Source organism: Cyprinodon tularosa, unplaced genomic scaffold, assembly GCF_016077235.1.
Source record: "Cyprinodon tularosa strain WSP-4 unplaced genomic scaffold, ASM1607723v1 ctg537, whole genome shotgun sequence".
In the NCBI taxonomy this organism is placed as follows: Eukaryota; Metazoa; Chordata; class Actinopteri; order Cyprinodontiformes; family Cyprinodontidae; genus Cyprinodon; species Cyprinodon tularosa.
In genome coordinates, this window is record NW_024039271.1 from 405,901 (window position 1) to 475,639 (window position 69,739).

Sequence of the window (69,739 nt, forward strand, 5' to 3'; positions counted from 1 at the left end):
AATAAAAAAAAGGGGGGGGGGCAGAAACTGCTGGACTGTAATTTTGGATTTTTTACTTTGGTGCAATGCTTTGTTAATATTGTCTGATTGTATAGATCTGTGTTCGATCACAGCAAGAGGCGCATCATGTATGTACATATATGTGAATATATATTTTTATATCTATGCTTGTATCTATATATATGTACATATATGCTTTTGTTTTGTTGTATTTCCTTTTTTGGCTCCAATAAAAATATTTGAACTTTGACCTTTAGTTCTTATCTGTGGGATTCCAGTCAGCTGATTGGCTGGGCCATTCTTTCCCTGCAAAGTTCATTTAAGCCATAAGTTAAAAAGCCATTAGTTTGGAGCAGCTTTTGACTGTTAACTGATGTATTATTGGGTTAATTTGTGGTGTTTTATTTGCTTTCTACCAGTTTTTATTGTTTTTAATCTTTATGAATTGTGCTATCCAAATAAACTTGCCTTGCCTTGCCTTGCCTTGCACCTGAACCCACTGGTGCCAAACGCTGACTCTAAACCAGATACCCCACCCTGTTTTTTGTATTTATTATTTGTTTCTTTACCAAAGTTTAATGGCGGTTGGCAAACAATTGAAAAGCGCATTACTGCCACCTGCTGGTACAGATTGTGGAACAAATGACAGAATATTAACCAATAAATGTATCTCTCTTTACTTTATATATATAATATAATAAACCATTATCCTAAATCTTTATCTAATAAAATCAATAATTATTAATATGTTCCAGATGCTCAAGTTCTTCCATCTCCAACCTTCTAATGTTTCGGCTCTTCTCATTCATCCTCATTTTCTCTGCCTTCTGCTCGGCTCGGTCTGAGCAGTTAAAGCTGAAGTCTGTAAGTTTTTAAAAATCCCTTTTTTGTCATATTGTCTAAAACTGTCCCTATGCCCAGCAGCAGTACATGTGATACGTAACCTGTGAAAAAAACTGCTTCAATTGGTCCCGCCTACTGCCTGTATTTCAATCTGGAAAGAATAATTCGGGACGAGTCAAAACAACCAATCACAGCCAGAGGAGCGTCTGATGGAGTGTCAATCACAGCTCACACACGCTGATTCAAAGTCTGCTCTCTTCTCAATGTTACAGACTGCAGCTTTAATGACAGAGATTAGAAATAAAATCAGTTTCTCTGCTGCTGTAGTGAAAGTGCAGAGCTGCACACTTTGAAGCAAAATGCTAGGAAACTGGAGAGAAAATATCGCTCCACAGGCCTGCGAGAGTCCTTCCTAGTCTGAAAAAATAGTTTACTGCTGTATAAGAGGACCCTTTGTAAAGCAAGAGCAGCATACTTCTCCTGATTAATAGAGGAGAATAAGAATAATCCTAGATTTCTTTTTAATCCAGTTGCCAAACTCACCCAGAGCCATAGCTCTGTTGAACCGTCCATTCCACCTGCTCTTAGCAGCAATGATTTTATGGGATTCTTTATAAATAAGATTGATCTTATTAAAAATAAGATCATAAGCACTCCTCTATCCGAGATTGTACCTGAGGTAGTCATGGAATCTGAACCGGGTTTAGACTGCTTTGATCCAGTTGAACTCTCTGAATTAGCAAAATTATTGTCTTCATCTAAGCCTTCAACTTGTATGTTAGATCCAGTTCCAACCAGGTTATTTAAGGAGGTATTCCCTTTGATCTCCTCCTCCATTTTAGATGTGATTAATCTATCTCTGTTACAGGGATATGTACCTAAAGCTTTTAAGGTTGCTGTAATTAAACCTCTGCTTAAGAAACCGTCTCTTGACCCAGATGACTTGGTCAATTATAGACCTATATCCAATCTTCCTTTCTTATCCAAAATTCTTGAGAAAGTAGTTGCCAAACAAGTGTGCGATCACTTCCACCATAATGAACTTTTTGAAGAGTTTCAGTCTGGCTTTAGAGCTCATCATAGCACTGAAACAGCTCTGGTGAAAGTCACTAATGATATTCTCATGGCCTCAGATAATGGACTTGTATCTGTGCTCGTCCTGTTGGATCTTAGTGCTGCATTTGATACAGTTGATCAGAATATTCTTTTAGAAAGACTTGAATATTTTGTTGGAATTAAAGGAACAGCACTAGACTGGTTTAAATCTGACCAAGGCAGGACTATTGTAATTCTTTACTATCAGGAAGTCCACAAACTGTAGTTAAGGGGGGGGGGGGGGTACCGCCCAATCTCAGACACTCTGGGGGAGAAACACAGGTAAGTGACCACGATCATCTGACAGAAGTTTAACTGTGTTGGTCACTTACCTGGTTTAACAGTCCAGACCACGAGTGTCCCCAGTGCTGCAGTCCCAGAGGTGATGCTGGAAGCTGATCCTGGTGAGGGATCCAGATCAGGCAGGAACAGAGACAGGTGGCAGGATCCAGACTTCCAGGCATGCACAGGCTTCCAATGGGGTTCAAAGTCAGACTGGGACCAGAAGCATGACCAGATGGTCACGCACAGGAGCAGACAGGATCAGGTGAAGACAGGCAGGCTCAGTGGAAGAGGGTAGCCGAGACAGGACGTAGGAACCAGAACTTGAAGCAGACTTTAAACTGGTCTCCTCCCAGGAGCCAGGCTTACTGAGATAAAAACTGAACCTCCCCACATAATGAGCCAAAAACCCAGAGAACTCCGCAGGGGAGGAACAGTGGACGATCAGGAGACGAGACAAACACTAAAACCCTCTTTCCACTGGCAGCTAGGATCCAGGACATGAACCAAATAAAACTGGACAGACTAACAAAAAGACAAGCAATGATCTGGCCCTGAATGCTCAGGCTGAACTGAATATAAACCAGAGGAAACAGGTGAGAGGAATAAATTATAATGAGGCAGGGAGGGAAGAGGGCAGGTGAGAGGAACTACTAATTAGGGGAGAACAAACAGGCCAGATCATGACAATATCAGCTGTGCTGCTGCCATCAACACCTTTGTTTCTAGATGTTGGAGCTTGGCCTGTTTTCCAGTGTAGTCCTGTTTCTCTGACTGTGACTAACTGGATGTGCTCTCTTCATCCTCTGACATGGGAGCTGGCTCGGAGCTCGTCTGCCTGGCTGTGTGTTTCCTGGACGGGGCCGCCTGTGGAGCTGGTTGACAGTTGCCTTTTGTATCTATGCTTCTTTTTCTATGTCTGCTTCTGTCTCCTTGAACCCCAGTGGGCCTCAGCAGATGGCCGCTCACACTGAGCCTGGTTCTGCTGGAGGTTTCTTCCTGTTCAAAGGGAGTTTTTCCTCTCCACTGTCGCTACAAGCATGCTTAGTGTGAGGGATTGCTGAAGAGTCAATGAGTCGATGCAATCAGCTGGTTTTCCTTAGATAGAAAACTTTGAATCAATCTGACCGGATGATCTGGTGAACTGGAAAGTGACCTGAGATGACATGATGTGAATTTGGCGCTATAGAAATAAACTGAATAGAATTCAACTGAAATTATCTTCTGTTTCTTCTTTATTCTGATCTCTCTTCTAGTTGTTATAGTTCTAAGCTGTTTCTTTCTCTCCTCCATAGTTAATCAGTGCTGCCCTCTATAGCTGCAGCACCTTTCTTCTCTCCTTCATTCTTAGTTCTTCTCTGCATTTTGAACACCGTTGCTTTCCCTACAAACTGCTGCCAGGTGTGCGTAGCGCTGACACCTAGAGCACCTGAGTGGAGGTGGAATGAAACTCTGCTAGAACTGACTGAAACTATCAGCAGTGACCTGCTGCCATCCTTTCCTCTTCTAGGTTTCTAGAAACTCTGGATCCTGTTAGCAAAGCCTCCAATAATGTTCATCTCTAATTGATCTAAATCCTGCTGAATTGGTTTTCCTGTTATCCCTCCTTTCTCTGTTTTATTCTGTCCAATGACTTTTACCTCACCTCTTTTCCCTCAGTGTTTAACATCCAAAGCTTTGATTTATTTTTTTGCTCCTCATTTTTCCATATTACCAGAAAGTTTCCATCAATCGACTCTTCAGCTGATTCCACTTCCCCAATTCTTATTTATTTCATTGGAAATCAAAACGGGGCTGAAATTACTGTTTATCTTCGTCATTGAATCTAAATATTATTTTTATTTCTTTCTACATCTCTTTCTTCATCTGAACTTTTTTCTAATTCAAGTTTATGTTCTTCATTATCAAACCACCTTTCTCCTCTTTACCTCCACTATCTGTTTCCCAGCCTTCCTCATCTTCCTCATCCTCAGCTACCTGACCTGCCATGTTGTTCCATCCATCAACCCATAAGGCCAAAACCAAAAGCCAACTCCAACCATCTGCAATCTATGGCAGGCCATTTTGACATTTATTAGAGGCGCTGTCCTCTCTACGTATTATTCAATTTCAATTCAGTTTATTTCTATGGCTCCAATTCACATCATGTCATCTCAAGGCACTTTACAGTTCAACCAGATCATCCAGTCAAATTGATTCAAAGTCTTCTATCTAAGGAAAACCAGCTGATTGCATCGACTCATTGACTCTTCAGCAATCCCTCACACTAAGCATGCTTGTAGCGACAGTGGAGAGGAAAAACTCCCTTTGAACAGGAAGAAACCTCCAGCAGAACCAGGCTCAGTGTGAGCGGCCATCTGCTGAGGCCCACTGGGGTTCAAGGAGACAGAAGCAGACATAGAAAAAGAAGCATAGATACAAAAAGCAGCTGTAGCCATTCCATTTGTTGATCTTTAAAATAAGATTTGTCCTGATCCAAACTGCAGTCCGACTACAGTATTCCACCTATCTAAAAAGAAGATTTCAGATATTGTCGTCGTGTCCCGCTTTATCCGGAACCGGGTCGCGGGGGCAGATATCTGAAATGTAAGTCGTACTACTCTAAATGATGTCACTTTTTCCCATTCATGTGTATTGGGCCGGTACTTTCAGATATCTGAAATGTCATTACTCCTATCTAAAATAAACATTCTGGATGTCTAAAAATAATCCATAATCCAGTTGTTACTGCTCATAATTTTTTATTATATAATAATTATTATTTTATTGTGACTAGGTAGAATGCTTTAGTGCTATCTATGATGGAAATGTTAGTCAGCCTTCCTATTTTTTGTTAAAACGGAGCCTCGTTATTCTTTGCGAGTATCTAAAACTGCATTTTAGAAAGGCATTATTAAAACTGATACATCTGTAATTCTAATTTAACTAATCATATATCAATAGTTGATATCTGTAATTATATTTCTACTAGCAGAAATATATTTTTGATGTAAAGAATTTGATTCCTGGATATCTAGAATGTTGTATTCATTTCTGATATCTGAAATAGTAATTTTGACTAGCATACCTCATTACAGAGATTTGAACTTAGAGTTCATCCCCGTCACTATTCATTTTTAGAGAAGAAGAATGTTTATTTTTAGGAATGTGGACGTAAAAGCCCAATTCACAAAAATGGGAAACAGTGACGTCATTTGTAATACTAAGAATACATTTCAGATATCTGGGATGTTTATTCTAGATATGAAGAAATGCAACATCGGGGTCAGATATTCAGTCCTGCTAATAAATGTCAAAACGGCCTGCCATAGCCCTGCGCTCCACGCTCCTGGTTGGAACAGCGGGATGTCGTTTAAAGACCGAAGCTGTACAATCCGAGGTGATTTGAATGTAACATAATTATCCAGGGTATCTGCGCACTAAAAAAAACATAAGAATAAAAACAGGAAATGAGGAACAAGAAGCGCTGTAATCAGGATCAGTCAATAAATCTGCCTCCATCTCTGGGCAGAAACACTAATAAATCTTATTATCTGTCCAAATAATAAGTGAATGTCCAAATTCCGAGGTGTCCCTGAAAGCAGCGCTGTGTTGTCACCGCTGACGTAGCTGCCAGTATCGCGCTTCAAACACGTGTTGAGTCGATCTGAGCGTCGCTGGTTCCGACAGGAGCCTGAACGGAACCAGAACTTCGGTGTTTGGTCCAGCTGAGACCCGGCGGTCCGAGCCTGCTGCTCGGTTCTGTTGGACCGGATCCACCGGTGGGAAGCTTCTGGTGAGCTGAAACCTGAGCGGGCAAACTGGGATCAACTTTAACCTCCGCTCAGACAGGAATATCTTCTTCAGGGGCCTCTGGGGGCCCCGCGGCGCTGCTAGCAATGGCGGGGTTTCAGTGTTATTTTGAAAGCAGCCCATTAGTAGGTGTTTCATCCGCATTAGCTGCACATGTGTCCTCTGTAGCTTTAGCTCTTTAAGCTAACAGTTTCTCTGCTGTGATGTGATGCTAACATTAGCAATAACAGCTAATTAGCTCTTAGCTCAGAGCTAACTGGAGCTGGGGTACCAGTTCTGGCTGACTTCTTCCACACTGTCAGCCTCCATGAGCGGGGTTCCTCATTTTCACTAAAACCAGCGGCTCACCGCCCGCCCGGACGGCGCCCTATCAACAGCCGAGCGCCTCCAGCTTTGTGCCGGGAAAGTTTCCTTCATTAATATTCATGATCTTAGTTTAATTCTGGGAGGTTTTAGCAGCAAACATCTGGATTAATCTCCTCTGAAGTTATTTCCCGCTTTTATTAGTTTAATTTAAATTAATCCAACAGATTAATCGGAAAGATTAAAGCGAAGAAAGCAGATTTTTCTGTCTGGTGAGAAAGATCCAGAGCAGAACCTCCAGTTCGGTCCTCAGGTGAGAGTCCAGGTGAAAATCAGCGTGTCAAAGTCCAGCCAGAATGTTCTGGTCAGATGATGGATTATCCAGGTTCACTGGTCGGGGGGGTGTGAGGAAAAAGGCAGTTATTCTGGACACATAGGTGGGATTAAGCTGGGGTTAGAGGAGCAGAAGCTGCTCTGACTGGTTTTAGTTTCCCTGCCTTTAAAGGAATAGTACACCCAAAACATGATTAGCCTTCATTTTCTACTCCCCCCCCATGCTGAACAACACTCTGGAGTACTTTTTTGATATCTCAAATGCATCTGGAGATCTGGGAGGCTTCTTGCTGTCTGCTGACATTCAAATAATGGAGGTCTATGGCGCCCGAGGCAGAAAGGTCCATAAAAGTCCACAAAAACGTGTCAATATTCCTCCATACTGCTCGTCCAATGTATTCCAAGTGTCCTGAGTGGGTAGCGTCCAGAATTTACTCGAAACGAAGTCATTTAGAATGTTTTTAGAGCATAAACAGTAGTGTATAGGATTTCCTGAAAGCGCGTTCACGAGTCTACGGAATCCGCGGCAGACCAAACCAGATGAAAGTGCGCATTCAGCTCGGCAAAGAACTCATGCTCTTCCTCAACACTGAAGTCCTCAGACATTTTTCTTTCGTTGTTTCTTTCTTTGCACAGGTAAACAGCACATTTCTTCTTCTACGCTTGCATTATCGGCAGAGCAGACGCTGAATGCGCACTTTCATCTGGTTTGGTCTACTGTTTATGCTCTAAAAACATTCTAAATGACTTCGTTTCGAGTAAATTCTGGATGCTACCCACTCAGGACACTTGGAATACATTGGACGAGCAGTATGGAGGAATATTGACACGTTTTTTGTGGACTTTTATGGACCTTTCTGCCTCGGGCGCCATAGACCTCCATTATTTGAATGTCAGCAGACAGCAAGAAGCCTCCCAGATCTCCAGATGCATTTGAGATATCAAAAAAGTACTCCAGAGTGTTGTTCAGCATGGGGGTGAGTAGAAAATGAAGGCTAATCATGTTTTGGGTGTACTATTCCTTTAAGCTGAGCTCAGCTGGAGCTTTGAACCCATTTTAAAGGTTGATGAATTAAAGACAGGCATCATTGCTGAGTCCTGCTTGTCTCGGACCCTCACTGAGCTCCATGGTTGTTCCTCTTAGAGCTGCTCTGTGATTGGCTGAGAGCAGCAGCTCCGCCCACCATCACCATGGCTGCACCGTTTCTCTTCAGCATAATAATCTGGTTATTGCTTCTGTGTCTCCAGGCAGAACCATGATGAAGTACATCCTGGTGACGGGCGGCGTCATCTCCGGCATCGGCAAAGGGATCATCGCCAGCAGCGTGGGAACAATCCTCAAGTCGTGCGGTCTGCGTGTCACGGCCATCAAGATCGACCCGTACATCAACATTGACGCCGGGACCTTTTCTCCGTACGAACACGGTAGGACGAAACCTGCGGCCTGCTCAGATTAGGCCGTGGAGCCGCAGGTTCTGAGCGGTCGTCTTCTAATCTCCAGGTGAGGTGTTTGTGCTGGATGATGGCGGCGAGGTGGACCTGGACTTGGGCAACTATGAGCGCTTCCTGGACATCCGGCTGACCAGAGACAACAACCTGACCACGGGGAAGATCTACCAGTCAGTCATCACCAAGGAGAGGAGAGGAGACTACCTGGGGAAGACGGTTCAGGGTAAGGAACCGGCCAGAACCGAACCGTAGGAGGACCCTGGGATCAGGGTCATTAACGTCTGACTCATTCCTACGGCAAGTCAGAAGGACACGATACAGGGAGTTTTCCTCTTGAACAGCCGTAAAACTAAGAATCAGGGAGATGAGTCTATAGGAAGCGGTTCTGGTTCTGTACCGGGACCCTGGGGCAGCTGACCCGGTTAGTTCTCTTCTTCTTGCATATAGAGCATCATCTAATAGACGGGAAGGCCACGAATGAGAAAACATTAAAGACCTTCAGATCATAGAGATCAGTCGTTTCTGACCCGTAATCAGACCTGGATCCACATCTGCTAGAACTGATGGACCTTCAACTAAACTCCCACAATGCTTTGCTGCATCATATGCTCAGCCGCGCTCTGCAGCTGGATTATAGCCTGTTAAAACCAATAAAGGGATCATGTAAACAACACAATATTCAGTTCTTTTCACTTTTGATCTATAGCTCCAATTCACATCATCTCACTTTATAGATCCAGACCAACCAGATCATCCAGTCAGATTGATTCAAAGTTTTCTATCTAAGGAAAACCAGCTGATTGCATCGACTCATTGACTCTTCAGCAATCCCTCACACTAAGCATGCTTGTAGCGACAGAGGAGAGGAAAAACAGGAACAGACCAGATGAAGCTACTATGAGAAAAAGCAGAGAGAGCAGAACGTTAGAGATTGAACTAACAGATTCTGCAGAGTGGGAGAATAGAGATAGAATGAAGCAGAATGATGAAAAAGGGGTCCCTATGTCCTCCAGGAGTCTAAGCCTATAGCAGCAGAACTATAGAGATAGATCAGGATAACCTGAGCCACTCTAACTAGAAGCTTTATCAAAAAGGAAAGTTTTAAGCCTAGCCTTAAAAGTAGACAGGGTGTCTGCCTCACGGACTAAAACTGGTAGTTGGTTCCACAGGAGAGGAGCCTGAGAACTAAAAGATCTGCCTCCCATTCTACTTTTAGAAATTCTAGGAACCACTAGTAAACCTGCAGATTGAGAGCGAAGTGCTCTGTTAGGAACATAAGGAACAATCAGATCTCTGATATAAGATGGAGCTTGGCCATTTAAGGCTTTATATGTGAGAAGGAGGATTTTAAATTCTATTCTGGATTTAACAGGAAGCCAATGAAGAGAAGCCAGGATAGGCGAGATATGATCTCTCTTTTTCATTTTCATCAGAACTCTGGCTGCAGCATTTTGGATCAGCTGAAGGCTTTTAACTACAGTTTGTGGACTTCCTGATAGTAAAGAATTACAATAGTCCAGCCTTGATCAGATTTAAACCAGTCTAGTGCTGTTCCTTTAATTCCAACAAAATATTCAAGTCTTTCTAAAAGAATATTATGGTCAACTGTATCAAATGCAGCACTAAGATCCAACAGGACGAGCACAGATACAAGTCCATTATCTGAGGCCATGAGAATATCATTAGTGACTTTCACCAGAGCTGTTTCAGTGCTATGATGAGCTCTAAAGCCAGACTGAAACTCTTCAAAAAGTTCATTATGGTGGAAGTGATCGCAAACTTGTTTGGCAACTACTTTCTCAAGAATTTTGGATAAGAAAGGAAGATTGGATATAGGTCTATAATTAACCAAGTCATCTGGGTCAAGAGACGGTTTCTTACGCAGAGGTTTAATAGCTCTGCATTTAACCAAGGAGCTAGCTTTCTATTTTTAACGGTTTTCATTTTCAAAGGAGCTGCATTGTCTAAGGCAGCATGCAGAGAACTAGCAACTCCATCAACATTCAGTATAACTTGAATCAAATCAAACTGTCCACTTAGGGACCAACACTGATTGATGATCAGTTCCACCTGCTGCTGATGGAAACCAGTGGAAATGATTGGTGTTCTGCAGGTGGTCTCAGTCCCTCTGCTCTGGCTGATGTTTTGGTGGTTCTTTCACACTCCTGGTAGCATAAGGCAGACTCTACGACCCAGAGAAGTAGCTCCGGTAGTGCAGCTCATCAAGCACGGCTTATCAATGCCAGCTGTGGCCAGATGGTCTGCTGTATCTGTCAGTGTAGAGTCCAGAAGCTGGAGGCACTACCAGGAGGCAGGAGGAGGGCACCAACCCTGAAGCAGGACCGCTACCTCTGCCTTCATTAAGGAGGAACAGGAGGAGCACTGCCAGAACCCTGCAGAATGGCCTCCAGCAGGCCACTAATGTGCATGTTTCTGCAGACGGTTAGAAGCTGCCTCCATGAGGATGGTATGAGGGCCTGACAGCCGGAGCAGGTCAGCAGTTCCTGCAGGATGAAGGCATTAAAGCTACAGACTGCCCCCCTTAGTGTTCCCTTTATTCTTTGCAGCAGTTTGTAGCGCCTGGTTGTAGTCGGCCCATCATGGATGCAGACGGTGTTTTGTCAGTACCAGGCCCGGTCTGGCTGGTGGCGCCACTGACCCGCTCTGCTCCTCCTATGTTGTAGTGGTTCCTCACATCACTGACGCCATCCAGGAGTGGGTGGTGAACCAGGCCAAGGTTCCAGTGGATGGAGATGAGACCGAGCCCCAAGTCTGCGTCATCGAGGTAGGTTCTGGTTCTGGTAGCTGCAGCTCTGACCCAGGATTGTTCCGGGTCCAGGTTCTGCCGGGTTCCTGACTGCATGTGTGTCTGCAGCTGGGAGGAACCGTGGGAGACATAGAGAGCATGCCCTTCGTGGAGGCCTTCAGGCAGTTCCAGTTCAAAGTGAAGAGGGAGAACTTCTGTAACATCCACGTCAGTTTAATACCGCAGGTGAGATGGAACCGCCCAGCTGGTTCTACCGGTTCTACCGGGTTCCAGTCCTCCTGTTGCTCATGCTGCTCTCTCCCTGTCTGTGCTCAGCCCAGCGCCACCGGCGAGCAGAAGACCAAGCCGACCCAGAACAGCGTCAGAGAGCTGAGGGGCCTGGGCCTGTCCCCGGACCTGGTGAGTCCGCCTGCTGGAAGGTTCTGACACGGGTTCTGACCCAGGTTCTGACCTGGGTTCTAATCCTGGTTCTGACCCGGGTTCTGATCCGGGTTCTTAACCCAGGTTCTTAACCCAGGTTCTGACCCGGGTTCTGATCCGGGTTCTGACCCGGGTGCTCCTGTCTGTGATGAATCCAGTAAACATGTTTAGAAAGATCCTGAGAGCCGCTTTGAAACCCGTTCCTCCCTCAGAATGATGATGGAGGCGCTGGATCCTCTAGAGCTCCAATCATCCAGTCAGTTCTCTGTTAGGAACATTCTACTTTTAGAAGTTCTAGGAACCAGTAGTGAACCTGCAGACTGTTAGGAACATTCTACTTTTAGAAGTTCTAGGAACCAGTAGTGAACCTGCAGACTGTTAGGAACATTCTACTTTTAGAAGTTCTAGGAACCAGTAGTGAACCTGCAGACTGTTGGGAACATACTACTTTTAGAAGTTCTAGGAACCAGTAGTGAACCTGCAGACTGTTGGGAACATTCTACTTTTAGAAGTTCTAGGAACCAGTAGTGAACCTGCAGACTGTTGGGAACATACTACTTTTAGAAGTTCTAGGAACCAGTAGTGAACCTGCAGACTGTTGGGAACATACTACTTTTAGAAGTTCTAGGAACCAGTAGTGAACCTGCAGACTGTTGGGAACATTCTACTTTTAGAAGTTCTAGGAACCAGTAGTGAACCTGCAGACTGTTGGGAACATTCTACTTTTAGAAGTTCTAGGAACCAGTAGTGAACCTGCAGACTGTTGGGAACATTCTACTTTTAGAAGTTCTAGGAACCAGTAGTGAACCTGCAGACTGTTGGGAACATTCTACTTTTAGAAGTTCTAGGAACCAGTAGTGAACCTGCAGACTGTTGGGAACATTCTACTTTTAGAAGTTCTAGGAACCAGTAGTGAACCTGCAGACTGTTGGGAACATTCTACTTTTAGAAGTTCTAGGAACCAGTAGTGAACCTGCAGACTGTTGGGAACATTCTACAGGTGCTGGTCATAAAATTAGAATATCATGAAAAAGTAGATTGATTTCAGTAATTCCATTTAAAAAGTGAAACTTGTATATTATATTCATACATTACATACAAACTCATATATTTCAGATGTTTATTTTGTTTAATTTTGATGATTACAAATGACAACAAATGAAAATCTCAAATTCATCATATCAGAAAATTAGAATATTACTGAAGACCAATAAAAACAAAGGATTTATAGAAATGTTGGCCAACTGAAAAGTATGAACATGAAAAGTATGAGCATGTACAGCACTCAGTATTTAGTTGGGCCTCCTTTGGCCTGTATTACTGCAGCAATGCGGCGTGGCATGGAGTCGATCAGTCTGTGGCACTGCTCAGGTGTTATGATAGCCCAGGTTGCTCTAATAGTGGCTTTTAGCTCTTCTGAATTGTTGGGTCTGGTGTATTGCATCTTCTTCTTCACAATACCCCATAGATTTTCTATGGGGTTAAGGTCAGGAGAGTTTGCTGGCCAATTAAGAACAGGGATACCATGGTCCTTCAACCAGGTACTGGTAGCTTTGGCACTGTGTGCAGGTGCCAAGTCCTGTTGGAAAATGAAATCTGCATCTCCAAAAAGTTGGTCAGCTGCAGGAAGCATGAAGTGCTCTAAAACTTCCTGGTATGTGGCTGCGTTGACCCTGGACCTCAGAAAACACAATGGACCAACACCAGCAGATGACATGGCACCCCAAACCATCACTGACTGTGGAAACTTTACACTGGACTTCAAGCAACGTGGATGAAGTGCCTCTCTTCTTTTCCTCCAGACTCTGGGACCTTGATTTCCAAAGGAAATGCAAAATTTACTTTCATCAGAGAACATGACTTTGGACCACTCACCAGCAGTCCAGTCCTGTTTCTCTTTAGCACAGGCAAGACGCTTCTGACGCTGTCTGTGGTTCAAGAGTGGCTTGACACAAGGAATGCGACAGCAGAAACCCATGTCTTTCATACGTCTGTGTGTGGTGGTTCTTGAAGCACTCACTCCAGCTGCAGTCCACTCTTTGTGAATCTCCCCCACATTTTTGAAGGGGTTTTGTTTCACAATCCTCTCCAGGGTGCGGTTATCTCTCTTGCTTGTACACTTTTTTCGACCACATCTTTTCCTTCCCTTCGCCTCTCTATTAATGTGCTTGGACACTGAGCTCTGTGAACAGCCAGCCTCTTTAGCGATGACCTTTTGTGTCTTGCCCTCCTTGTGCAAGGTGTCGATGGTCGTCTTTTGGACAACTGTCAAGTCAGCAGTCTTCCCCATGATTGTGTAGCCTATAGAACTAGACTGAAAGACCATTTAAAGGCTTTTGCAGGTGGTTTGAGTTAATTAGCTGATTAGAGTGTGGCACCAGGGGCCATCAATTTTGAACCTTTTCACAATATTCTAATTTTCTGATATGATGAATTTGAGATTTTCATTTGTTGTCATTTGTAATCATCAAAATTAAACAAAATAAACATCTGAAATATATGAGTTTGTATGTAATGTATGAATATAATATACAAGTTTCACTTTTTAAATGGAATTACTGAAATCAATCTACTTTTTCATGATATTCTAATTTTATGACCAGCACCTGTACTTTTAGAGGTTCTAGGAACCACTAGTGAACCTGCAGACTGTTAGGAACATTCTACTTTTAGAGGTTCTAGGAACCACTAGTGAACCTGCAGACTGTTAGGAACATTCTACTTTTAGAGGTTCTAGGAACCACTAGTGAACCTGCAGACTGTTAGGAACATCAGGAACAATCAGATGATATCAGATCTTTAAATGTCAGCATCACCCCTGGACAGAATAGTTCTTATTTTTGCAAACACGGAGCTGCAGCGCTGAAAAAGTTTAGACCTGATCTGGTTCCTGATGAACTCAGTGGAACCGTCTAGAAGTGAAGCCGTGGTTCGGACCTTCAGCTGCTGGTCGGATCCAGAAGGCCTCATCCTCCTCTTCCGTCTCCTCCTGCAGATCATGTGCCGTTGCTCCACCGCTCTGGAGAATTCAGTGAAGGAGAAGATCTCCATGTTCTGCCATGTAGAACCTGAGCAGGTGGGTCCATGTTCCTGGAACCAGCAGGTGTCAAAGCTGTGTGATTCTGAAGCGGCGCCGTGTGTCTGCAGGTCATCTGCGTCCACGACGTGTCGTCCATCTACAGAGTGCCGCTGCTGCTGGAGGAGCAGGGCGTGGTGGGCTACCTGAGCAGCAGGCTCAACATGCCCATCCAGACCAAGCCTAGAACCATGCTGGCCAAGTGGAAGGAGATGTCCGACAGGTGGGATCCGGTAGCTGGGAACGGGCCGCCATGTCTGGGCGGCGCCGCTCCAATGTTCTGATGTGGTTGCAGGTCGGACCGGCTGCTGGAGCAGTGCTCCATCGCTCTGGTGGGGAAGTACACCAAGTTCTCCGACTCGTACGCCTCGGTCATCAAGGCGCTGGAGCACTCGGCTCTGGCCATCAGCCACAGACTGGAGGTCAAGGTGGGTCAGGAACCGCCCGGGGGGGGGGCTGCCGTCCCGTTCTCCTTTGGACCGGTTCTAACAGCAGTTGGACCGGGCTGAGGACAGAACAGGGCCATCACTGACCCCGGGTTCTGCTTCTCTAGTTCTAGCTTACCGGTCTGTTTGGAGTTAGCAGGTTCCACCGGGCCGGGGGGTCCTGTTCCCGCTGGGGGGGCAGAACCCGGCGGTCCGATGGCGTACGCTGAGCTGACAGCGGTGGGTGTGAACGCACTCCATAACCAGCTCTCCTCCTTGCAGTACATCGACTCGGCGTACCTGGAGCCCGGTACCATGCAGGACGAGCCGGTGAAGTACCATGAGGCCTGGCAGAAGCTGTGCAGCGCCGAGTGAGTTCTGCTTCCTCACCTTCACCACACGGGTCAGAACTCTACTGGTCTCACGGGTCAGAACTTTACTCTGTGGTCCTTCTGGGTTCAGTGGCATCCTGGTTCCTGGAGGCTTCGGCGTTCGGGGAACCGAGGGGAAGATCCACGCCATCAGCTGGGCCAGGAAGCAGAGGAAACCCTTCCTAGGTAAGCGGGGCCATCGGGTCGGGTCGGGTCGGGCAGAACCGCCGTCTGACTGCTGATGTTCTGTGCAGGCGTCTGTCTGGGGATGCAGCTGGCCGTCTGTGAGTACGCCAGGAACGTTCTGGGCTGGTCAGGTAGGTTCTGTTCTGGAGATCCGGTCCGCTTTTGGGGAAACCCACCAGAACTTAACCCAAAAGAACTTTCTGTCTGACTTTAGATGCCAACTCCACCGAGTTTGACCCGGAATCCAAGCATCCTGTGGTGGGTTCTGCTCACATCCATCACGGCTCTGTTCGCCCCGCTGGACCGGGCCTAACTGTCGGTTCTGATCCCCCAGGTGATCGACATGCCGGAACACAACCCGGGCCAGATGGGCGGAACCATGAGGCTGGGGAAGAGGCGGACCATCTTCACAACCGGCAACAGTGTTCTGAGTAAGCCCCGCCCCTTCCTGTTGGACCGCCCCCCGGCCCGGTTCTGCTGACATCTGCTCTGTCTTCCAGGGAAACTCTATGGAGATGCAGAATACGTGGAGGAGCGGCACCGGCACCGCTTCGAGGTAAGCTGCCCCTCCCCCACCTGCTGCTGGCTGAAAGGAGGAACCAGACGGGCCGGGCTGCAGCAGAAACCACAGAAAGGTTCTGCTCAGTGACGGGTTCTAAGCCTGGTTTAACACACCTCAACCAAATGGGTCGGTCCTGAATTCTGCACGACCACGGGCCCGTTTGGTTCTGCCATGATGAGGATGATGATGAGGGGGGCTGCTGCTCATGGTTCTGGTTCTGCCTCTCATGGTTCTGGTTCTGCCTCTCATGGTTCTGCCTCTCAGGTCAACCCGGAGCTAAAGCGTCACTTCGAGGATCAGGGCTTCCGCTTCGTGGGTCAGGATGTGGAAGGAGAGCGAATGGAGATCATCGAGCTGGAAGGTGAGGAGCCGCCATGACGCCTGGGCCGAGCGGGTCGGCGGCGGGTTCTGACCTGTGATTCTTTCAGATCACCCGTATTTCGTGGGGGTGCAGTACCACCCAGAGTTCACGTCCCGCCCCATCAAGCCGTCGCCGCCGTACCTGGGCCTGCTGCTGGCGGCTGCAGGGAAGTTGCAGAGCTACCTCCAGAAAGGCTGCCGCCTGTCTCCACGGTAACCAGCCCGCCCAGCTCTTCTTCTCTGCTCCTAGAGCCCAGTGTGACGTTGGCTGTCCTCCACAGAGACATGTACAGCGACCGGAGCAGCAGCAGCAGCCCCGACTCAGAGATCGCCGAGCTGAGGTTCCCTCCGGTTACAGATTCTGCATGAAGACCCGGTTCGGCCCGCTGCAGCTTTTATGAACGTTTGAGTGATGCTTTGTCAATAAATGGTTGATAGGATGAATCGGATCAGAACCGTCTTTGGGTCACAGTTAAGGGTCCCCAGAAGAGGGAACGCGATTAAACACATGCATGAGCCCATTTCTCCTCCTCTGAATGCCCTAAAGTAGTTTTCCACAATGGCGGTCAAACAGGAACCACGCATGGCGTGGAGCGGATGATTGACCACAGGCTCCCTGCAATTTGACCTTTGCGACAGACGACCTGGTTGGAGCATCAGGCTTTAGCCCTCTGCCCCAACCGCCAGAATGATCGTCTCCTAACCCAGGACAGATAACAGGCTTCCTGCAGCATAAGTTCAATTCAACACTAAGACTTTTTAATGCCACTTGAAATAAAAATTTAGGACCAAATTCAAAAGAAAAACCTGCTTGCATCAACGTAACCCAAAGGTTTATTTTAACAAACCAGTGCACTGTTTCACATTTAGAAAAGCTTCCCATACAGGAAGAAAGCTAAATACATATTTGAACAATTTAACTGAATTCACAAACTTTAGCAGGGAACAAAACTAATCAGTTTTAAAGCCCCAACATAACCAGTGCTAAGTCTTTTAGCAACTATTTTTCTTTGTTTGATTTGGTGATAAGTGGAGGAACTAAACTGAGAAATACCGGCTGTTTCTCAGTAACTCCATTTTGAAGCTTCGCATGTGTGACTCCACTGCCTTCATTCCCATCGTTCTGAGCTTGAATGACTTTCATAAATCCACTGAGCCTCATGGATGTTCCCTGGTTTTAGCCATGGAGGAAACTCTTGGCTGGAGAAAATGTTAAATTTACACTTGCTCACATTTTCCAAAGTTAATGGTGCATCTCCCAAATGTCCCGGCCGCAACAACGCTTTATTGGTTCCGCTATCGGGATGGAACCAATAATGGCGAGCCGTAAAGTCAATTTTAATGTTTAGATAAAAACTCGTAATAATCCCATTTGTGATGTTTAAAAAATTAAGACCTACAACATTGATTTAAGACATTTTAATACCAATTAAGGCCTTAGTTTATTTTAAAGCATTCGATAGAGCAGCTGAGGGCAGCAGTGGATCTACAGGACCATCTGGGTCATTCATGCTCTGATCCTCAGAACACCTGAAGCTCGGCTCATTAAAGGTTCTGACCATTGTCCTCTAGATGGCGCCCCCCCCCACCAAATAAATACACATCTTATTTCAGTTCAACTTTATTTAGTTTCATTTCCAATATTTTCCAAACTTTGGAGAAAAGAAGCCGAGGTCCAGAACAGGGAGCGGCCATTAGCACGGCTCCATGGAGGACCTCCTTCAGGTTCTCCTCTGGAGGGAGGAGTCAGCAGCGCGGCTCCATGGAGGACCTCCTCCTTCAGCACCTAGAAACAAAGAGCTGCCGTGAATGTGGACCAGAAGAGTCGTGGAACATCTAAAGTCTGATCTCAGCCCCATATCCGCAGGCTTCATCCAGCAGTCTGCCTTTCCTAGAGGTCATCATGGATCAGAACCTGATGGTCTGTGGAGCGTACCTTCACACGCCTCCTGGAGACGCTCCTCCACTCATCTGGAGCTCAGAGGCACCAGCCTGCAGGAGGAAAGGAGGAGGTGAGGTGCTGGACAGCAGGGAGAGAAGGGGAGGTGTTGGACGGCAGAGAGAGGAGAAGGGGAGGTGTTGGACGGCAGAGAGAGGAGAAGGGGAGGTGTTGGACGGCAGAGAGAGGAGAAGGGGAGGTGTTGGACAGCAGAGAGAGGAGAAGGGGAGGTGTTGGACAGCAGAGAGAGGAGAAGGGGAGGTGTTGGACAGCAGAGAGAGGAGAAGGGGAGGTGTTGGACGGCAGAGAGAGGAGAAGGGGAGGTGTTGGACGGCAGAGAGAGGAGAAGGGGAGGTGTTGGACAGCAGAGAGAGGAGAAGGGGAGGTGTTGGACAGCAGAGAGAGGAGAAGGGGAGGTGTTGGACAGCAGAGAGAGGAGAAGGGGAGGTGTTGGACAGCAGAGAGAGGAGAAGGGGAGGTGTTGGACGGCAGAGTGGCTGCAGGAGGCAGAGGAGCCTCCCAGTCAAAGGCCGCCCTCTGATCTGGCATGAACTTGGAGGAGCAGGAGCTATGGAGGAGCTCCCCTCCTTAGGATGACATGCTGAGCAAAGCAGGGTTCTGAGGAACAAACCTGGATCTGCAGCCTCCTTCAGCCGCTCCGGTTCCGGTTCCACCACCTGAAACACAAACACCTGGTCACCAATCAGGAACCAGAACCTTCACCTCAGTGGAGAAGAACCGGGCTCAGAGAAAAGAACTCAGTCAGAACCAATGATCAGTGAGGGCAAGTTTATCATCACAGCCTGGATAGTTGGATCAGAACCAGCGGCCTGGAAGCTCACCTCAGGCTGGGGTCCGACCTGCGGTCCTCCTTCTCCTCCGGACCGGACCAGGCGGCCCTCCTCCTCCTGCAGCGTCACCTGTAGACAAACAGCGTGAGAACCAATAGAAGCGGCCCCAGGGCGGAGAGGAGCCAGGTGTCCTTTCCCTAAATGTTGCTGAACAGCCACTGGTCCGCTGAGCAGCGACCGTCGGTGAAAGGCTTCATCTGGGCTTCCGTTTGACCGGCGGCTGCTACAGGAGAGCAGGACCGGCTTCGATTGGAGCCTGGAGGAGGAGGACCTGCTCCTTAACTCACCTGCAGCACGTGGACCCGACCAGGAGGAGCCAAGATGGCTGCTGCCTCCAGAACCAGCCAGAACCGGACCGTTCAGCAGTCATCCAGAACCGCTGCGCCAACTGGATCATCCGGTCTAAGCTGGACCGGGATTATGGTCCGGACCAGGACTCCTTTTCCTCTGGACCTGAGGGGAACACATGAAGACCCGGCACGTGGGTTAGCCTGTTAGCATACACAGCTAAGCTAACCAACTAGCTCCAAGAGCGGCTTTAACCCTCCACCGGCTCCTCCGTGTTTAACATCAGGGCTACCATCCATCAACCTGCGCTCTACTGCTGCATAAATCAGCCTGAATGGACCAGAGCCTCTGGATTAACTGAACCAGAACCAGAACCCACCGTGGATCAGCAGGAGCCGCCATGTTGTCCTCAGATTCTCTTCGGGAAAGGACCGAAGAAGGCTGAGCTGCTGCTTTTATACAGGCTCTGACTCACAGTCAGTAATCCGATTGGTCCACAAAGGTCACATGATCATCAGGGTGCATTATGGGAGCAGTGCATGTTTTAACGTAGCTGAAATGAGGTCACAGACTGCATCACACTGATAAACCAGACTAGTGACGCTTAATAATAATAATAAAGCCAATAAATAATGTAAACATAAATCCTAACATGGGAATTTAGGGTAAAATGTGAATGAGGATGTTTGTGGACTAGGAGTTTAAATCATAGTTTATTTACTGTTTCTGCTGCACTTTTTGTTTTAAAAATAAGAGTCAGTTTGAAATGAACTTTAATTCAGATAAGATGAGTGATAACTGAGAGGAAAAGGATGAAACAAGGAGAAGCTCTATGGGCCCCATGCAGCTCTATGAGCTCCACGCAGCTCTATGGGCTCCACGCAGCTCTATGGGCTCCATGCAGCTCTATGGGCTCCACGCAGCTCTATGGGCTCCATGCAGCTCTATGAGCTCCACGCAGCTCTATGGGCTCCACGCAGCTCTATGGGCTCCACGCAGCTCTATGAGCTCCACGCAGCTCTATGAGCTCCACGCAGCTCTATGAGCTCCACGCAGCTCTATGGGCTCCACGCAGCTCTATGGGCTCCACGCAGCTCTATGGGCTCCATGCAGCTCTATGGGCTCCATGCAGCTCTATGAGCTCCACGCAGCTCTATGGGCTCCATGCAGCTCTATGGGCTCCATGCAGCTCTATGAGCTCCACGCAGCTCTATGGGCTCCATGCAGCTCTATGGGCTCCATGCAGCTCTATGAGCTCCACGCAGCTCTATGGGCTCCACGCAGCTCTATGGGCTCCACGCAGCTCTATGGGCTCCACGCAGCTCTATGGGCTCCACGCAGCTCTATGGGCTCCATGCAGCTCTATGGGCTCCACGCAGCTCTATGAGCTCCACGCAGCTCTATGGGCTCCACGCAGCTCTATGGGCTCCACGCAGCTCTATGGGCTCCACGCAGCTCTATGGGCTCCACGCAGCTCTATGGGCTCCACGCAGCTCTATGAGCTCCATGCAGCTCTATGGGCTCCACGCAGCTCTATGGCCTCCACGCAGCTCTATGGGCTCCATGCAGCTCTATGGGCTCCACGCAGCTCTATGAGCTCCACGCAGCTCTATGGGCTCCATGCAGCTCTATGAGCTCCACGCAGCTCTATGGGCTCCACGCAGCTCTATGGGCTCCACGCAGCTCTATGGGCTCCACGCAGCTCTATGGGCTCCACGCAGCTCTATGGGCTCCACGCAGCTCTATGGGCTCCACGCAGCTCTATGGGCTCCACGCAGCTCTATGGGCTCCACGCAGCTCTATGGGCTCCACGCAGCTCTATGGGCTCCACGCAGCTCTATGGGCTCCACGCAGCTCTATGGGCTCCACGCAGCTCTATGGGCTCCACGCAGCTCTATGGGCTCCACGCAGCTCTATGGGCTCCACGCAGCTCTATGGGCTCCACGCAGCTCTATGGGCTCCACGCAGCTCTATGGGCTCCATGCAGCTCTATGAGCTCCACGCAGCTCTATGGGCTCCACGCAGCTCTATGGGCTCCATGCAGCTCTATGGGCTCCATGCAGCTCTATGAGCTCCACGCAGCTCTATGAGCTCCACGCAGCTCTATGGGCTCCATGCAGCTCTATGGGCTCCACGCAGCTCTATGGGCTCCACGCAGCTCTATGGGCTCCACGCAGCTCTATGGGCTCCACGAAGCTCTATGGGCTCCACGCAGCTCTATGGGCTCCATGCAGCTCTATGGGCTCCACGCAGCTCTATGGGCTCCACGCAGCTCTATGGGCTCCACGCAGCTCTATGGGCTCCATGCAGCTCTATGGGCTCCATGCAGCTCTATGAGCTCCACGCAGCTCTATGGGCTCCACGCAGCTCTATGGGCCTCCATGCAGCTCTATGGGCTCCATGCAGCTCTATGAGCTCCACGCAGCTCTATGGGCTCCACGCAGCTCTATGGGCTCCACGCAGCTCTATGGGCTCCATGCAGCTCTATGGGCCCCATGCAGCTCTATGGGCTCCACGCAGCTCTATGGGCTCCACGCAGCTCTATGGGCTCCACGCAGCTCTATGGGCTCCACGCAGCTCTATGGGCTCCATGCAGCTCTATGAGCTCCATGCAGCTCTATGAGCTCCACGCAGCTCTATGGGCTCCATGCAGCTCTATGGGCTCCATGCAGCTCTATGAGCTCCACGCAGCTCTATGGGCTCCACGCAGCTCTATGGGCTCCACGCAGCTCTATGGGCTCCATGCAGCTCTATGGGCTCCACGCAGCTCTATGAGCTCCACGCAGCTCTATGGGCTCCACGCAGCTCTATGGGCTCCATGCAGCTCTATGGGCTCCACGCAGCTCTATGGGCTCCACGCAGCTCTATGGGCTCCATGCAGCTCTATGGGCTCCATGCAGCTCTATGGGCTCCATGCAGCTCTATGGGCTCCACGCAGCTCTATGGGCTCCATGCAGCTCTATGGGCTCCATGCAGCTCTATGGGCTCCACGCAGCTCTATGGGGCTCCACGCAGCTCTATGGGCTCCACGCAGCTCTATGGGCTCCACGCAGCTCTATGGGCTCCACGCAGCTCTATGGGCTCCACGCAGCTCTATGGGCTCCATGCAGCTCTATGAGCTCCACGCAGCTCTATGGGCTCCACGCAGCTCTATGGGCTCCACGCAGCTCTATGGGCTCCACGCAGCTCTATGGGCCCCATGCAGCTCTATGGGCTCCACGCAGCTCTATGGGCTCCACGCAGCTCTATGGGCTCCACGCAGCTCTATGGGCTCCACGCAGCTCTATGGGCTCCACGCAGCTCTATGGGCTCCATGCAGCTCTATGGGCTCCATGCAGCTCTATGAGCTCCACGCAGCTCTATGGGCTCCATGCAGCTCTATGGGCTCCATGCAGCTCTATGAGCTCCACGCAGCTCTATGGGCTCCACGCAGCTCTATGGGCTCCACGCAGCTCTATGGGCTCCACGCAGCTCTATGGGCTCCACGCAGCTCTATGGGCTCCACGCAGCTCTATGGGCTCCATGCAGCTCTATGGGCTCCACGCAGCTCTATGGGCTCCACGCAGCTCTATGGGCTCCACGCAGCTCTATGGGCTCCACGCAGCTCTATGGGCCCCATGCAGCTCTATGGGCTCCATGCAGCTCTATGAGCTCCACGCAGCTCTATGGGCTCCACGCAGCTCTATGGGCTCCACGCAGCTCTATGGGCTCCACGCAGCTCTATGGGCCCCATGCAGCTCTATGGGCTCCACGCAGCTCTATGGGCTCCACGCAGCTCTATGGGCTCCACGCAGCTCTATGGGCTCCACGCAGCTCTATGAGCTCCACGCAGCTCTATGAGCTCCACGCAGCTCTATGGGCTCCATGCAGCTCTATGAGCTCCACGCAGCTCTATGAGCTCCACGCAGCTCTATGAGCTCCACGCAGCTCTATGAGCTCACGCAGCTCTATGGGCTCCATGCAGCTCTATGGCTCCATGCAGCTCTATGGGCTCCATGCAGCTCTATGGGCCTCCACGCAGCTCTATGGGCTCCACGCAGCTCTATGCGCTCCACGCAGCTCTATGAGCTCCACGCAGCTCTATGGGCTCCATGCAGCTCTATGAGCTCCACGCAGCTCTATGAGCTCCACGCAGCTCTATGAGCTCCACGCAGCTCTATGAGCTCCACGCAGCTCTATGAGCTCCACGCAGCTCTATGGGCTCCATGCAGCTCTATGGGCTCCATGCAGCTCTATGGGCTCCATGCAGCTCTATGGGCTCCATGCAGCTCTATGGGCTCCATGCAGCTCATAGGGGGGGATCCTAAAGACTTCTCTGACTCTGCTGTGGCATCAGCCATCTTCTATGGAGCAGCGGCTCATCTGTAGCTGAGAGGAAGCGGCTGGATCAGCTGATCTGGAAGGCCAGCTGTTATTGGATGCCCTCTGGACTCAGAGCAGGAGGTGGGAAACAGACGGATTCCCCCCCCCCCCCCCCCCCCCCCCCCCCTGCTGGTTCAGCTGGTGCTGAACTGCAGAGCTCCTTCAGTGACCGACTGCTGCCCCCTAAATGCACCAGGGAGCGTTATCACAGATCCTTCCTCCCAGCAGCTGGAAGACTCTAGAACCACCACTGTTCCCAGTAACCTCAACCAGTTCTTCCATTCATGCAGCAGTTTCTACCTCAGTCAGTTAAATAACCTGCTGCTGTCATTCTGCACGTCTCTGATGTTGCTGCTATTTATATTACTGTAAAAATGTCCATAGCTGGTTGTTGGTTATTTATTCTCCAGCTTTATATTGTTACAGCATTTTATTGTTTATATTTTAACTCTTTACTTTTCTATTCTAGAGAGGAGGTGGAGCAGCTGGTGGACTGGTGCAGACCCCCCCATCCTCCCCACCTTCTCCAGAAGCACCATAGAGAGCGTTCTGAGCAGCTGTCTCACTGTGTGGTGTGGAGGCTGCAGCGCCTCAGACTGGAAGAAGGTGAGAACAGCAGAGAGGATCATGGGGGCTCCTCTTCCCTCCATTAAAGACATTTCATCCCAGCGCTGCGTGTCCCGTGACATCATCAATGACCCCTCACCCCCCCCACCATGGACTGTTCTCCCTGCTGCCCTCTGGGAAGAGGCTTCCCAGCATTCAATGCAGGACCAGCAGGTTCTGCAGCAGCTTCTTCCCCACCGCCATCACACTGATGAATTTTGGGTTATTTTATTTATAAAAAATATATTTATATTACTATTTTTTGTATACAATTAATGTTTTTCAAGGCTGCACTTTGAAAAATGAAATTGTCTAGAGCTGTTTTAAATGAAATTTATTTTTGTTTACATTCATGTTTAAAAAAGTCTGTTTGGAGGCGGACTAAAAAATCTGTTAAAACTATTTTTCCAACTCATAAAGTAAATAAAGACAAGATGCTCTCTAGGTTCTGGAATATTTCCCTCCCAGTCAGTGATGACTTGGTCCTGGTTCTGGTCCTGGTTCTGGTCCTGGTTCTAGTTCTGGTCCTGGTTCTTTTTCTGGTTCTGTTTCTGGTCCTGGTTGTGGTCCTGGTTCTGGTCCTGGTTCTGGTCCTGGTCCTGGTTCTGGTCCTGGTTCTAGTTCTGGTCCTGGTTCTTTTTCTGGTTCTGTTTCTGGTCCTGGTTGTGGTCCTGGTTCTGGTTGTGGTCCTGGTCCTGGTCTTGGTCCTGGTTCTGCTCCTGGTTCTGCTCCTGGTCCTGGTTCTTTTTCTGGTTCTGGTTCTAATCCTGGTCCTGGTTCTGGTTCTAGAACAGTTTCTGGTGGAATTATCTTGTTGTGAATGATGCCTCCCCCTCCCCCTCCTGCCGTCTCCATGGTAACAGCAGCAGGGTGGTTTATGGGCTGGAGGCTGCAGCGCAGTGGAGCAAAGGTAAATCAGTCACATGACCGAACAGCCTCCTCCTCCTCCTCCTCAGCAGAGCTTCGCTTTGTTTGCATCATCCTCCTCCTCTTCATCCTCCTCCTCCTCCTCTGCCTCCGTCCCAGTCATGCCATGGATACTCTGTGGCAGTACCAGTTCCGCATCATCCTGCTGGGGGACTCCACTGTGGGAAAGTCGTCGCTGCTGAAGCGTTTCACGGACGGGATTTACAGCGACGTGGCGGATCCCACCGTGGGCGTGGATTTCTATGCCCGCTCGCTGGACATCGAGTCCGGAGTGAAAATCAAGCTGCAGCTGTGGGACACGGCCGGACAGGAGCGGTTCAGGTAAGGGGGGGGGTTACATAAAGACCATCCTGGGTAGAGATCAGGAACCGAACCGAGCTGATGCTGATTGGGCCGATGGCTGAATCCCAGCATCCTGGAGCCACGGTCTCCAGGGCAACGCCATCACCCCCCTCCTCACGGGATGCATATGGGGGTTAGTGGGGGCTACTGGGTGTTAGTGGGTGTTAGTGGGTGTTAATCGGGGTTAGTGGGGGCTAGTAAGGGTTATTGGGTGTTAGTGTGGGTAAGTGGGTGTCAGTGGGGGCTAGTAAGGGTTAGTGGGGGCTAGTGGGTGTTAGTTGGGGTTAGTGGGCGCTAGTGGGGGCTAGTGGGTGTTAGTGGGGGCTAGTGGGTGTTAGTGGGGGCTAGTGGGTGTTAGTGGGGGTTAGTGGGCGCTAGTGGGGGCTAGTGGGTGTTAGTGGGGACTAGTGGGTGTTAGTGGGGGTGTACTGCTGTGTGCGTGCAATAGTGTGTGTGTGTCGCCCTGTTGCTGCTTCCTTTAGTTTGGGACATAAAAGCCTGTCAGTGTTTTATAGATCAGAGCATCTTAGATCAGCTTTTCTTTGAAGATCATCTTCAGAGGGATTCTCCTTCCAGGCCTGTTCCTCAGAGAGATGCTTTTCCTAAAACCTTTCATCAGAAATGAGAGATTAAATGTGTTTTTCATGCAAAAATAAAGGGCAAAGCTAAAGGGATAAGGTATTCCTGTCTGACGGGGTATGCCGGTCTGACGGGTATGCCAGTCTGACGGGTATGCCAGTCTGACGGGGTATGCCGGTCTGACGGGTATGCCGGTCTGACGGGGTATGCCGGTCTGACGGGTCTGCCTGTCTGACGGGGTATTCCTGTCTGACGGGTATGCCTGTCTGACGGGGTATTCCTGTCTGACGGGTATGCCAGTCTGACGGGTATGCCAGTCTGACGGGTATGCCAGTCTGACGGGGTATGCCGGTCTGACGGGTATGCCGGTCTGACGGGGTATGCCGGTCTGACGGGTCTGCCTGTCTGACGGGGTATTCCTGTCTGACGGGGTATGCCGGTCTGACGGGTATGCCGGTCTGACGGGTATGGCGGTCTGACGGGTCTGCTTGTCTGACGGGTCTGCTTGTCTGACGGGGTATTCCTGTCTGACGGGTATGCCGGTCTGACGGGTATGCCGGTCTGACGGGTATGGCGGTCTGACGGGTATTCCTGTCTGACGGGTATGCCGGTCTGACGGGTATGGCGGTCTGACGGGTCTGCTTGTCTGACGGGTCTGCTTGTCTGACGGGGTATTCCTGTCTGACGGGTATGCCGGTCTGACGGGTATGCCGGTCTGACGGGTCTGCTTGTCTGACGGGTCTGCTTGTCTGACGGGTATGCCGGTCTGACGGGTATGGCGGTCTGACGGGTATGGCGGTCTGACGGGTCTGCCTGTCTGACTGGGTATGGTGGTCTGACGGGTATGGTGGTCTGACGGGTATGCCGGTCTGACGGGTATGCCTGTCTGACGGGTATGCCGGTCTGACGGGTATGCCGGTCTGACGGGTATGGCGGTCTGACGGGTCTGCCTGTCTGACTGGGTATGGTGGTCTGACGGGTATGGCGGTCTGACGGGTATGCCAGTCTGACGGGTATGGTGGTCTGATGGCTCTGCCGGCTGGCTGCTCATCTCTGTGTCCACGCAGGAAGGTTGGCGACATTGGCCTGATCCAGAGAGTGAGACGGATGGAGAGATTCTATCAGCGAATGTTTATGGTCCGTCTTCCATGCATACAGTCTGGTTCTTATTATCCATCTATAGGAGGAATCTTATGATGGTTTAGCCTCATCGAGTTTGAATTAATGTTCCAGTGTCTGATCTACTGAAGGTGGTGAGAGAGGAAATACTTGTAAAAATTTGGTGCGTCTAGTCCACCATATTGTTCGGGTTTCTGAAGAGTTTAATTCTGGATTGTTTGTCTTTCCAATATAACTTTCTTCAGCAGTTCAGAGAGGAGAACCAGTCGGGAGGAGGAGTAACAGGAGGGAAACAGGTCATTTACCTGCGGGAGGTTGTTCCATCTGTCTGTTCTTTCATCATGGAGGAATGAGTTTAAGTGCATTGACTGAGTTCCAAGATGTTTAATTACCTGACTGGTAAAGATTCCCAGTTCCAGCATCCTAGTTTGTTTAGACCGGTTTACAGAATAACCCGAGATACTGACTGGAGAGGCGTAGGATTAGGAATCTACAGTATAATGTCATCAGCATAGAGTCCTATTTAATGGTATTGGAGACAGAGAAAGAGGACGGCTTCTGTTTAATTGAATTGATTGGATATTTTTCAGATTGGGGTGCTCTATATGATTTAGACCAGTTTGTTTTAGGGAGGAGAAGAGATATGGCTGGTTCACCTCCTCAAAGGCATCAAATCTTTATTTATTTTTGGGTCTCTAATATCAACAACTGGTTCACTGTTATCTTGCAAGTGGATAAATTTGATTATCCCCATTTCCTGAAGGGTTTCTCCCTTTAATAAAGCAGGTCTGAATGTATGAGTGAAGGGATGATAAGGTCTAGTTGTATTGCCAGAAGTCGCCCATGAGCAGAAAAACACCCCCACAGCATGATGCTGCCACCCCCATGCTTCACTGTAGGGCTGCTGTTCTTAGGATGGCACTCATCACTCATCTTCCTCCAAACACGGTTAGTGGAATTCTGACCACAAAGTTCCATTTTGTTCTCATCTGATCACATGACTTTCTCCCATGACTCCAGTGGATCAAAGGTTAGTCACTGGCAAACTGAAAATGGGCCTCGACATGCGCTGCTTTAAGCAGGGAGCCTTCAGAAGCAGTGCGCATGCGCCAAAAGCAGGAAGCTGCAGTTACACCGCTTCAGTTTTCTTTTGAACTTCCTTACTTTTACCCAGATGCACCACAGAGCGCCACCGGAAACCCTTCCTGCCTGTGGTCATCAACCTCTACCACGCCTCCCTCGAGTCATTTATATGCAGGGGTTGACGTTAAGGATTTTTCTCAATGAAACATGTTTGTTTTTTAAATGTTTTCTGTAATTCAGTATTTTTTAAGTTTCCAGGTTCCTGGTGTGTATCTGCATGCGTCAGATAATGAACTCAAGCCTACATTACCGTGTTGACATGCTTTTCAATCCTTCCTGCTCATTCTTTTCAAACTAAACTTTGCTTTAAACTGTTGTGTGCTTGGAAAGATATTAATTGTAATGTTAAAAATCTAAAAAAAACTTACAGGTTAAAAACTTCAGATAAATCACAAGACAGAAGTCAATGTCACAAATGAATAACTCTTATTTTAGAGTCACGTTATGTTTATACAAGATAATACTATTAATATAATGTGACTTTTCTAGAGAATCATTATTCACTAGGGATGGAACGGTTTATGAAAACCGTCCGAACCGTTCGGTTCTACTGTCTCGGTTCGGTTCGCGTGTGTTTCGTTCAGTTTATGCGCTGCTCCTTTTTCTCATAGGCAAAGCGTTTACACTCCAGGGCAGAAGGTGGCGGTACTGCGACCAAAGCCAACCACCAGTAGTAAACAAGAAGAAGAAGAAGCGAAGCAGCGTAGCCGGGTGTAGCAGAAAACAATCAGTAGTTGTGGAGAATTGTGTGGGTATAGCGAGTGGGAAAGAACAGGAGATGGAAGACGCGCCAGCAGCACTTTATAGATCTGCTGTATGGGACCACTTTGCATTTAGAGTGACCTACGATGACGGCGGGAAGAAAGCTGGGGATAAAAGTGCAACAGTGTGCAAGCATTGTGCAACACGTTTTGTTTATGCTAACCATGGATTCTGTGAACTTTCCTATTATATTAGTTATTTTATTCAGGGTTTCCACAGTCTGACATCATGTAGGGCTGCAACAATGAATCGCTAAAATCGATAAAAATCGACTTTTAAAAGCGTTGGCAACGAATTTCATCATCGATTAGTTGTGTCGCGCGATTAATGCGTCATCCGCGGCCGCCGTCATTGCCGTGGGGCGCCTCCCCCATCCCAACCCCGTTCTCCCACAGGAGTCCCTCTCAGCGCTGCAGTCAGAGCCGCAGGATGTTTACCCTCAGCGTCCAGACTGCAAATGAAACGCGCATGCGCCGGGATTGACGGCGCAAATTGATCACAATAATTAAAATAGCCTGCGCTTTGTAAAGCGAATAAAGTAATAACATGCAATTTTTGTCAAAACAAATGAACATGGCACGGAAGCACCATGTTTGTTTGGTTTTAAAGTGGGGAAACGTAACGTTAGTTTCTCAGGTAGCTCATCTGATGCTTTCCTTACCGTGTTAGTAGGTTACAGACAGTGATAAGGTTGGCTTCTTATTTTACTTTTAATTTCATTTGAATTAGCTTAAGCAGCGTTTATATTTTCTTTATAAATAAATTAATTTGCAAATTATGAGGGCAAGGCTTTTAAAGTTTAAATCTTCTGGCAAAGATAAAGTAAAGAAGATCCTGCAATTTATGGAAGTAAAGCAGAATAAAATCCAGCAAGATCAGTAATATGTCAATTAATTATCTGCCACATTCCCATGTAAATATCTGTCTTTGGAGGATGTGTTTTTTAGCACCCCTAGTTCTCTCATTTTTATTCCAAATACAATTTATAATTTGAATCACAGGGCTATTTTTATCTCTATGGTTCAGTATTTTCTCAAGTAGCAACTTTAACTGCTATACTTTCCTGTCTTAAAAGGCAGAACTCTTCTAGTCTAAAAAAACTCATTTGTTGAAATGGGGGGGCCTATTGTTTGAACCCCTTAGGGGCTTTAAAAAAAAAAAAAGTCTTTTTTTGTGCTTTATGAAACAAAGTACCCTATATTTTGTGGATGTACAGCTACATTTCTCATGTAAGTTTGCGTAGTTTTAACACAAACATTTATTTTTCATATTGCACCAGTACAGTTAATGAGCAACCTGTACTTGTGTGCTTGTTTGTTCTGTCTAAAATGTTTATTTTGGAATAAAGAGGTTAATCGATTCATCGATTAATCGAAAAAATAATCGGCCGATTCATCGATTTTTAAAATAATCGTTAGTTGCAGCCCTAGACTCAGGATTAGTTTTCCCTGACAGAATAAATGCAGCAACAACAGAATAATAATAACATAACAGGTCACCAATCTAACATGTTTAGCTCTATAACATTTAAATGCACCTCTCCAATGTCTAAGAGAAAGAAATGTAATGAACATTTCTAAATGTATGACCGACATCACTGTACAGAAGGCTGCCATATGATCGGCATATTTACACTGAGCGCATGGCGTACAGTTATGCTAATTTTCCTAATCCCTGACAATCATTTTTAATCTAGGGTTATCTGGGTGGAGGGTGAAATGGGTGGAGGGTGTGTTACTCTACTTACATTTTTTTGCCTTGTTGTTGTTTTTTAGCCTGCTAAGTCAAAAAAATGTGTCTGAAATGTGTCTGATTTCAAATCATTCGGCTTTTCCAAATCACGCGAGAATGTGTACAAAACAACAACAATATACAGATAGTTATATCTGTATATATGTGTATCTATCTGTATATAAATGTTTGTATATCTGGAGCGTGTAAAAACAGTTATTTCCCTGTGAGGTTATTAAAGTATGTCTGATTGTGGTTCGGTGCCATGCATGATTTCAAACCATGACATCTTAGCACAGCCATAACTTTCTAAAGGACTGGTGTGGACTGTCCCTTTACCAGTAATCTCCGCTTTTTTTCCCTTTCTGCTCGTTTATTTTAGCCAAAGGTAACGGATGTAGGGTGCAGATATCCGTGTTCAGAGCGTTTTGTTCAACCTAGTTAGAGACATCAAGAAGTAATTATTGCACTGTTTTTCCCAGTTTTAAGTCCGTCCGCGGATCTGCTTTTTTCGTCTGTCTGGCTGCGCATGCGCACTGATCTGTTTTTTTCGAGGAAAAACGTCAAAAACGTACGAAATACTGTGCATAACTTTTCGTACGATTTCATACGAACCGATAATGGGAATATGTTGAGAGTGCAGAGGGTCCAGGATGCTGAGGATTCAGTGCGCCGAGGTTCCAGTGCGCTGAGGGTCCAGGGTGCAAAGGGTTCAGGGCGCAAAGGGTCCAGGGCATCAACCGTCCACGGCCCTGAGCGCGCACAGCGCAGAGGGTCCAGGTTGCTGAGTATTCAGTGCGCCCAGGTTCCAGGGCGCTGAGGGTCCAGGGCGCAAAGGGTTCAGGGCGCAAAGGGTCCAGGGCATCAACTGTCCACGGCCCTGAGCGCGCACAGCGCAGAGGGTCCAGGTTGCTGAGTATTCAGTGCGCCCAGGTTCCAGGGCGCAAAGGGTTCAGGGCGCAAAGGGTCCAGGGCGCAAAGGGTTCAGGGCGCAAAGGGTCCAGGGCGCAAAGGGTCCAGGGCATCAACTGTCCACGGCCCAGAGCGCAGAGGGTCCAGGGCATCAACCGTCCACGGCCCTGAGCGCGCACAGCGCAGAGGGTCCAGGTTGCTGAGGGTTCAGTGCGCCGAGGTTCCAGTATGAGAGGGTCCAGGGCGCAAAGGGTCCAGTGTGCAAAGGGTCCAGGGCACCAACCGTCCAGTGTGCTGAGGGTCCAGGGCCCTGAGCGTCCCAGCTGGATGTCATTTCTCTGGCTGAATATACCATCAGGTTTATTCGGTGGAGGGTTTGGTTTCTATTGGTGTTCAGGTGAATTTAATTAGTTTGGAAATTGGTGTTTGGTTCGTCACCGATTCTGTTCAAAACTTTTATGGACAGAATTTCTAGGTGCAGCCAAGGTGTTGAAAGGATCCATTTTGGTGGCCTTAAGATGACGTCTCTGTTATTGGCAGATGATGTGGTTCTGTTGGCTTCATCAGGGCGTGATCTACAGCTCTCACCAGAGCGGTTCGCAGCCGAGAGTGAGGCAGCTGGGATGAGGATCAGTGCCTCCAAATCTGAGACCATGGTCTTGAGCTGGAAAAGGGTAGAGGGCCTTCTCCGGGTTGGGGAGGATGTGCTGCCCCTAGTGGAGGAGTTTAGGTATCCTGGGGTCTTGTTCACGAATGAGGGGAAAATGTAGCGTCTGCTGTGAAGCGTGCGCTGTACCGGTCTGTTGTGTGTAGCACTTCCTTACCGAAAGCAAAGCTAACCATTTACTGGGTTCTAGAGGAGTAGCATAAATGAAAGGAAATCAGTTGGCAGATTTATTACAGTTTAACAATGCCACCATGCAACAGTTGACATCATAAGAGAGCTCTGTGAAAATAAAATACAATCCAGAAATCGTGGTAGTTTGTATTCTTCTGTTCAGTCTCTATGTGTATTGTATGGTACCAGAGAAGATCTGGGTTCAGAATAAAGTGAGCTGGTTGTTCCTTGTCTGAGGTTCAGCAGTGATGTTGAGCTCCATGGATCCTTTCCAGAGCAGCTGGCCGCTCTGCTATGGGATGCCTCAGAAGTCCTCACTGGGTCTGTCACAAGCCTTAAACCTGAAAATGGTTACATGGAACTGCAGGGGCCTACAACGTCTAAAGAAGGTCAGACAAGTCATTAATAAACTAGATTTGAATTCCTAAATAGTATTTCTACAGGAGACGCATCTTATGGGAGAAGATGAGAGGAGGGTCAGGAGGAGGTGGCGAGGCAATGATTACACTTCAACTTTTTGTTTCTCGATCAAGAGTGGTTATGACTCTTATCCATGAATCCGTCCCATTTTTAGTAAACAATGTAATTAAGGATGGGAGGGGTAGATATTTGGTTCAGGGTTCTTTACTATCTGAAAAAATGAACCTAGTTAATGTCTATGGTCCGAACACAGATGATTCTGGGTTCTTTCAAAAACCTGTTTCTCTTAATTTAATCATTTAAGGGCAGTTTGTGATAACCTGACAACAGCCAGATGCATGTCTCGCTCCGCCTAGCTCCACTCACATACATCTGGGAACCCGCCATAGGAATTGCCTTTACTGAAGGCTGGGCCTTATCAAAACTCCTTGCATATCATTGGATAAGCCACTTGTCTGTCATCTTTATTGACGTGCTATTTCAACCACTCACACCGAAGCTAACCCGTGACGCTGTGAGAGGAGGAGCCATTTGGTAGATCAAGCTCTTGCCAAATCCGGTCGGGAGAAGGGCGAAAACATCGTTTCCACCAACAAAAGCCTTCAAAGCCGTTCTCTGATGTTCTTTTAATGAAACAATATCAGATAGATTGGACAGAAGAAATAGCAGCATCAATGCTAACGCTTGCTTCCTCAATGCGAGCCGCCATTGTTGTTGGAATCTCACGGTCGCTTCTCCACTCCAGGACACACCCACCCTGCGTCCTGATTGGACAGACCATAAATTCGGTTGGGGAAATCACTTTCAATGAGCGGGTTCCCAGATGTATGTGAGTGGAGCTGGGCGGAGCGTGACATGCATCTGGCTGTTGTCAGGTTAGGTTTGTGATGGCAGGGGATTTTAATTGTACTCTTATTCCAGAAATAGATAGATCCACAGGGTTAGATGTTACACATAACACCTGTAGAACAACTACACAGATGTTTATGGAAACTCTGAGACTGGTAGACATCTTTAGGGAACTTCAGCAACAAACCAGAGCCTGGTCATGCTATTCAGCAACATTGCAGACCTTCTCGCGAATAGATTATTTTTTAGTTTCAACAGAGATGATACCTAAAATTAAAAACTGTGCGTCTGGGAAAATAGAGATTTCAGACCACGCTTCATGCTCTCTAAGCTACTGTGATAAGAACCTTACAAGAGATCCCACTAGATGGCGCTTTCAGCATCAATGGTTGCAGGATGAGGATTTTGTATAGGAACACAAATTGATGAGTTCTTTCAATTAAACACAAATCAAACAACAGCATGCATCAGATGGGAGGCCTTTAAAGCGTTTATTAGAGGCCATATTATTAGCTTTACAGGCAATAAGTCCAATAAAGCTAAGACTAAAAGGCAGCACCTAGAAAATAAAATAAAAAACATGCAGGAGAGGGTTTTTCAAACAAACGATACCGAGTTGAAAAAAACAGCTGTTGATCCTCCGAGCAGAATAAGACCAAATGTCCAGCCTCTCAGCTGCATCCAGCCTCTCAGCTACATCCAGCCTCTCAGCTGCATCCAGCCTCTCAGCTGCATCCAGTCTCTCAGCTGCATCCAGTCTCTCAGCTGCATCCAGTCTCTCAGCTGCATCCAGTCTCTCAGCTGCATCCAGTCTCTCAGCTGCATCCAGCCTCTCAGCTACATCCAGCCTCTCAGCTGCATCCAGTCTCTCAGCTGCATCCAGCCTCTCAGCTGCATCCAGTCTCTCAGCTGCATCCAGCCTCTCAGCTGCATCCAGTCTCTCAGCTGCATCCAGCCTCTCAGCTGCATCCAGCTGCATCCAGCCTCTCAGCTGCATCCAGTCTCTCAGCTGCATCCAGTCTCTCAGCTGCATCCAGCCTCTCAGCTGCATCCAGCCTCTCAGCTGCATCCAGTCTCTCAGCTGCATCCAGTCTCTCAGCTGCATCCAGCTGCATCCAGTCTCTCAGCTGCATCCAGTCTCTCAGCTGCATCCAGCCTCTCAGCTGCATCCAGCTGCATCCAGTCTCTCAGCTGCATCCAGTCTCTCAGCTGCATCCAGCTGCATCCAGCCTCTCAGCTGCATCCAGCCTCTCAGCTGCATCCAGCCTCTCAGCTGCATCCAGCCTCTCAGCTGCATCCAGTCTCTCAGCTGCATCCAGTCTCTCAGCTGCATCCAGCCTCTCAGCTGCATCCAGTCTCTCAGCTGCATCCAGTCTCTCAGCTGCATCCAGTCTCTCAGCTGCATCCAGCCTCTCAGCTGCATCCAGTCTCTCAGCTGCATCCAGTCTCTCAGCTGCATCCAGCCTCTCAGCTGCATCCAGCCTCTCAGCTGCATCCAGCCTCTCAGCTGCATCCAGTCTCTCAGCTGCATCCAGTCTCTCAGCTGCATCCAGCCTCTCAGCTGCATCCAGTCTCTCAGCTGCATCCAGCCTCTCAGCTGCATCCAGCCTCTCAGCTGCATCCAGCCTCTCAGCTGCATCCAGCCTCTCAGCTGCATCCAGCCTCTCAGCTGCATCCAGTCTCTCAGCTGCATCCAGTCTCTCAGCTGCATCCAGTCTCTCAGCTGCATCCAGCCTCTCAGCTGCATCCAGCCTCTCAGCTGCATCCAGCCTCTCAGCTGCATCCAGCCTCTCAGCTGCATCCAGCTGCATCCAGCCTCTCAGCTGCATCCAGCCTCTCAGCTGCATCCAGTCTCTCAGCTGCATCCAGCCTCTCAGCTGCATCCAGCCTCTCAGCTGCATCCAGCCTCTCAGCTGCATCCAGCCTCTCAGCTGCATCCAGCCTCTCAGCTGCATCCAGTCTCTCAGCTGCATCCAGCCTCTCAGCTGCATCCAGTCTCTCAGCTGCATCCAGTCTCTCAGCTGCATCCAGCCTCTCAGCTGCATCCAGCCTCTCAGCTGCATCCAGCCTCTCAGCTGCATCCAGCTGCATCCAGCCTCTCAGCTGCATCCAGTCTCTCAGCTGCATCCAGTCTCTCAGCTGCATCCAGCCTCTCAGCTGCATCCAGCCTCTCAGCTGCATCCAGTCTCTCAGCTGCATCCAGCCTCTCAGCTGCATCCAGCCTCTCAGCTGCATCCAGCCTCTCAGCTGCATCCAGCCTCTCAGCTGCATCCAGTCTCTCAGCTGCATCCAGCCTCTCAGCTGCATCCAGTCTCTCAGCTGCATCCAGCCTCTCAGCTGCATCCAGTCTCTCAGCTGCATCCAGCCTCTCAGCTGCATCCAGTCTCTCAGCTGCATCCAGTCTCTCAGCTGCATCCAGCCTCTCAGCTGCATCCAGTCTCTCAGCTGCATCCAGCCTCTCAGCTGCATCCAGCCTCTCAGCTGCATCCAGTCTCTCAGCTGCATCCAGCCTCTCAGCTGCATCCAGTCTCTCAGCTGCATCCAGTCTCTCAGCTGCATCCAGCCTCTCAGCTGCATCCAGCCTCTCAGCTGCATCCAGTCTCTCAGCTGCATCCAGTCTCTCAGCTGCATCCAGCTGCATCCAGTCTCTCAGCTGCATCCAGCCTCTCAGCTGCATCCAGCCTCTCAGCTGCATCCAGCCTCTCAGCTGCATCCAGTCTCTCAGCTGCATCCAGCCTCTCAGCTGCATCCAGCCTCTCAGCTGCATCCAGCCTCTCAGCTGCATCCAGCCTCTCAGCTGCATCCAGCCTCTCAGCTGCATCCAGCCTCTCAGCTGCATCCAGCTGCATCCAGTCTCTCAGCTGCATCCAGTCTCTCAGCTGCATCCAGCCTCTCAGCTGCATCCAGCCTCTCAGCTGCATCCAGCCTCTCAGCTGCATCCAGCCTCTCAGCTGCATCCAGCCTCTCAGCTGCATCCAGTCTCTCAGCTGCATCCAGCCTCTCAGCTGCATCCAGCCTCTCAGCTGCATCCAGCCTCTCAGCTGCATCCAGTCTCTCAGCTGCATCCAGCTGCATCCAGTCTCTCAGCTGCATCCAGCCTCTCAGCTGCATCCAGCCTCTCAGCTGCATCCAGTCTCTCAGCTGCATCCAGTCTCTCAGCTGCATCCAGCCTCTCAGCTGCATCCAGCCTCTCAGCTGCATCCAGCTGCATCCAGCCTCTCAGCTGCATCCAGCTGCATCCAGTCTCTCAGCTGCATCCAGTCTCTCAGCTGCATCCAGCTGCATCCAGTCTCTCAGCTGCATCCAGCTGCATCCAGTCTCTCAGCTGCATCCAGTCTCTCAGCTGCATCCAGCTGCATCCAGTCTCTCAGCTGCATCCAGCCTCTCAGCTGCATCCAGCCTCTCAGCTGCATCCAGTCTCTCAGCTGCATCCAGTCTCTCAGCTGCATCCAGCCTCTCAGCTGCATCCAGCCTCTCAGCTGCATCCAGCCTCTCAGCTGCATCCAGTCTCTCAGCTGCATCCAGCCTCTCAGCTGCATCCAGTCTCTCAGCTGCATCCAGCCTCTCAGCTGCATCCAGTCTCTCAGCTGCATCCAGCCTCTCAGCTGCATCCAGCCTCTCAGCTGCATCCAGCCTCTCAGCTGCATCCAGCCTCTCAGCTGCATCCAGCCTCTCAGCTGCATCCAGTCTCTCAGCTGCATCCAGTCTCTCAGCTGCATCCAGTCTCTCAGCTGCATCCAGCCTCTCAGCTGCATCCAGTCTCTCAGCTGCATCCAGTCTCTCAGCTGCATCCAGTCTCTCAGCTGCATCCAGTCTCTCAGCTGCATCCAGCCTCTCAGCTGCATCCAGTCTCTCAGCTGCATCCAGCCTCTCAGCTGCATCCAGTCTCTCAGCTGCATCCAGCCTCTCAGCTGCATCCAGCCTCTCAGCTGCATCCAGTCTCTCAGCTGCATCCAGCCTCTCAGCTGCATCCAGCCTCTCAGCTGCATCCAGTCTCTCAGCTGCATCCAGTCTCTCAGCTGCATCCAGCCTCTCAGCTGCATCCAGCCTCTCAGCTGCATCCAGCCTCTCAGCTGCATCCAGTCTCTCAGCTGCATCCAGTCTCTCAGCTGCATCCAGTCTCTCAGCTGCATCCAGCCTCTCAGCTGCATCCAGCCTCTCAGCTGCATCCAGTCTCTCAGCTGCATCCAGCCTCTCAGCTGCATCCAGCCTCTCAGCTGCATCCAGCCTCTCAGCTGCATCCAGCTGCATCCAGCCTCTCAGCTGCATCCAGCCTCTCAGCTGCATCCAGCCTCTCAGCTGCATCCAGCTGCATCCAGTCTCTCAGCTGCATCCAGTCTCTCAGCTGCATCCAGCCTCTCAGCTGCATCCAGCCTCTCAGCTGCATCCAGTCTCTCAGCTGCATCCAGCCTCTCAGCTGCATCCAGCCTCTCAGCTGCATCCAGCCTCTCAGCTGCATCCAGCTGCATCCAGTCTCTCAGCTGCATCCAGTCTCTCAGCTGCATCCAGCTGCATCCAGTCTCTCAGCTGCATCCAGCTGCATCCAGTCTCTCAGCTGCATCCAGTCTCTCAGCTGCATCCAGCTGCATCCAGTCTCTCAGCTGCATCCAGCCTCTCAGCTGCATCCAGCCTCTCAGCTGCATCCAGCCTCTCAGCTGCATCCAGTCTCTCAGCTGCATCCAGTCTCTCAGCTGCATCCAGTCTCTCAGCTGCATCCAGCCTCTCAGCTGCATCCAGCCTCTCAGCTGCATCCAGCCTCTCAGCTGCATCCAGTCTCTCAGCTGCATCCAGCCTCTCAGCTGCATCCAGTCTCTCAGCTGCATCCAGCCTCTCAGCTGCATCCAGCCTCTCAGCTGCATCCAGTCTCTCAGCTGCATCCAGTCTCTCAGCTGCATCCAGCCTCTCAGCTGCATCCAGCCTCTCAGCTGCATCCAGCCTCTCAGCTGCATCCAGTCTCTCAGCTGCATCCAGTCTCTCAGCTGCATCCAGCCTCTCAGCTGCATCCAGCCTCTCAGCTGCATCCAGCCTCTCAGCTGCATCCAGCCTCTCAGCTGCATCCAGCTGCATCCAGCCTCTCAGCTGCATCCAGCCTCTCAGCTGCATCCAGCCTCTCAGCTGCATCCAGCCTCTCAGCTGCATCCAGCCTCTCAGCTGCATCCAGCCTCTCAGCTGCATCCAGCCTCTCAGCTGCATCCAGTCTCTCAGCTGCATCCAGCCTCTCAGCTGCATCCAGCCTCTCAGCTGCATCCAGTCTCTCAGCTGCATCCAGCCTCTCAGCTGCATCCAGTCTCTCAGCTGCATCCAGTCTCTCAGCTGCATCCAGCCTCTCAGCTGCATCCAGCCTCTCAGCTGCATCCAGTCTCTCAGCTGCATCCAGCCTCTCAGCTGCATCCAGCCTCTCAGCTGCATCCAGCTGCATCCAGTCTCTCAGCTGCATCCAGTCTCTCAGCTGCATCCAGTCTCTCAGCTGCATCCAGCCTCTCAGCTGCATCCAGCCTCTCAGCTGCATCCAGTCTCTCAGCTGCATCCAGCCTCTCAGCTGCATCCAGTCTCTCAGCTGCATCCAGCCTCTCAGCTGCATCCAGTCTCTCAGCTGCATCCAGTCTCTCAGCTGCATCCAGCCTCTCAGCTGCATCCAGTCTCTCAGCTGCATCCAGCCTCTCAGCTGCATCCAGCCTCTCAGCTGCATCCAGCCTCTCAGCTGCATCCAGCCTCTCAGCTGCATCCAGTCTCTCAGCTGCATCCAGCCTCTCAGCTGCATCCAGCCTCTCAGCTGCATCCAGCCTCTCAGCTGCATCCAGCCTCTCAGCTGCATCCAGCCTCTCAGCTGCATCCAGTCTCTCAGCTGCATCCAGCCTCTCAGCTGCATCCAGCCTCTCAGCTGCATCCAGCCTCTCAGCTGCATCCAGTCTCTCAGCTGCATCCAGCTGCATCCAGTCTCTCAGCTGCATCCAGCCTCTCAGCTGCATCCAGTCTCTCAGCTGCATCCAGTCTCTCAGCTGCATCCAGCCTCTCAGCTGCATCCAGCCTCTCAGCTGCATCCAGCTGCATCCAGCCTCTCAGCTGCATCCAGCCTCTCAGCTGCATCCAGCCTCTCAGCTGCATCCAGCCTCTCAGCTGCATCCAGTCTCTCAGCTGCATCCAGCTGCATCCAGTCTCTCAGCTGCATCCAGTCTCTCAGCTGCATCCAGTCTCTCAGCTGCATCCAGCCTCTCAGCTGCATCCAGCCTCTCAGCTGCATCCAGCTGCATCCAGTCTCTCAGCTGCATCCAGCCTCTCAGCTGCATCCAGTCTCTCAGCTGCATCCAGCCTCTCAGCTGCATCCAGCCTCTCAGCTGCATCCAGCCTCTCAGCTGCATCCAGCCTCTCAGCTGCATCCAGCTGCATCCAGCCTCTCAGCTGCATCCAGTCTCTCAGCTGCATCCAGCCTCTCAGCTGCATCCAGTCTCTCAGCTGCATCCAGCTGCATCCAGTCTCTCAGCTGCATCCAGCCTCTCAGCTGCATCCAGTCTCTCAGCTGCATCCAGTCTCTCAGCTGCATCCAGCCTCTCAGCTGCATCCAGCCTCTCAGCTGCATCCAGCTGCATCCAGCCTCTCAGCTGCATCCAGCCTCTCAGCTGCATCCAGCCTCTCAGCTGCATCCAGCCTCTCAGCTGCATCCAGTCTCTCAGCTGCATCCAGCTGCATCCAGCCTCTCAGCTGCATCCAGTCTCTCAGCTGCATCCAGCTGCATCCAGTCTCTCAGCTGCATCCAGTCTCTCAGCTGCATCCAGCTGCATCCAGTCTCTCAGCTGCATCCAGCCTCTCAGCTGCATCCAGTCTCTCAGCTGCATCCAGCCTCTCAGCTGCATCCAGTCTCTCAGCTGCATCCAGCCTCTCAGCTGCATCCAGCCTCTCAGCTGCATCCAGCCTCTCAGCTGCATCCAGCCTCTCAGCTGCATCCAGTCTCTCAGCTGCATCCAGCCTCTCAGCTGCATCCAGTCTCTCAGCTGCATCCAGTCTCTCAGCTGCATCCAGCCTCTCAGCTGCATCCAGTCTCTCAGCTGCATCCAGCCTCTCAGCTGCATCCAGTCTCTCAGCTGCATCCAGCCTCTCAGCTGCATCCAGCCTCTCAGCTGCATCCAGCCTCTCAGCTGCATCCAGTCTCTCAGCTGCATCCAGTCTCTCAGCTGCATCCAGCCTCTCAGCTGCATCCAGTCTCTCAGCTGCATCCAGCCTCTCAGCTGCATCCAGCCTCTCAGCTGCATCCAGCCTCTCAGCTGCATCCAGTCTCTCAGCTGCATCCAGCCTCTCAGCTGCATCCAGCCTCTCAGCTGCATCCAGTCTCTCAGCTGCATCCAGCCTCTCAGCTGCATCCAGCCTCTCAGCTGCATCCAGCCTCTCAGCTGCATCCAGTCTCTCAGCTGCATCCAGCCTCTCAGCTGCATCCAGCCTCTCAGCTGCATCCAGTCTCTCAGCTGCATCCAGCCTCTCAGCTGCATCCAGTCTCTCAGCTGCATCCAGCCTCTCAGCTGCATCCAGCCTCTCAGCTGCATCCAGCCTCTCAGCTGCATCCAGCCTCTCAGCTGCATCCAGCCTCTCAGCTGCATCCAGCCTCTCAGCTGCATCCAGTCTCTCAGCTGCATCCAGCCTCTCAGCTGCATCCAGCCTCTCAGCTGCATCCAGTCTCTCAGCTGCATCCAGCCTCTCAGCTGCATCCAGCCTCTCAGCTGCATCCAGCCTCTCAGCTGCATCCAGTCTCTCAGCTGCATCCAGCCTCTCAGCTGCATCCAGCCTCTCAGCTGCATCCAGTCTCTCAGCTGCATCCAGCCTCTCAGCTGCATCCAGTCTCTCAGCTGCATCCAGCCTCTCAGCTGCATCCAGCCTCTCAGCTGCATCCAGTCTCTCAGCTGCATCCAGTCTCTCAGCTGCATCCAGTCTCTCAGCTGCATCCAGTCTCTCAGCTGCATCCAGTCTCTCAGCTGCATCCAGCCTCTCAGCTGCATCCAGCCTCTCAGCTGCATCCAGTCTCTCAGCTGCATCCAGCCTCTCAGCTGCATCCAGTCTCTCAGCTGCATCCAGTCTCTCAGCTGCATCCAGCCTCTCAGCTGCATCCAGCCTCTCAGCTGCATCCAGTCTCTCAGCTGCATCCAGCCTCTCAGCTGCATCCAGCTGCATCCAGTCTCTCAGCTGCATCCAGTCTCTCAGCTGCATCCAGCTGCATCCAGTCTCTCAGCTGCATCCAGCTGCATCCAGTCTCTCAGCTGCATCCAGTCTCTCAGCTGCATCCAGCTGCATCCAGTCTCTCAGCTGCATCCAGTCTCTCAGCTGCATCCAGTCTCTCAGCTGCATCCAGCCTCTCAGCTGCATCCAGCCTCTCAGCTGCATCCAGTCTCTCAGCTGCATCCAGCCTCTCAGCTGCATCCAGCCTCTCAGCTGCATCCAGTCTCTCAGCTGCATCCAGCCTCTCAGCTGCATCCAGTCTCTCAGCTGCATCCAGTCTCTCAGCTGCATCCAGCCTCTCAGCTGCATCCAGTCTCTCAGCTGCATCCAGCCTCTCAGCTGCATCCAGTCTCTCAGCTGCATCCAGTCTCTCAGCTGCATCCAGCCTCTTAAGACTGAAACATCATTTTTATGAACAGGAGGAAAAGGCTGGAAAACTTCTAGCTTGGCAAATTAAACAGCTTGAAAAAACAACGTTGATCACATCAGTTGAAACAAAGGATGAAACTCTAATAGATCCAACAGATATTATATAAGATTACTATCAGAAATTATACGACTCTAAAGGAAAAGTTAGACCAAGAGGAATTATATACATTTCTGGATTCAACACATGTCAATGCAGAGGAGTGTAGAGTAGACGTAAATATAGAAATAAATAAAGAGGAATTAGCACAGGACATCAAAGGAATGAAATGTGGTGAGCAACCAGGACCTGATGGTATCCCCATCGACTTTTATAAACAGTTTAAGGACAAATTGCCCCCCCCCCCCTTTTAGACATGTAGATGGAGTCATTAAAAAGTGGCAAATTGCCTTCCTCTTTAAATCAGCCTCTGATTATTCAGCTGCTAAAACCGGGTACGCCTCCTAATAAATGTGAAAACCTGAGACCCATCAGTCTACTAAACTCAGATCTCAGATTCATCTGTAAACTATTGGCATTACGACTGCAAAGCTTCTTACCAGATATTATACATAAATATCACAATGGGTTAGTAGTTGGGAGGCAGAAATTATTTGGTCCAAAAGAACGCTAATGGACGCAGAGAAGGCTTATAGTAGGATCGAATGGACCTACCTTTTTATTGGAGAGGTTCAACTGTGGCAGCAGCTTTATTAAATGGGTAAAAATATTATACAATAATCCAACTGCAGAAATAGTATCAAGCTAAATATTTTCCAGGGTGATCCGCATCAGGAAGGGTTGTGGACAGCGATGTCCTCTCTCTACCTTACTGTTCACATTAGCAGTGGAGCCTCTGGCATCAGCTGTTGGGGGGGCCCACAGAGCACAACATTCTCCCTTCGCTGATCATATTTTATTTCTAACAGATCTGAAAAACTGGCGGTGATGGAAATGATTCAGGAATTTAGGAGAGTCTCAGGTTACAAAGTAAATAACACAAGATCTTCTATTCTGGTATTAAATCAAGATGAAAAGATTAATCCCATCAGTGAGATTCAGCAATTTAAAGTAGTGGAATACTTTGTGTATTTGGGTGTTCAGATTTTCCCAGAACTACAGCAGGTGGTCAAAGCCAATTAAAACTGGACATGTCTACCTATATGTATGCTGGGAAGACTAAATGTCCTGGAGATGAATATACTTCCAAACCTATTATACCTCTTTCTAAGCATTCCCCCCCCACCCCTCCTGAATTATTCAATTGGCTGAAATAAAACATCTTAGGTTTTGAGTGGAATAACAGAAGGTCTAGGCTCCGCCTCTCATTGCTTTATTTACCATTTGATAGAGGGGGGGTTAAAGTGCCCCAACTTTAAAATTTACTATTGGGCCTCAATTTATTGTACCTGAGTCAATGAGTCGATGCAATCAGCTGGTTTTCCTTAGATAGAAAACTTTGAATCAATCTGACTGGATGATCTGGTTGATCTGGATCTATAAAGTGACCTGAGATGACATGATGTGAATTGGAGCTATAGAAATAAACTGAATAGAATTTAATTAAGGACTATCATGATCTATTTTGCGGATAAAGATAATCCTCACTGGGTTGAAATGGAGTACCACAATAAGTTTAGCTTTTCCATTGTTTATAAACTCTGACACATCAAAGAAGCTACAGAAACGCACCAACAATCCCATTCTGAAAAACACGATCAAAATTTGGCAGGATGTTAGAAAATACCTTAAGGAGACAAACAAAATATCCCAATTTATCCCAAAATGGGATAATCTGGTAGAGCAGATGGAACCTTTAGGCTATGGGCACTATGAGCTTTAAAAAGTATCGATGACCTTTACCCATTAAATTCTGATATATTTCTGTCATTTCGAGAACTATAAACCAAAGTCAAGTTGGATAAAAAGCATTATTTTAAATTTCTTCAGATAAGAAGCTTTATTAAAGCAAATCAACAATCTTAACAAGCCCCCTCTTACCTTACTTGAAAAGTTAATGAGTCAGAATAAATCAAGGAGGAGCATCATCTCAGACTTTTACAATCTGCTGATCTCTAACTCACTAGAAAATTCAATAATCCTCCTTCTCACATATAAAGCCTTAAATGGCCAAGCTCCATCTGATATCAGAGATCTGATTGTTCCTTATGTTCCTAACAGAGCACTTCGCTCTCAATCTGCAGGTTTACTAGTGGTTCCTAGAATTTCTAAAAGTAGAATGGGAGGCAGATCTTTTAGTTCTCAGGCTCCTCTCCTTTGGAACCAACTACCAGTTTTAGTCCGTGAGGCAGACACCCTGTCTACTTTTAAGGCTAGGCTTAAAACTTTCCTTTTTGATAAAGCTTCTAGTTAGAGTGGCTCAGGTTATCCTGATCTATCTCTATAGTTCTGCTGCTATAGGCTTAGACTGCTGGAGGACATAGGGACCCCTTTTTCACCATTCTGCTTCATTCTATCTCTATTCTCCCACTCTGCAGAATCTGTTAGTTCAATCTCTAACGTTCTGCTCTCTCTGCTTTTTCTCATAGTAGCTTCATCTGGTCTGTTCCTGTTTGGCTGTGACTCCATCCTGGAGAGAAATATCAGCTGTGCTGCTGCCATCAACACCTTTGTTTCTAGATGTTGGAGCTTGGCCTGTTTTCCAGTATAGTCCTGTTTCTCTGACTGTGACTAACTGGATGTGCTCTCTTCATCCTCTGACATGGGAGCTGGCTCGGAGCTCGTCTGCCTGGCTGTGTGTTTCCTGGACGGGGCCGCCTGTGGAGCTGGTTGACAGTTGCCTTTTGTATCTATGCTTCTTTTTCTATGTCTGCTTCTGTCTCCTTGAACCCCAGTGGGCCTCAGCAGATGGCCGCTCACACTGAGCCTGGTTCTGCTGGAGGTTTCTTCCTGTTCAAAGGGAGTTTTTCCTCTCCACTGTCGCTACAAGCATGCTTAGTGTGAGGGATTGCTGAAGAGTCAATGAGTCGATGCAATCAACTGGTTTTCCTTAGATAGAAAACTTTGAATCAATCTGACTGGATGATCTGGTGAACTGGAAAGTGACCTGAGATGACATGTGTTGTGAATTTGGCGCTATATAAATAAATTGAATTGAATTGATAATAAGCTTATAAACTGGAACCTATCAGCAAACATCAGTGAACAGGATTGGGAAAAAGTTTGCATTAAAGTTCACACAATGTCCATAAACAGCCGTCTTAGAATTCTACAATTTAAATGGCTAATACATATCTATGTTACACCTGTGTATTTAAAATAAATACAACAATAACATCCCGGATATTTGTGTAAAATGTAATTCTAAAGGATGCAATGCAATGCTTTAGCTTGGAAGAATATCAGGAGATCTAGCGCCACTCAGTGGTTAAAACAGATTACGTCTAATTTACAGCTAGAAAGAAGAACATATATTAGGAAATCCATATGGTAGCTTTTCCAGAGGATTTGGGGGCCTTTATTTATTTTATTAAGGACTTAAACTTGACTAAAGGCCTGTTTGAGTTATGATTTATTGGAACCTGTGGTGTGCCATGAGGTATAGATATGTAATGTGTAATTTGCTTGCATATCCCCCTTTTTTGAGAATCTGTGTGTTTTTCTCCCCTTTATTTCATGTTTTTCTTTTTCTTTCTCTCTGAGTTGAGTAAAATAATTACTGTCATAACTACAAAGAGAACTTGTTCAGATAATTACATGTTTGTATTTTCAAAATGAAAAATCTCAATAAAAAATATATTGGTAAAAATAAAAATAAAAATATACAATTGCAGATTCCCTTTTACAGTGATTCTATAACAATTTATCAATTAACAACACAAACATAAGAGACTACATTATTTTTAATCTAGTTCAGCACTCTGTATGGTTTTAGTCTAACATATAATGGTACTCGCTTTTGTTTGAATTTGTAGATTTAGTATTTTGCTAGCTTAACCACATTCATTAACTCACCAGAGTTTCAAGGACAACAGGTGCATTCCACTGGATTGGGTTTGAGGGAAACAATTCTAAAGTTCTGAAAAAGGCAAAATGAACTTAAAACTCATAAAAAGTAGTTTTTTTTAATCACTTTTCTCAGCTCAGTCGATACCTGTCTTACATCTCTGGTCATCCATTTGCATGTCAGCTTAGACGCACATTATGTGAGCATATGATGCATTCAGGGGAACTGGGAAAAGGGTGGTACGTTCAAGGGGAATTCCGAAAAAACTTTCAAAACATTAGTAACCATTTATTTATATGGGTTACATGTGGTTCAGAGAGAGCTGAGCCAAAAAGCAAAGCTCTCGATTTACCGGTTGATCTACGTTCCTACCCTCATCTATGGTCATGAGCTTTGGGTCATGACCGAAAGAACGAGAACCCGGTTACAAGCGGCTGAAATGAGTTTCCTCCGTAGTGTGGCTGGGCTCTCCCTTAGAGGTAGGGGGAGGAGCTCAGTCATCTGAGGAGGACTCAGAGTAGAGCCGCTGCTCCTCCACATCGAGAGGAGCCAGTTGAGGTGGCTCGGGCATCTGGTTAGGATGCCTCCTGGACGCCTCCCTGGTGAGGTGTTCCAGTTACGTCCCACCAGCAGGGAGACCCAGGACACCCTGGATGGACTATGTTTCTCGGCTGGCCTGGGAGCGCCTTGGGATTTCCCCGGAGGAGCTGGCCCAAGTGGCTGGAGAGAGGGACGTCTGGGTGTAAATCAGTATGAACCAGTTTAAACCAATGTGAACCAATGTCAATGAGTGTGAACCAACGTGAACCAGTGTGAACCAATGTGAAACAGTGTGAACCAATATGAAACAGTTTAAACCAATGTGAACCAATGTGAACCAATATGCTGATGAAGGTTCTCAGTCATCCAGGTCATAGTCATTCCGTAAAAATTCAAAAAATATCCACTGGACTTGGTTTTCAAGATTTGAAGACGTTTCTCCACCTCTCCAGGAAGCTTTCTCAATTCAAATGTCTGGATCCGCAGTGAGTTTGAGTCTTATATAGACAACGCCTTGTATCGCTTGGAAACATGCAATGGTAACCGATGAATGGGTCGTTAGTTCCATTGTTAGCCTGTAATACCTGAACCTGTAATGTGCCTGTAATGTGAACCAATGTTAACCAGTGTGAACCAATGTGAACAAGTGTGAACCAGAGATGGGCAATGTGGAGTCAACAAGTGATCTCCATGTCATGTATTTAATCTACCCAGTCAATTAACCAGGTGAGTCCAATCTGCACAGGTTAATTCACGGTGAAGATTGGACTCACCTGCTTCAGTGGCTGGGTAGAACAAATACATGACATGGAGATGACTTGCTGACTCCACATTTCCCATCTCTAGTGTGAACCAATGTGAACCAGGGTGAACCAGTGTGAACCAATGTGAACCAGTGTGAACCAACGTGAACCAGTGTGAACCAATGTGAACAAGTGTTTACCAATGTGAACCAGTGTGAACCAATGTGAACAAGTGTTTACCAATGTGAACCAGTGTGAACCAATGTGAACGAGTGTGAACCAACGTGAACCAGTTTGAACCAATGTGAACCAGTGTGAACCAGTGTGAACTAGTTTCAACCAATTTGAACCAACGTGAACCAGTGTGAACCAATGTGAACCGATGTGAACCAGTGTGAATGAGTGTGAACCAGTGGGAACCAATGTAAAACAATGTGAACCAGTGTGAACAGATGTAAACCAGTGTGAATGTGAAAAGTGCTCAGTAGGAAAGTGCAGAGGTGGAAACTGTGTTCAGAAATCTTTAAGGGTCTGGGAGATGTGACAGAAAGAGTATTTAGCTGAAATGGAGAGAGCCTGAGCACCAGCACTGCACCAGCAGTATGCCTTACCCAGCTGCACCAAACAGGGCGTTGCTGTGGGGGGAGGGGAGCCCCTTACTCTTGCAAATATTGTCTTGTTTTGGCTTTTTAACAGCGCCTCAATCTGATTTTCTTTTATTACCCTTTTTTCTTCTCCTGATTATCAAAGCCTGTTTTTTATTTGTTGATTAATCAGTCGGTTTGTCTCTCCTTCAGGTCCATCACCACATCTTACTACCGTAACTCTGTTGGGGGACTGCTAGTCTTTGACCTCACTAACCGCAAGACCTTTGACCACGTCAAAGAATGGCATAAGGAGGTGAGTGAGCACATCCTGCCTCACCACATGGTCTATATCCTCATCGGCCACAAGAGCGACCTCCAGAAGGACCGCAAGGTGAGCCGGGATGAGGCGGAGCAGCTGGCTGCTGAGCTGGGGATCCGCTACATCGAGACGTCGGCTAAATGCAACAGCAACGTGGACCGCGCCTTTGAGCTGCTGACCAGAGATATCTACGAGCTCATGAAGATGGGCGAGATTGTTACCCGGGATGGTTGGGATGGTGTGAAAAGTGGCCTCACTGCTAAGGTCCTCTACCCTGGTGATGAAGAAGAGGAACTCACCACTGCTTCGGCTGAGAAGGGCTGCCATTGCTAACTCTATAAACTCTCCCTACTGAGGGACCCCCCCCCCACCATGTCACAGCTGTCCGTGATAACCTGCACCCTGTGGTCGCTCTTCTTTTCCTCCTTTGCAGATTGTGCACTTGTCAGTCTCATTGCAGGTGGGATCTAATAATCCATGCAGTGAAGCAGCTAAACCCAAGGTTAAACAAACAGAAACCACTCCTTTGCTCTCTCACTGCAGAAGCAAATGAACATTTGCCATCTGGTGATGATGAAATACCCCCACTGCAACATGGTCCATTCCCTCCTATTGGTGTTAGCACTGATGCCAGACCGCTTCAGAACTTTAACTGGTTTATAAATACTGTCAGAAACAGAGAATATCTGTAGTTAAGATGTTTAGATAGAGACCATTGTTCCAACGATTAGTGGTTCCAGTTCAGTTACCTGTAAATAACATTAGTTACAAAATGTGCACTAAAGGTGTTGATGTCTCCACTATAATTATTTGACAAGGTGAAAAGAAAAAAACTTGATTCCAATCTGCAGCTTTTTGTTGCTTCCTCAACCATTTGTTGATTTAATGGATGTTTGTAAAACTGTCACACAAACACCTTAGATATTTAAACCACTGCTATACTTTGAAAGATGCTTTTAATAAGCTGGACGGTTGACTGAGGAACTTTGGTCCGTTATTGTTGTCCTGACTCACTGTATTTAAGGCTCTGATGTACCGTGGCAAAAACTGTTTAGTGACATCATGCAATATGTTGGTTTAATGACATCATGTTTGCAATCATCTTCATTTCATAGAAATGCAGCAGCCTGAAATCTGATCTCACAGCAAACCAAACCGTTACCGATTCCTCTACAAAGCTAGCATCACAGTCTGTAAAACGCTAAATAGATGAGCTAATTAGTATAATGTTAAATGCTAAAACACCTGTTCACCATCAGGCCGGAAAAGAACCTAGTTTTATTTGCTGTGACCACAGAATAACTGAAAATAGATGGCTAATAAACAACCGGCATTCAGTGAGATCCTGATGGCCGGAACGTTTAGTTCACTTAATCCACCAGTTTAATTAGTTTAGCTATTAGCTGATTCATTACAGCTTTCAATGGGTTTTTATACAAGTATGAAGCATACGCAGCATTGCAGAGATCAAGAGTGATGAGTTTAATGGTTGTGTTTTTGGACTGTGGGAAAGAACCAGGGTACCAGGAGAGAACAAGGGTATATGGAGAGAACAATGTTACCAGGAGAGAACAAGGGTACCAGGAGAGAACAATGGTACCAGGAGGGAACCAGGGTACCAGGAGAGAACAATTGTACCAGGAGAGAACCAGGGTACCAGGAGAGAACAAGGGTACCAGGAAAGAACCAGGGTACCAGGAGAGAACAAGGGTACCAGGAGAGAACAAGGGTACCAGTAGAGAACAAGGGTACCAGGAGGGAACCAGGGTACCAGGAGAGAACAATGGTACCAGGAGAGAACCAGGGTACCAGGAGAGAACAAGGGTACCAGGAGAGAACAAGGGTACCAGGAGGGAACCAGGGTACCAGGAGAGAACAATGGTACCAGGAGAGAACCAGGGTACCAGGAGAGAACAAGGGTACCAGGAGGGAACCAGGGTACCAGGAGAGAACAAGGGTACCAGGAGAGAACCAGGGTACCAGGAGGGAACCAGTGTACCAGGAGAGAACAAGGGTACCAGGAGAGAACAAGGGTACCAGTAGAGAACCAGGGTACCAGGAGAGAACAAGGGTACCAGGAGAGAACCAGGGTACCAGGAGAGAACCAGGGTACCAGGAGAGAACCAGGGTACCAGGAGAGAACAAGGGTACCAGGAGAGAACCAGGGTACCAGGAGAGAACCAGGGTACCAGGAGAGAACCAGGGTACCAGGAGAGAACAAGGGTACCAGGAGAGAACCGGGGTACCAGGAGAGAAATGTTGGGTGGGTGTCTTTTCAGCGGGAGCCTCGATTCTGGACTGAATAAATGAACATTTCTACTGAAAAGTGCAACTATCAGAATAACATCCTGCTGAAAAATTAGAAAATCACATCATAACTGCAATGGAGCCTCTCTCCACGCAGGAACGATGATGATAAGTGTGACTAAAAAAAAAGTTTCAGGGAAGATGGAACTACTTTAACTGGAGAAATGCATTTCTTTTAGCATAAGTTTACTGTCCTCTAATATGCTGGATTAAACAATAAAATGTACTTTGCCATTCATCTGTCTTCCTCTCCTACTCAGTTTTTACCAGCATCTCATCACTCATCACCAACCCCACATTCATCCAGGTTATAGAGATTAATACAGATTAATGCAGGATTATGAACCTGCATTATGTCTGCAATAAAGAGTTGCACAGATTATTAGATTAATTCATCCCACGACTGAACTACAGGGGAAGCTTTTATTCTTTGCTCTCACGGTCAGATTTACTTTAACTTACATTTTTAATCATGTGAAGTATTTAATATGTCTTCAGTGCAGGGAAAGTCTTTATTTTAGCGGTGCTCTGCTTTGAAATGAAAGAAATGTATCTGACTAAGTTCCAGTCTTTTCCACCCATCTGTCTCCAACGTTTTAGTCAAAGATGGCCGACTTGTTTAGTTGGAAAAATAAAGATGATTTAAACATTCTTTTTGAAAGAGTGCTTTGTTGTTCTTGTTTCTTATCAAATGCTTCTGTTACCAAAGAAATTAAAACAAAGATTAGGATTGAAATGTTTGCAATGTTTTCAGTTCCCACTGCCACTACCAGCTGATTGATCCCGGGTTTAAACAGGTTTTAATTTAAAGTGCTGTGATTTTATGTTCTATTCTATTCCCAGCCAGCTGGGAATTTATATTTCTGATACTTTAAAGGAATAGTACACTCAAAACATGATTAGCCTTCATTTTCTACTCACCCCCATGCTGAACAAAACTCTGGAGTACTTCTTTGATATCTCAAATGCATCTGGAGATCTGGGAGGCTTCTTGCTGTCTGCTGACATTCAAATAATGGAGGTCTATGGCGCCCGAGGCAGAAAGGTCCACAAAAGTCCACAAAAACGTGTCAATATTCCTCCATACTGCTCGTCCAATGTAATCCAAGTGTCCTGAGTGGGTAGCGTCCATAATTTACTCGAAACGAAGTCATTTAGAACGTTTTAGAGCCTAAACAGTAGTGTATAGGATTTCCTAATAGCGCCCCCATGCGCGCTCACGATTCTACGGAAGCCGGCAGACCAAACCAGCGCATTCAGCTGCTCTTCCTCAACACTGAAGTCTTCAGACATTTTTTTTTCGTTGTTTCTTTGTTTGCACAGGTAAACAGCACATTTCTTCTTCTACGCTTGCATTATCGGCACAGCAGACGCTGAATGCGCACTTTCTTCCGGTTTGGTCTGCCGGCTTCCGTAGAATCGTGAGCGCGCATGGGGGCGCTATTAGGAAATCCTATACACTACTGTTTAGGCTCTAAAACGTTCTAAATGACTTCGTTTCGAGTAAATTCTGGATGCTACCCACTCAGGACACTTGGATTACATTGGACGAGCAGTATGGAGGAATATTGACACGTTTTTGTGGACTTTTGTGGACCTTTCTGTCTCGGGCGCCATAGACCTCCATTATTTGAATGTCAGCAGACAGCAAGAAGCCTCCCAGATCTCCAGATGCATTTGAGATATCAAAAAAGTACTCCAGAGTGTTGTTCAGCATGGGGGTGAGTAGAAAATGAAGGCTAATCATGTTTTGGGTGTACTATTCCTTTAAGTTGTTTATTGCCCTCCCCGGTAGGGGGGGGGTGGAATATCTTATGTAATCAGATATTATTTCAGCTGTTATATAGTGTTAATGACACACAGTCCTACTAACTGTGTGTTAGAACAATAAATGAAAGAGTGATTCGAGCACTAATCATGGTCACTGCATTATGTATTGCAAAGAAAACTATCCTCATGAATTGGAAAAGTAAGGATAAACTCAGCATCAATCAGTACAGAGATCTGTTGTTGGATCATTTTAATCCTGAGACAGCATCTGCATCCCCATCAGACCGATCTCTCTGGGCTCCTTTGATCGGCTCCATCACTTAGTGTAGTGGGAGGCTGTGGGGCGCGTCCTGCGGGGTGCGGGGGCTGGTTCGGGGGTCCTTTGGTCCTTGGGGGCTCAGAGGGCGCTCGGTGTGGGGTGCCTGGCGGGTCTGAAACTCCCATCAGGGCGAGGCTTGGGACGCCTCTGGGCATCCTACAGCGGCCTCTTGCGGTGCCCCCGGGGATTGCTTGTGGAGGACGTGAGCTACTGGCCTGGTAGCTGGGCTGGGTGGGTCTGGGGTCCCTGGGGCAGGTTGCCCTCGGGCAGGTGCCCCGTTGGGGGTTCGGGTTCTGTGGGAAGTGCTGGCCGACCAGAGTTGTCTTCTCTCCCTTTTTTTTTGGATGGACAGGATGGGTGGGGGGGCATTGTCGGCCCTGTGGCCGGCTGACTTGTGGGCCCTGCTGCTGGTCCCTGGCTAAGGTGGTACGATTGATGGTGCTCTCGGGGAACGGGGGTGCCTATTGGAGTCAGTGGGGGAGCTGGCTCCCTGGCAGTGCAGTAAGCACCCCAGTCCTTTGCTCCCCATCCCCGAAATCCTCCCTCTGCCTGCTCCATCACACTGCCACACATGTAGGTTCTTGGGGAGGGGGTCGTTACTGGAGGGTCCCACATTCGGATGACGTCCCCCACCCCAATTTTATTTTGCATTTTAGACACTTCCATCTAAAACATTTTCACAACACACATCTATGTTGGGCATTTTCTGGGGGGTGGGGGTCAAAGGGCACCGGGTGGGGGGCTTACTTCATGGGCCTCACCACGGTCGGCTCCCCCATCCCCTCTCGCATTTAGACATTGAGGGTTCTGGGTTGTCAATGGGGGGGTGTGCTGGCACCGCCTGTCTTCCAGAAGGGGGGTAAAATGTGCCGGACACCCCCTTTTGGTACTCCCACTTTTAATTACATCTGAGAGAAACACCACATTGGAGCAGGCGCAGGGAGGATTGGGCTCTTCTCACACCCCTGTTCCCCGGCTGCCGCCCAGAGTCTGGGGCCTGGAGGAAGAGCGAGCCGCCTGGTCCGTGGTCTTGGCGTGGGGCAGCTGTGGGGTCTGGTAGGCCTGCTGGTGGCGGGTCTGTCACCTCTGCTCTCCCCAAAGAAGGTTGGAGGGAGAGGCGTGTAGTGGCTGGGTGAATTAGTTGGGATGGGGGGGCTCTGGTTGGGTGGCCTGCGCGGGTCATGTGGGCGCCGGTCCCGGGGGAGCTTTTGCTGGGGGTGGACTGGTCCGGGTGCGGGATGGGGGGCCAGCCTTGAAGCAGGAACGAGATGGGTTGGTGTGGTGGTGTCCCCGCTCCCCTCTCCCCCAATCCAGATTTTAGGTTCACTTATTGGGTCATCCGATAATCCCGGTACCGACCACCGGTGCCGCCGGGTCTTTGGTCCTGGAATTATTGGATGTGAGTGTTGTTTGTGAATTTGAGTCCCACTCACACCACACAGAGTCTGTGTGTGTGAGTGGGGCACTAGGGTAGGAAGGCGTGATTGCGACTGTGAAGTTTTTTTTTTTCTCTTCCAGGTTGGGGTCTGAACTGCCCCCTCTCCCAAGCACATCTCAAGCTCCAAGTGCGGAGCCCATTCCCCCAGTCCTGCTCTCCCTCCTCTGCCTGGTGCACTGGTGGAGCTCGAGATTCTATCCTGGCTTCTCTTCATTGGCTTCCTGTTAAATCCAGAATAGAATTTAAAATCCTCCTTCTCACATATAAAGCCTTAAATGGCCAAGCTCCATCTGATATCAGAGATCTGATTGTTCCTTATGTTCCTAACAGAGCACTTCGCTCTCAATCTGCAGGTTTACTAGTGGTTCCTAGAATTTCTAAAAGTAGAATGGGAGGCAGATCTTTTAGTTCTCAGGCTCCTCTCCTGTGGAACCAACTACCAGTTTTAGTCCGTGAGGCAGACACCCTGTCTACTTTTAAGGCTAGGCTTAAAACTTTCCTTTTTGATAAAGCTTCTAGTTGAGGAAATATTTACGTCATATTTAAACAGAAAAAAAACAATAAGAGAGAAATATTCAAAGATCTATGAACCTTTTCATTTAGCTGCTTCCATTCAGGAACATTTACATCGGATGCAGCTACTACTTCAGAGTATCGACTGCTGTGAATACACACCAGCTTAGCCTTATGAAGGCAACCAGGGTACGATAGCAACAGCTAAAAACCCTGTAAAGAGAGAGTTGTAAACATGTTGACATCAAATATAATTTTGTAGGATCTACTGTGAAGGGTGGAAAGATGTGTCTAAGCTATTGTCCAACAGAACAGCTGGTAGCAGACATATTGACCGGGTAACAACATGTGGGTTAGTCAAGTTTCAATGCTTTCTCTGTGGAAGGTAACATGGTGGATATCTGCTGATCATTGCAGTGATGCCGCCCAGCTGGCTGCACCTGAAACGGATCATTTTTTCTATTATTTTGTTATTTCATTTTTAGTTTTTTAAGAATTAAACCAGGATTAATCCAGGATTTATTGAGCCTATTGTGTCTGTAAATAAGACAGAGGCTAAACAGACAGAAAGCTCCCAGAGCTGAGAATGAAGCTTTATGAATCCGACCAGGCAACAGCAAACACCATCAGATGTTAGCAGCAGCTAAACGCTGGCAGATGTTTAACAGGATCTTCACAGTAAATAACTGCCTCTGTTCCTCCTCCTTCATCATGGAAATAGATGATCCAAAACTCAGTATATAAATACATATACATGCAAAATGAAAAACATTATTATTTCTTTCCTAATTAATGCTAATTGTAAAATAAAATGGCCTCCAGATGTTTCTATTGAACCCTGGACAGCTGCAGTGCATTGGGTCCATCATGCAGCAGCCTGGATTCAAATCTGTGTCAATATTAAAACAGTGTAGTTATATTTCTATAATCAGATTAAATTACAACCATTAAAAGACATTAGTAATTTGGATCATTCTGACGAGCCTCTTGAAGCAGCAATATAAAAAAATACATATTTTATTGTCATTTCATGTCCAGATTAATGAAAAACAGGCTCTCAGGTCCTGACTCCAAAAGTTCCCCACGGCTCTGGAAGAGTTGGAGCTAAAGGTCTAAAATGTTCTGCAGTTGTGGTTGACATGATGTAGAGCAAATGAGACCTGCTTTTTCTCAAGCATGACTTTATTACTGCTGTTCAAAAAAGAACTATCATTTTCAAGAAGAAAAGAACACCTTTAAGTCATGTTTGAACTGATGCAGCTTGGTCTGCTTTTACTCTAGTCAACAGAAACTAGAAGCTGTTAGCTTTCAAATAACGCATCACAATCTGGGTTTACAGTTCCTCAGTTAATTGCTTTTCCATTTGGGTTTGCAAAATAGGTGAGGATTAGGCTACTTCAAAGTGAGAGGGATGTTAAGAGGTTAATAAAGTTATAGTGAAGGGCCCAATATCAATGTCTTTCCTGGCCCATTCCATCATCTATACATTTTGTTTGGGTTTTACTAGCTATAAATTACAGTGCTGCTGTTAAGCTAATAAATGTAGCATTAAAAATTAGCCTGTTTGAACCACAGCCAATCAGAAGCACCTGGAATAACCTGCTGCATTATTAGAGGGCAAAATTACATTAGATCAACATTGTGTCAATACTTTAAGTCTATTTGTTTTATGGAGTTTATCTAAAAACTAAAAACCATATTGATCCTATATGCTGGCGTCACTTTGTTTCTCCTATGTTTTATTTATTAATTATGCTCTTATTCCACTTTCCTTCAATTCAAATCCCATCAACCAATAGGATCTCAGCAGTGATGACGGGTTTCCTTTACCTTCCCATCATACTGTTCGTGTGTTCCCTACATTCAGAAAATAATAATAATTGTGTTGCTGATTTGAGGTTCAAAACAAAATCACAAAAGCGAAAAAGTTGATCATAAAGTTTAACGTCACTCATCTTCACAGGAAACTACTGCAAAGGAAAAACAGAGATAAAAACCGTGAGTGAGAAAGGGAGCAGCCGAGCTGATAATCAGCCCAGTTTCGGCTGTTAGCTTTAAAAAGGGCTTCTGCTGTGATTGGCACAGAGAAGTCAGGTGACCTGGCGTCTCTGCGGAATCGCTATCAAGAGATTTCGGAAGCACAATTTTTATAAACCGAGGCTGCTGGTAACCGGAAGTTCTAGCGCCTCATTATCCCGGTTCAAATCAATGTAGAGATAGAAACACGTGTTGATCCAGTTATTATAGGAATAAAGCAGAGCATTCTAGTAACGCAGCTCTGTGTTTGCGCTCCTCAGGTTAACATGATCTCATTAAATCATCAAACGCCGCCGAACATGAGTATGTTCTATGATGGGTCTAGATCTATGTTAAATAGACATTAGATGGATAGATATGGGAGTAGATGAGTACATTTCTGACATGGTTGCTTCTTTGCGGCCAGCGCTGTTAAACAGGAAGTAGTGCTACAACAGGCCAGTGCGCATGCGCCGGAGCTCCTAGCATCTAGGGCCGTTTGTCTTCATTAAACGGTAAGGACGGGCCTTTTCTCCTCTCTCTGACTCTAGGTAGCAGCTACCGCTCACCGCCGGCCGCTCCAGCTCCACTCACGGAGCTTTGAGCCGCGGGGCTCCGCTTGACTCGCGGCAGGGTTCAGCCAGCCAGCCTCGCGCAGAATGGAGGGGCAACGCCGCCGTCGTCGCGCCGTTGTTTGCCGTACGTGCCGCCGCACAGGGAGACGTCATTTTGAGGGGGAGCGGAGAGTTAAAAAGCAGAGTTACGAAGGGACGTACGGTTCATAGACAGGCGGCACGCAGCCGTCACACTTTAACCGCTCAGCTTGATCGGTGCAGCGGCTCCTACAGCCTGCCCTCCTCCAGGAGCTGTAATGGCTGCCGGAGGAGGGGAGCTAAACAGCTGCCTTTACGGCCCCAGGAGCTGTAAAGGCAGCTGTAATGGAACATGGAGGTTAGGAGGAGGAACATGGAGGTTTGGAGGAGGAACAAGGAGGTTATGAGGAGGAACATTGAGGTTAGGAGGAGAAACATGGAGTTTAGGAGGAGGAACATGGAGGTTACAGGTTAGGAGGAAAAAGATGGAGGTTATGAGGAGGAACATTGAGGTTAGGAGGAGGAACATTGAGTTTAGGAGGAGGAACATGGAGGTTACAGGTTAGGAGGAAAAAGATGGAGGTTATGAGGAGGAACATTGAGGTTAGGAGGAGAAACATGGAGTTTAGGAGGAGGAACATGGAGGTTACAGGTTAGGAGGAAAAAGATGGAGGTTATGAGGAGGAACATTGAGGTTAGGAGGAGAAACATGGAGTTTAGGAGGAGGAACATGGAGGTTACAGGTTATAAGGAGAAAGATGGAGGTTATGAGGAGAAAGATGGAGTTTAGGAGGAGGAACATGGAGTTTAGGAGGAGGAACATGGAGGTTACAGGTTATGAGGAGGAACATGGAGGTTACAGGTTATAAGGAGAAAGATGGAGGTTATGAGGAGAAAGATGGAGTTTAGGAGGAGGAACATGGAGTTTAGGAGGAGGAACATGGAGGTTACAGGTTATAAGGAGAAAGATGGAGGTTATGAGGAGAAAGATGGTGTTTAGGAGGAGGAACATGGAGTTTAGGAGGAGGAACATGGAGGTTACAGGTTATGAGGAGGAACATGGAGGTGAGGAGGAGGAACATGGAGGTTACAGGTTAGGAGGAAAAAGATGGAGGTTATGAGGAGGAACATTGAGGTTATAAGGAGAAAGATGGAGGTTATGAGGAGAAAGATGGAGTTTAGGAGGAGGAACATGGAGGTTACAGGTTAGGAGGAGGAACATGGAGGTGAGGAGGAGGAACATGGAGGTTACAGGTTAGGAGGAAAAAGATGGAGGTTATGAGGAGGAACATTGAGGTTATAAGGAGAAAGATGGAGGTTATGAGGAGAAAGATGGAGTTTAGGAGGAGGAACATGGAGGTTACAGGTTAGGAGGAGAAAGATGGAGGTTATGAGGAGGAACATGGAGGTTAGGAGGAGAAACATGGAGTTTAGGAGGAGGAACATGGAGGTTACAGGTTATAAGGAGAAAGATGGAGGTTATGAGGAGAAAGATGGAGTTTAGGAGGAGGAACATGGAGGTTACAGGTTAGGAGGAGAAAGATGGAGGTTATGAGGAGGAACATGGAGGTTAGGAGGAGAAACATGGAGTTTAGGAGGAGGAACATGGAGGTTACAGGTTAGGAGGAGAAAGATGGAGGTTATGAGGAGGAACATGGAGGTTATGAGGAGAAACATGGAGTTTAGGAGGAGGAACATGGAGGTTACAGGTTTAGGAGGAGAAAGATGGAGGTTATGAGGAGGAACATGGAGGTTAGGAGGAGGAACATGGAGGTTACAGGTTATAAGGAGAAAGATGGAGGTTATGAGGAGAAAGATGGAGTTTAGGAGGAGGAACATGGAGGTTACAGGTTATAAGGAGAAAGATGGAGGTTATGAGGAGAAAGATGGAGTTTAGGAGGAGGAACATGGAGGTTACAGGTTTAGGAGGAGAAAGATGGAGGTTATGAGGAGGAACATGGAGGTTAGGAGGAGAAACATGGAGTTTAGGAGGAGGAACATGGAGGTTACAGGTTATGAGGAGGAACATGGAGGTGAGGAGGAGGAACATGGAGGTTACAGGTTAGGAGGAAAAAGATGGAGGTTATGAGGAGGAACATTGAGGTTATAAGGAGAAAGATGGAGGTTATGAGGAGAAAGATGGAGTTTAGGAGGAGGAACATGGAGGTTACAGGTTAGGAGGAGAAAGATGGAGGTTATGAGGAGGAACATGGAGGTTAGGAGGAGAAACATGGAGTTTAGGAGGAGGAACATGGAGGTTACAGGTTTAGGAGGAGAAAGATGGAGGTTATAAGGAGAAAGATGGAGGTTATGAGGAGAAAGATGGAGTTTAGGAGGAGAAAGATGGAGGTTAGGAGGAGGAACATGGAGGTTAGGAGGAGAAACATGGAGTTTAGGAGGAGGAACATGGAGGTTACAGGTTATGAGGAGGAACATGGAGGTTACAGGTTATGAGGAGAAACATGGAGTTTAGGAGGAGGAACATGGAGGTTACAGGTTAGGAGGAAAAAGATGGAGGTTATGAGGAGGAACATTGAGGTTAGGAGGAGAAACATGGAGTTTAGGAGGAGAAACATGGAGGTTACAGGTTATGAGGAGGAACATGGAGGTTACAGTTTATGAGGAGGAACATGGAGGTTACAGGTTATGAGGAGGAACATGGAGGTTACAGGGTATGAGGAGGAACATGGAGGTTACAGGTTATGAGGAGGAACATGGAGGTTACAGGTTATGAGGAGGAACATGGAGGTTACAGGTTATGAGGAGGAACATGGAGGTTACAGGTTATGAGGAGAAACATGGAGTTTAGGAGGAGGAACATGGAGGTTACAGGTTAGGAGGAAAAAGATGGAGGTTATGAGGAGGAACATTGAGGTTAGGAGGAGAAACATGGAGTTTAGGAGGAGGAAGATGGAGGTTACAGGTTTAGGAGGAGAAAGATGGAGGTTATGAGGAGGAACATGGAGGTTAGGAGGAGGAACAAGGAGGTTACAGGTTAGGAGGAAAAAGATGGAGGTTATGAGGAGGAACATTGAGGTTAGGAGGAGAAACATGGAGTTTAGGAGGAGGAACATGGAGGTTACAGGTTTAGGAGGAGAAAGATGGAGGTTATGAGGAGGAACATGGAGGTTAGGAGGAGGAACAAGGAGGTTACAGGTTAGAAGGAAAAAGATGGAGGTTATGAGGAGGAACATGGAGGTTTGGAGGAGGAACAAGGAGGTTATGAGGAGGAACATTGAGGTTAGGAGGAGAAACATGGAGTTTAGGAGGAGGAACATGGAGGTTACAGGTTAGGAGGAAAAAGATGGAGGTTATGAGGAGGAACATTGAGGTTAGGAGGAGAAACATGGAGTTTAGGAGGAGGAACATGGAGGTTACAGGTTAGGAGGAAAAAGATGGAGGTTATGAGGAGGAACATTGAGGTTAGGAGGAGAAACATGGGGTTTAGGAGGAGGAACATGGAGGTTACAGGTTAGGAGGAGGAACATGGAGGTGAGGAGGAGGAACATGGAGGTTAGGAGGAGAAACATGGAGTTTAGGAGGAGGAACATGGAGGTTACAGGTTATAAGGAGAAAGATGGAGGTTATGAGGAGAAAGATGGAGGTTATGAGGAGAAAGATGGAGTTTAGGAGGAGGAACATGGAGGTTACAGGTTAGGAGGAGAAAGATGGAGGTTATGAGGAGGAACATGGAGGTTAGGAGGAGAAACATGGAGTTTAGGAGGAGGAACATGGAGGTTACAGGTTAGGAGGAGAAAGATGGAGGTTATGAGGAGGAACATGGAGGTTATGAGGAGAAACATGGAGTTTAGGAGGAGGAACATGGAGGTTACAGGTTTAGGAGGAGAAAGATGGAGGTTATGAGGAGGAACATGGAGGTTAGGAGGAGGAACATGGAGGTTACAGGTTATAAGGAGAAAGATGGAGGTTATGAGGAGAAAGATGGAGTTTAGGAGGAGGAACATGGAGGTTACAGGTTTAGGAGGAGAAAGATGGAGGTTATGAGGAGGAACATGGAGGTTAGGAGGAGAAACATGGAGTTTAGGAGGAGGAACATGGAGGTTACAGGTTATGAGGAGGAACATGGAGGTGAGGAGGAGGAACATGGAGGTTACAGGTTAGGAGGAAAAAGATGGAGGTTATGAGGAGGAACATTGAGGTTATAAGGAGAAAGATGGAGGTTATGAGGAGAAAGATGGAGTTTAGGAGGAGGAACATGGAGGTTACAGGTTAGGAGGAGAAAGATGGAGGTTATGAGGAGGAACATGGAGGTTAGGAGGAGAAACATGGAGTTTAGGAGGAGGAACATGGAGGTTACAGGTTATAAGGAGAAAGATGGAGGTTATGAGGAGAAAGATGGAGTTTAGGAGGAGGAAGATGGAGGTTACAGGTTTAGGAGGAGAAAGATGGAGGTTATGAGGAGGAACATGGAGGTTAGGAGGAGAAACATGGAGTTTAGGAGGAGGAACATGGAGGTTACAGGTTATGAGGAGGAACATGGAGGTTACAGGTTATGAGGAGAAACATGGAGTTTAGGAGGAGGAACATGGAGGTTACAGGTTATGAGGAGGAACATGGAGGTTACAGGTTATGAGGAGAAACATGGAGTTTAGGAGGAGGAACATGGAGGTTACAGGTTATGAGGAGAAACATTGAGGTTAGGAGGAGAAACATGGAGTTTAGGAGGAGAAACATGGAGGTTACAGGTTATGAGGAGGAACATGGAGGTTACAGGTTATGAGGAGGAACATGGAGGTTACAGGTTATGAGGAGGAACATGGAGGTTACAGGTTATGAGGAGGAACATGGAGGTTACAGGGTATGAGGAGGAACATGGAGGTTACAGGTTATGAGGAGGAACATGGAGGTTACAGGTTATGAGGAGGAACATGGAGGTTACAGGTTATGAGGAGGAACATGGAGGTTACAGGTTATGAGGAGAAACATGGAGTTTAGGAGGAGGAACATGGAGGTTACAGGTTAGGAGGAAAAAGATGGAGGTTATGAGGAGGAACATTGAGGTTAGGAGGAGAAACATGGAGTTTAGGAGGAGGAAGATGGAGGTTACAGGTTTAGGAGGAGAAAGATGGAGGTTATGAGGAGGAACATGGAGGTTAGGAGGAGGAACATGGAGGTTACAGGTTAGGAGGAAAAAGATGGAGGTTATGAGGAGGAACATTGAGGTTAGGAGGAGAAACATGGAGTTTAGGAGGAGGAACATGGAGGTTACAGGTTATGAGGAGGAACATGGAGGTTACAGGTTATGAGGAGGAACATGGAGGTTACAGGTTATGAGGAGGAACATGGAGGTTACAGGTTATGAGGAGGAACATGGAGGTTACAGGTTATGAGGAGAAACATGGAGTTTAGGAGGAGGAACATTGAGGTTACAGGTTAGGAGGAAAAAGATGGAGGTTATGAGGAGGAACATTGAGGTTAGGAGGAGAAACATGGAGTTTAGGAGGAGGAAGATGGAGGTTATGAGGAGGAACATGGAGGTTAGGAGGAGGAAGATGGAGGTTACAGGTTAGGAGGAAAAAGATGGAGGTTATGAGGAGGAACATTGAGGTTAGGAGGAGAAACATGGAGTTTAGGAGGAGGAAGATGGAGGTTACAGGTTTAGGAGGAGAAAGATGGAGGTTATGAGGAGAAAGATGGAGTTTAGGAGGAGGAACATGGAGGTTACAGGTTTAGGAGGAGAAAGATGGAGGTTATGAGGAGGAACATGGAGGTTAGGAGGAGAAACATGGAGTTTAGGAGGAGGAACATGGAGGTTACAGGTTATGAGGAGGAACATGGAGGTGAGGAGGAGGAACATGGAGGTTACAGGTTAGGAGGAAAAAGATGGAGGTTATGAGGAGGAACATTGAGGTTATAAGGAGAAAGATGGAGGTTATGAGGAGAAAGATGGAGTTTAGGAGGAGGAACATGGAGGTTACAGGTTAGGAGGAGAAAGATGGAGGTTATGAGGAGGAACATGGAGGTTAGGAGGAGAAACATGGAGTTTAGGAGGAGGAACATGGAGGTTACAGGTTATGAGGACGAACATGGAGGTGAGGAGGAGGAACATGGAGGTTACAGGTTATGAGGACGAACATGGAGGTTACAGGTTATGAGGAGGAACATGGAGGTTAGGAGGAGAAAGATGGAGGTTAGGAGGAAGAACGTGGAGGTTAGGAGGAGAAAGATGGAGGTTACAGGTTAGGAGGAAAAAGATGGAGGTTATGAGGAGGAACATTGAGGTTAGGAGGAGGAACATGGAGGTTACAGGTTAGGAGGAAAAAGATGGAGGTTATGAGGAGGAACATTGAGGTTAGGAGGAGGAACATGGAGGTTACAGGTTATGAGGAGAAACATGGAGGTTACAGGTTATGAGGAGGAACATGGAGGTTAGGAGGAGAAAGATGGAGGTTAGGAGGAGGAACATGGAGGTTACAGGTTAGGAGGAAAAAGATGGAGGTTATGAGGAGGAACATGGAGGTTACAGGTTATGAGGAGGAACATGGAGGTTACAGGTTATGAGGAGGAACATGGAGGTTAGGAGGAGAAAGATGGAGGTTAGGAGGAAGAACGTGGAGGTTAGGAGGAGAAAGATGGAGGTTAGGAGGAGAAAGATGGAGGTTATGAGGTGAAACATGGAGGTTAGGAGGAGGAACATGGAAGTTAGGAGGAGAAAGATGGAGATTAGGAGGAGGAACATGGAGGTTATGAGGAGAAAGATGGAGATTAGGAGGAGGAACGTGGAGGTTAGGAGGAGGAATGTGGAGGTTAGGAGGAGAAAGATGGAGGTTAGGAGGAGAAAGATGGAGATTAGGAGGAGAAAGATGGAGGTTAGGAGGAGAAAGATGGAGGTTAGGAGGAGGAACATGGAGGTTAGGAGGAGGAACATGGAGGTGAGGAGGAGGAACATGGAGGTGAGGAGGAGGAACATGGAGGTTAGGAGGAGGAACATGGAGGTGAGGAGGAGGAACATGGAGGTGAGGAGGAGGAACATGGAGGCGGCCGTACCGTGCTGAGCTAGCGGCCGTCTGGCGGCGGCCATGCTGATCTGGTCCTTCTGCATCAGTTTCCATGGTTTCTAAACAGCTGTGTTTTTGGTTTCTCTATAAAACCTGGAACTAAACTCAGTTTCTGAGGTTTTGAACAGAAAAGCTTCCTGGGTGGAAGAGAAACGTCTTCAAACTGGGAACCAGTGGATTGGTTTTAATCGCCTGGATGACTGAGGATCTTCACCAACACTGAGACAATCTTAGATTTAGTTTTTATTGATGGTAATATGGGTTAGTATCTGGGTCTGATCATAGAACTAAGTGCATAGAGCAGCTAGATTGGCCCATTTCTCTCATCCTTCTTTAGTTCCTGTTCTTCACAGAATAACGGTGGACTTCTTAACAGCTGCCCACCCTGCAGCATGGTGTTGGCAGCAGCATGCTGAGGGGCTGATAGTCGTCTCTGAAAACGTTAGCGTAGCTCCCAGTTAGCTGGTGGTTCTGCTGGTTAGAGCCCAACATCTGCTGATGGTGAGGCGGTTCCTCCGTTCCAGATGTTGGGTGAACGCCGCCAGCCGGCCTAAGGTGGTGACCATGGCGAGCACTGAGGAGGTGACGGTGTCTGTGGGGGACATGGTGGTGGTGAAAGCCGAGGATGAGGCCGATTCAGACGACCCCAATAAAACCCAGGTCATCCTGCAGCTGCAGCCCATCAGCGCCGGGTACGTACCGCAGCACAGACCGCATCAGCAGAACCTCTGGTTCTGGTTCTAACGGAACCTGCTTCTCCTGCAGAGACGAGTCTGAGACAGACGCAGCTGTTATGGCTGTTGAAGCTCAGTCAGGTGAGAGGTTCTGAAATAAGCTCAGAACGTGTCCAGATGTTCTGCAGACCATGTCTCACAGCGTTTGTTCCTGCAGAGCAAACCGAGGGAGAAGACGTGGAGATCGGATGTCCCATCACATGTGGCGACTGCAAAGCTGTGCTGCTGCTCAAGAAGTTTGTTTGTCCTGGAATTAACGTGAAATGTGTGAAGGTAGGGATCGATGGGTCCACTGCTATCTGAGGGGTGAGGGGGAGGAGCCAAACGTTCCTGCTGCACACAACCATCCGGGTTACTCTATGAGGTCAGAACCTCCTGCAGCATCTTCTCTGCACACGGAGGAGGAAGCAGAAAGGGAGGAATTTCAGTTACTTTCAGTTACTTTCTATAGCTGCAGCAGATTGGTTCAAAGTATTCTAAGGAAAACCAGCTGATCAACTTATTGACTCTTCAGCAGAACCAGGCTCAGTGTGAGCGGCCATCTGCTGAGGCCCACTGGGGTTCAAGGAGACAGAAGCAGACATAGAAAAAGAAGCATAGATACAAAAGGCAACTGTCAACCAGCTCCACAGGCGGCCCCATCCAGGAAACACACAGCCAGGCAGACGAGCTCCGAGCCAGCTCCCATGTCAGAGGATGAAGAGAGCACATCCAGTTAGTCACAGTCAGAGAAACAGGACTACACTGGAAAACAGACCAAGCTCCAACATCTAGAAACAAAGGTGTTGATGGCAGCAGCACAGCTGATATTTCTTTCCAGGATGGAGTCACAGCCAAACAGGAACAGACCAGATGAAGCTACTCTGAGGAAAAGCAGAGAGAGCAGAACGTTAGAGATTGAACTAACAGATTCTGCAGAGTGGGAGAATAGAGATAGAATGAAGCAGAATGATGAAAAAGGGGTCCCTATGTCCTCCAGCAGTCTAAGCCTATAGCAGCAGAACTATAGAGATAGCTCAGGATAACCTGAGCCACTCTAACTAGAAGCTTTATCAAAAAGGAAAGTTTTAAGCCTAGCCTTAAAAGTAGACAGGGTGTCTGCCTCACGGACTAAAACTGGTAGTTGGTTCCACAGGAGAGGAGCCTGATAACTAAAAGATCTGCCTCCCATTCTACTTTTAGAAATTCTAGGAACCACTAGTAAACCTGCAGATTGAGAGCGAAGTGCTCTGTTAGGAACATCAGGAACAATCAGATCTCTGATATCAGATGGAGCTTGGCCATTTAAGGCTTTATATGTGAGAAGGAGGATTTTAAATTCTATTCTGGATTTAACAGGAAGCCAATGAAGAGAAGCCAGGATAGGAGAGATGTGATCTCTCTTTTTCATTTTCATTAGAACTCTGGCTGCAGCATTTTGGATCAGCTGAAGGCTTTTAACTACAGTTTGTGGACTTCCTGATAGTAAAGAATTACAATAGTCCAGCCTTGAAGTAACAAATGCATGGACTAGTTTCTCAGCACCATCCCTGGACAGGAGATTGCTCATTTTTGCAATGTTCCTCAGATGAAAGAAGGAAATTCTAGAAACCTCTCTGATCTGGGATTCAATCCTTGTTGGTGCATCACACCAAGTCCAGTCATCCTCCATTACCAGTATAACCATCTCTGGCCAGGTTCCCCTCTCAGTCACCAATCTCAGTCTAAGATTTCATCCACAACTAACCTTTGAATTCACATCAAAAAGCTCTAGAAAATCTCCTTTTATCATCTAAGAAATATCTCTAAACTCTGTTCTACACCCACCTTGGCTGATGCAGAAAAACTGCTCCATGCCTTAGTCTCCTCCAGGCTGAACTACTGTAACACATCCTCATCGGGAACAAGAGTCTGCAGAAACTACAGTTGATTCAGATCAACGCTGCAAGGGTCCTGATGAGAGTCTGAAAGTACGACCACATCTCTCCCTTCACTGGCTTCCTGTTTCTGCAAGGATTGAATACAAGGTCTCAGTTCTCACCCACCAGGGCATCTATGGAACTGCCCCCCCTCCTCACTACAACACGCTCCAAACCCTCACACCACCCCCTCCCCCCAGGACTGATCTAAGCACCATGGTGCCTTCTGCTCTGCCGCTCCTCGCACCGGGAACGTCCCCCTGATCATCTGAGGGAACACAGACTATTTAAAAAAGGGATTACAAACATTTTACAATTATGCTATTGATTATATTCATAAGTGTTTTTAAGCAATGTTTAGTTTTACATTTTACCCTTCTATGATGATTTTACCTGTAGCACTTTAAGATTTAAAAAAAATGTAAAGTGCATTACAATTAAAATGTATTATTATTTAAATGACAGGTCCTGATCAAAAATAACACAATTTTTTACTTTTATTACCTAAAATCAGTTAAATCTCATCCAAATGAAGTGACTGACTAACCAGCTTCTTTTTCACTACTACCTACTTGCACTCATCTAGATGAACATTTCCTGTTTCTCTTCTTATATTGATTCCTAATTACTGCATGTTTGATTAGCAATAATCAGTCATTTAATCTGCTAACCAGATCATTACTGCCTTGATTTGATGTGTTTCTGTGTTTAAAGCTGAACTGGGTCCATTAACTGTCTCCTGCAGTATGAGGACCAGCTGATCAGCCCAAAGCAGTTTGTGCATCTATCTGGAAAGGCCACTCTGAAGGACTGGAAGAGAGCTATCAGGATGGGAGGAGTCATGCTGAGGTGAGACTTCTGGTCCCTTCAGTTTGGACCTCATTGATTCAGGCTGCTGACCCGCTCTGCTGTGGCTCTGAGCAGAGAATGTTCTGTTTCTGCAGGAAGATGATGGATTCAGGTCAACTAGACTTCTATCAGCACAGCACCCTGTGTACCAACACATGCCGCAGTACCAAGTTTGACCTGCTGATCAACAACACTCGCTTCCCTCCGGACAGTACCGGCCTCACCACGCCCACATCCTCTCAGGGTGAGGAGCCCCATCTAAGCCTAACCCAGAGCCAGGGAAGCACCTACCGCTGACGCTACCTACTGCTAACGCTACCTACTGCTGACGCTACCCACTGCTGACGCTACCCACTGCTGACGCTACCTACTGCTAACGCTACCTACTGCTAACGCTACCTACTGCCAACGCTACCTACTGCCAACGCTACCTAATGCTGACGCTACCTACTGCTAACGCTACCTACTGCCAACGCTACCTACTGCCGACGCTACCTACTGCTAACGCTACCTACTGCTAACGCTACCTACTGCTAACGCTACCTACTGCTAACGCTACCTACTGCTAATGCTACCTACTGCTAACGCTACCTACTGCTGACGCTACCCACTGCTGACGCTACCTACTGCTAACGCTACCTACTGCTAACGCTACCCACTGCTGACACTACCTACTGCTAACACTACCTACTGCCAACGCTACCCACTGCTGACACTACCTACTGCTAACGCTACCCACTGCTGACACTACCTACTGCTAACACTACCTACTGCTAACGCTACCCACTGCTGACACTACCTACTGCTGACGCTACCCACTGCTGACGCTACGCACTGCTGACGCTACCCACTGCTAAAGCTACCCACTGCTGACGCTACCTACTGCTGACGCTACCTACTGCTAACGCTACCTACTGCTAACGCTACCTACTGCTAATGCTACGTACTGCCAACGCTACCTACTGCTAATGCTACCCACTGCTGACGCTACCCACTGCTAACACTACCTACTGCTAACGCTACCTACTGCTAATGCTACCTACTGCTAACGCTACCTACTGCTGACGCTACCCACTGCTAATGCTACCCACTGCTAATGCTACCTACTGCTGACGCTACCTACTGCTAATGCTACCCACTGCTAACGCTACCCACTGCTAACGCTACCTACTGCTAACGCTACCTACTGCTAATGCTACCTACTGCTAACGCTACCCACTGCTGACGCTACCTACTGCTAACGCTACCTACTGCTAACACTACCTACTGCTGAAGCTACCCACTGCTAACGCTACCCACTGCTGACGCTACCCACTGCTGACACTACCTACTGCTAACACTACCTACTGCCAACGCTACCCACTGCTGACACTACCTACTGCTAACGCTACCCACTGCTGACACTACCTACTGCTAACACTACCTACTGCTAACGCTACCCACTGCTGACACTACCTACTGCTGACGCTACCCACTGCTGACGCTACGCACTGCTGACGCTACCCACTGCTAAAGCTACCCACTGCTGACGCTATCTACTGCTGACGCTACCTACTGCTGACGCTACCTACTGCTGACACTACCTAC

General features: G+C 48.2%; 4 protein-coding genes and 3 non-coding genes across 9 annotated transcripts in view; 5 read left to right on the forward strand and 2 right to left on the reverse strand.

Moving 5' to 3' along the window:
• The first annotated feature begins 5,804 nt into the window (after positions 1-5,804).
• Positions 5,805-16,708, forward strand: LOC119796125 (CTP synthase 1). The gene is made up of 18 exons (XM_038304542.1): positions 5,805-5,995; positions 7,897-8,073; positions 8,150-8,320; positions 10,782-10,882; positions 10,973-11,089; positions 11,180-11,263; positions 14,280-14,360; positions 14,432-14,583; positions 14,656-14,788; positions 15,068-15,156; positions 15,248-15,342; positions 15,411-15,473; positions 15,557-15,600; positions 15,677-15,773; positions 15,843-15,898; positions 16,169-16,265; positions 16,333-16,477; positions 16,546-16,708. Exons 2-18 carry the CDS (start codon positions 7,905-7,907, stop codon positions 16,631-16,633), a joined length of 1,782 nt encoding a protein of 593 aa, XP_038160470.1. The 5' UTR covers positions 5,805-5,995; positions 7,897-7,904; the 3' UTR covers positions 16,634-16,708.
• A 1,397-nt stretch (positions 16,709-18,105) lies between these two features.
• On the reverse strand, positions 18,106-18,177 carry LOC119796131. Its single transcript, XR_005282423.1, has one exon. It is a non-coding gene; the product is annotated as a small nucleolar RNA SNORD99 (small nucleolar RNA).
• Positions 18,178-19,178: 1,001 nt separating this feature from the next.
• Positions 19,179-19,314, reverse strand: LOC119796129. The gene has a single exon (XR_005282421.1). It is a non-coding gene; the product is annotated as a small nucleolar RNA SNORA16B/SNORA16A family (small nucleolar RNA).
• A 5,804-nt stretch (positions 19,315-25,118) lies between these two features.
• rab42a (RAB42, member RAS oncogene family a) lies at positions 25,119-51,654 on the forward strand. The gene is made up of 2 exons (XM_038304523.1): positions 25,119-25,558; positions 48,588-51,654. Exons 1-2 carry the CDS (start codon positions 25,131-25,133, stop codon positions 49,027-49,029), a joined length of 870 nt encoding a protein of 289 aa, XP_038160451.1. The 5' UTR covers positions 25,119-25,130; the 3' UTR covers positions 49,030-51,654.
• LOC119796114 (drebrin-like protein) lies at positions 50,216-51,664 on the forward strand. The gene is made up of 2 exons (XM_038304524.1): positions 50,216-50,805; positions 50,939-51,664. Exons 1-2 carry the CDS (start codon positions 50,240-50,242, stop codon positions 51,000-51,002), a joined length of 630 nt encoding a protein of 209 aa, XP_038160452.1. The 5' UTR covers positions 50,216-50,239; the 3' UTR covers positions 51,003-51,664.
• Positions 51,665-57,099: 5,435 nt separating this feature from the next.
• Positions 57,100-57,233, forward strand: LOC119796130. The gene has a single exon (XR_005282422.1). It is a non-coding gene; the product is annotated as a U11 spliceosomal RNA (small nuclear RNA).
• A 185-nt stretch (positions 57,234-57,418) lies between these two features.
• The window catches only part of LOC119796117 (glucocorticoid modulatory element-binding protein 1-like), a 22,167-nt gene continuing 9,846 nt past the window's right edge, over positions 57,419-69,739 (forward strand). For 2 of the 3 annotated variants that reach the window (XM_038304527.1, XM_038304529.1), the window contains exons 1-6: positions 57,419-57,574; positions 65,196-65,363; positions 65,437-65,486; positions 65,563-65,678; positions 68,049-68,152; positions 68,248-68,396. In XM_038304527.1, the coding sequence (XP_038160455.1) occupies positions 65,236-65,363; positions 65,437-65,486; positions 65,563-65,678; positions 68,049-68,152; positions 68,248-68,396 (547 nt within the window). In that variant the 5' untranslated portion in view covers positions 57,419-57,574; positions 65,196-65,235. The other variant, XM_038304528.1, reaches the window with a different exon arrangement.

Bases quoted from the DNA above. Each gene is read 5' to 3' on its own strand.
- LOC119796125 (XM_038304542.1), top strand. From the start codon at position 7,905: ATGATGAAGTACATCCTGGTGACGGGCGGCGTCATCTCCGGCATCGGC. The intron at 14,789-15,067 runs GTGGGTCAGGAA...TCCTCCTTGCAG, and splicing joins GCCACAGACTGGAGGTCAAG to TACATCGACTCGGCGTACCT. The intron at 15,601-15,676 runs GTGGGTTCTGCT...CTGATCCCCCAG, and splicing joins CGGAATCCAAGCATCCTGTG to GTGATCGACATGCCGGAACA.
- LOC119796114 (XM_038304524.1), top strand. From the start codon at position 50,240: ATGGAGAGAACAATGTTACCAGGAGAGAACAAGGGTACCAGGAGAGAA. The intron at 50,806-50,938 runs GTACCAGGAGAG...GAGAGAACCGGG, and splicing joins GGTACCAGGAGAGAACCAGG to GTACCAGGAGAGAAATGTTG.
- rab42a (XM_038304523.1), top strand. From the start codon at position 25,131: ATGATGCCTCCCCCTCCCCCTCCTGCCGTCTCCATGGTAACAGCAGCA. The intron at 25,559-48,587 runs GTAAGGGGGGGG...TCTCTCCTTCAG, and splicing joins GCCGGACAGGAGCGGTTCAG to GTCCATCACCACATCTTACT.